This window comes from Rissa tridactyla, unplaced genomic scaffold (genome assembly GCF_028500815.1).
Source record: "Rissa tridactyla isolate bRisTri1 unplaced genomic scaffold, bRisTri1.patW.cur.20221130 scaffold_29, whole genome shotgun sequence".
Lineage (NCBI taxonomy): Eukaryota > Metazoa > Chordata > Aves > Charadriiformes > Laridae > Rissa > Rissa tridactyla.
Window position 1 is genome coordinate 3,782,253 of NW_026529507.1, and position 70,379 is coordinate 3,852,631.

The window sequence follows — 70,379 nt, forward strand, 5'->3', positions numbered from 1 at the left end:
TGGAGAAAACCCTTGGTCTTTTCTCCCACCTAGCATAGCCTCTGCTCTTAGAGCCATGGGGACTCAGTCTCCTCAGTAGCCTCACCCCGGAAGAGGAGAAATTATCAAGTAACCTACTGTCTGTCCCTGTCCCACCTCCATCAGCAGCGGCACTTGGCCTTTGTCAATTTTCCCCCTCCCATCCTTGCTCCTCTTGTTCTTATCACTGTACTAGGATGGGGCGGTGGGACTCAAATGCACTTCAGAGACAAAACCTGGGGGTCTTGCCGTACAAATTTGTCCATGGGAGTAAAGTGTGCCAGTCCCCTCCCCATCCCAATGCTCCCAGTGAAACAAATGAGATGACTCTCACTTCAGCACACTTTCAAGACATTTTCTTCTTTCCCTTCAGAGTCCTGCTGGGTGGCAGGCTGCCCTCCACAAGGGCACAGCTCTCCTGTTGCATCACTGTGTTATCAAGGACCCCATGAAGAAGACACCTCGGTGATAAGGCCATGGCAATGCTGCTGGGCGGCTATGCACAGGCAGCTGCAGTGAGCCCACTGAGTCCCTGGCTGGCAGGGCAGAGCTGAGATCCTCCTCTGGTATGATGAGACAGTGAGAGGAGTTTGGAGATCTGCACTTGGAGACTGGATTCCTCTGCTCTCTGCAGTGCCCAGTTCCTTCTCTGTGGAACATCTGTGGGTGATCGTCCTCCAGCTCAACGTGCTGCCAGCACAGGGCAGCTGAGAGCAGGGTTGATGGACAGACGGGCTGTCCTCAGTCTGCCAAAAGACACTGTCTCTTTGCCTCTCAGCACCCACAAGATTGCACTTGGCATGCAGCAGAAATGGCAGTGCCAAAAACACTCCTCAGGTTTGGTGAGGACAGAGTAGAACAAAATACACAAAACAAAATCCCCTCAACTTTGCTCTGCAGTCGGGTGAATGGGGAGTAATCAATGCTGAAAAGCTCTTTGGTGTCACAAGTGGATTTAATCTGAGATCACCCAAGTTCTTATTTACCCACTGCTGTAGAGCAGGACTCACTCCTCCAGAACCCACAGCAGAGCCCCCCTGCTCCCTGGAGCACCCTCAGCCAGCACCAATCAGAGCTCATGAAACGGACCTGCCAAGGCCTTCCTCTTCCGGAGGAGGAGGGTTCAGCAGGATTTCTATGGAAAATGCATCAGGTTTTGCTCAGACGAGTCTCTTCTAACTTGTCACTGTCTTTTCCATCTTCGACAGCCCCCCAAGGCCAGAGGCAGCAGATGTCCAACAGCAGCTCCATCACCCAGTTCCTCCTCGTGGCGTTCGCAGACACACGGGAGCTGCAGCTCTTGCACTTCGGGCTCTTCCTGGGCATCTACCTGGCTGCCCTCCTGGCCAATGGCCTCATCATCATGGCCATCGCCTGTGACCACCGCCTCCACACCCCCATGTACTTCTTCCTCCTCAGCCTCTCTGTTCTTGACCTGGGCTCCATCTCCACCACTGTCCCCAAATCCATGGTGAATTCTCTCTGGGACATGAGGGCCATCTCCTATGCAGGATGTGCTGCACAGGTCTTTCTGTTTGTCTTTTTCATTTCAGCAGAGTATTTTCTTCTCACCGTCATGTCCTATGACCGCTACGTTGCCATCTGCAAACCCCTGCACTACGGGACCGTGATGGGCAGCAGAGCTTGTGTCCACATGGCAGCAGCTGCCTGGGGCAGTGGGTTTCTCAATGCTCTCCTGCACACGGCCAATACATTTTCCCTGCCCCTCTGCCAGGGCAATGCCCTGGACCAGTTCTTCTGTGAAATCCCCCAGATCCTCAAGCTCTCCTGCTCACACTCAGACTACCTCAGAGAAGGTGGCCTTCTTGTGGTTAGTGGCAGTTTAGTATTTGTTTGCTTTGTTTTCATCGTGCTGTCCTATGTGCAGATCTTCAGGGCCGTGCTGAGGATCCCCTCTGAGCAGGGACGGCACAAAGCCTTTTCCACGTGCCTCCCTCACCTGGCCGTGGTCTCCCTGTTTGTCAGCACAGGAATCTTTACCTACCTGAAGCCCCCCTCCATCTCCTCCCCATCACTGGATCTGGTGATGGCAGTGCTGTACTCAGTGGTGCCTCCAGCACTGAACCCCCTCATCTACAGCATGAGGAACCAGGAGCTCAAGGATGCCCTGTGGAAACTGGTGCCTGGATGGTTTTCAGAAGCGGCAGAGTGTTCATGTTCTTCAGCATATGACTCATAATGTAAGTCATTATAGGCCCAGCCTTTCTTTATTAGTTTTTGTTGTTGTCATTGTTGTTGGGTGAGGTTTTTTCTTTTCTTGATTTTTTGCCTGTGATAATGTTGTCCACAAAGAATTGTGGACACCCCACTTTGACTTCATTATAATCTACCTCACCAGTATGACCCAGTGACTATGTGAACAAGGATTTATACTCCTTCTTTAATCAAACAAAAGAAATGTATTTGCAGTGACTTATCTCTCTGACACCCAAGCATCTAAAACTGAACTAAACGCTGTTCCTCGCAATTTCCCTACCAAGTTAGAGGGGAAAAGAAGGACATAAAAAATTCCATGGAGAAAGGGCAATAGGACAAGCATGGAGTCTCCCATAGCTATGGAGTGAGGAATGTTGCCAGCCCTTAGACAAATCCCTTCCTCATCTCCCTTATGATCTGCATGGTGTGTGCATTTGGGAAAGCTCTCATCGTCATCATCATCATCACCATGCAGGAAAGCCAGCATCTGCATACTGCCATGGGCTGCTTCTTGAGGCATTTGTCTTCCCTGGAGATGTGCTACTGCACCAGCACCCTGCCACAGCTGATGGCCAGCTTCATGACTAGGGAAAGGACTATCTCTGCTCGTCATGGCGTTAGTACTGTTTTCTGCACCTTTGCCATGTACGCTGTGTTTACTACTGGTGACCACATCCTAGGATCAGCATTGGTTTCTGTGCCACCCTCTGCTCTCTGAAAAACTCATTGGCTGGCAGGTCGGTCTCCAGAGGGTAGCTGCACCTTCGCTAGGGTGATTTCTGTCATCTGCGGTAATCATTTCAATCGTGTCCCAGATACAGATTTACGGAATTTTCACAGAATTTTCACAGAATTTCCAAGTTGGAAGGGACCTCTAGAGATCATCTAGTCCAACTCCCCTGCTAAAGCAGGATTGCCGAGAGCACGAGTCAGGACTGCAGGTCCAGGCAGGTCTTGAAAGTCTCCAGAGAAGGGGACTCCACAGCCTCCCTCGACAGCCTGTTCCAGTGCTCTGTCACCCTCACCATAAAGAAGTTTCTTCTCATATTTGATCGGAACTTCCTATGTTCCAGCTTGTGCTCGTTACCCCTCGTCCTGTTACTGGGAACCACTGAAAAGAGTCTGGCTCCATCCTCCTTCAACCCACCCTTTAGATACTTGTCAACATTAATAAGGTCTCCCCTCAGCCTTCTCTTCTCCAGGCTCAAGAGTCCCAGCTCTCTCAGCCTTTCCTCATAAGGGATGTTCTCCAATCCCTCAATCATCTTTGTTGCCCTACGCTGGACTCTCTCCAGTAGTTCCCTGTCTCTCTTGAACTGGGGAGCCCAGAACTGGTCACAGTATTCCAGTTGTGGCCTCACCAGTGCAGAGTAGAGGGGGGAAATGACCTCCCTTGACCTGCTGGCCACGCTCTTCCCTATGCAGCCCACAATTCCATTGGCCTTCTTGGTGACAATGGCACATTGATTGCTTGTGGATGATTTACTGTCTACCAAGACCCCCAGATCCTTTTCTTCAGAGCTGCTTTCCAGCAGGTCCACCCCTAACCTATACTGGTGCCTGACATTCTTCCTCCCCAGGTGCAGGACCCTACACTTGTCCTTGTTGAACCTCATTAGGTTCTTCTCTGCCCAGCTCTCCAGCCTGTCTAGGTCACGCTGGATGGCAGTACGGCCCTCTGGTCTGTCAGCCACCCCACCCAGTTTGGTATCATCAGCGAACTTGCTGAGCATACACTCTGTCCCCTCGTCCAGGTCACTGATGAATACATTAAACAATACTGATCCAAGTATTGACACCTGGGGGTCACCACTGGTTACAGGCCTCCAACTCAACCCTGCTCCATTAATCACAATGCTCTGAGTCCTGTCACACAGCCAGCTCTCCATCCACCTCACTGTCACCTTGTCTAGTCCACACTTCCTCAGTTTCCTAAGGAGGATGTTATGAGAGACAGTGCCAAAAGCCTTGCTGAAGTCAAGGTAGATGACGTCTGCTGCTCTGCCCTCATCCAGCCAACCTGTTATAACATCATAGAAGGCTATGAGATTGGCCAAGCATGACCACTTCCAATAACTTCCTGCTCCTTAACGTGCTTGGATATGACATCCAGAATGAGTCGCTCCATTACCTTCCCAGGGATGGAGGTGAGACTAACCGGTCTGTAGTTCCCTGGCTCCTCCTTCTTGCCCTTTTGAAGACTGGAGTGATATTGGCCTTCCTCCAGTCCGCAGGCACCTCTCCTGTTCTCCATGACCTTTCAAAGATGATGCAGAGCGGCCAAGCACTAATATCTGCCAGCTCTCTCAGCACTCACGGGTGCATCTCATCAGGGCCCATGGACTTATGGATGTCCAGTTTGGCCAAGTGGTCTCTAACCCGATCTTCCTCTACTGGGGAAAACTCTTCCTCTCTCCAGACCTTCCCCCTTGCCTCCAGGGCCTAGTATTCATGAGGGAGAGCTTTAGCAGTGAAGACTGAAGCAAAGAAGGCATTCAGTAGCTCTGCCTTCTCTGTGTCTTCCACCACTAGGGCACCCATCTCATTCGTTAGTGGGCCTACATTCTCCTTAGTCTTCCTTTTTCTATTGATATACTGGAAGAACCTCTTGTTATCTTTAACCGTGGTGGCCAAGATGAGTTCTGCTTGAGCTTTGGTCCTTCTAATTTTGCCCTGCAGAGCTTCACTACATCTTGGTATTTTGCATCAGTAGCCAAGCCCCTTTTCCAAGGATCATAAACTTTCTTTTTTTTCTTGCGGTCCAGCCAAAGCTCTCTATTTAGCCAGGCTGGTCTTCTTCCCTGTCTGCTTGGTTTTTTGAGACTTGGGGATGGCCTTCTCCCGAGCTTTTAAGAGTTCATCCTTGAAGTAAGACCAGCCTTCCTGGGCACCTTTGCCCTTCAGGACTGTCCCCCAAGGGACACTCTCAATCATGCTCCTAAGCAGGCCAAAGTTTGCCCTTCGGAAACCTAGGGTGGCAGTTCTGCTGGCTCCCTGCCTTGCTTCATCAAGAATCGAAAATTCTATCATTTCATGGTCACACTGCCCAAGACGACCTTCAATCTTTACATCCCCTACAAGACCTTCTCTGTTAACAAGCAGCAGGTCCAGTAGGGCACTTTCCCTAGTTGGCTTCCTCACCAGCTGTGTTAGGAAGTTGTCTTCCACACACTCCAGGAACTGCCTGGACTGTGCCCTCTCTGCTGCATGATATTTCCAGCAGACATCTGGGAAGTTGAAGTCCCCCACAAGAATAAGGGCGAGTGATCACAAGACCTATGGCAGCTGCTTATAGAATATTTCATTGGCCTCTACATCCTGGTTGGGGGGTCTATAACAAACTCCCCCCATGATGTCCGGCTTATTGGCCTTCCCCTTGATTCTTATCCATAAACACTCAACAATGTCATCATGCACATTGTTAAGTTCTTGGTTCCTTCGAACAATTCCCCTTGATCCTCTCCTTAGCAACTACTCAGCGACTATCTCCAATCATCCTTAGCGACAGAGCCAGTACATAAAGCTTGATTACCTACGGAGCCACGGTTAACTTTAAATTCAATGATGGATATCAGGGCTTGCGCACAGGTCAGGGATAATCCAAAGCTTCAGAACAGGAACCACTTGCTCGAGTGGAAACAACTGGTGTCTCGTTGCCTGTGGGAGGGATGGGAGATTAAGAGTGCACCCAAACGAACTTTTTGCCATTAGGGACGGGTCTCTGGAGCTCACAGCCAAAAGATGTTCATTGAGGGTAGTCGTGGCAGCTCGCCTCACCGAGCAACGTGCTGCTGCTGGTTTTGGGGCTAACTATTTCCCAAGTTTGGGTTTATGAAGTGCTTTTTAGTTATCAGTTGATGTCATGCTTGCACGCAGGTCTGGCCCTGTCCTGTGGGGCCTCGTACGTTAGGCCCAGGGGACCATCAGCCCTTGGGATGGGGAATTTCTCATGCGCAGCAAATTCTCTAACTCCATGCGATTTTGGGGAGCCTGGAAATCCCAAGGGAATAGTTAGTGGTGTGCAAGGATGAGGATAGCAAGGAAGGCTAAAGGGCGGTCTCAGCGTAATCATTTTTATCTTGAGCAGTTTTTTTCTATCTTTCAGGCAGTGCGGTGAGGGACTTTGGGTTTTGTCTGATGAAGGATAGCACTAAAATCCGCATGCAGCCATGGGTTGTGGCCCAGCAGTCAGAATAAGAGCAAACACTCAGCAAATGGGGGATGAGGGAACCGCGGTTGGGGACTTGGTGGGAGGTTGGTGCAGTGCCTGGGCTGTGCGGGCCCTCGCAGTTGACATTGACTTTCTCCCCATCACTTGGCCAATTCTGCTGAAGTCAACAGCGCGGTTGTTATGGCCAGAGGATGCCCCCGTGTTGGCCAGAAATGCAACAAAATGCCCAGTGAAGCACTGTCTGTGCTTACGTCATAAAGAGTGCTGCCGGCCTCCCGTGTTCTACACAACATTCTGATGCACTTGCTCGGTGGCCGCAGCTCTTGCAGCTCGCTGCTGCTCTGGGAGTGAACCTCGCCAGTTTGGTCAGGTTTTGAGAGAGGAAGGAAGAACTTTCTTGCCTGATGGGCTGTAAAAGGACTCTTGGGGCAGCACGGTGATGTTGGTGGTGCTGGGAAGGAACTGTGGCAGTTGTTAGAGGAGAGCTAGTCATGCTTTGCTGGGAAAGACGTAACTTATTTAGTGCAGCTCCTCACACCTCCCCTCTTCCTAAGTGTCTGCTGATCGTGCTGTATCTGTTCCCAACTTGCCTTCCTCACCTCCTCTTCCTTATGATTTCAGGCACCTCAACATGGGCAGCCATTTTCAGGCAGAGCTCCCAAACCTCCAGGACAGATCCCGTTTGGCCGAGGAGGAAAAGGGAGCGTCTCTGGGGTGGAAGCCCTGGGGAGACACAGAGATGAACCCGGAGACACAGGACAAAAGTTTCTCTTAACGCTTTTCTTCCCCAGTTACCCCTGGGATAGTAGGGGTCAAAAACTCCCCATTTTCACAGCACCTTTTTGGGCTCTCGGATTCTCTCCCTTCTCTTCTTGGCCGCCTTCACCCCTGGTAGCGTTAGAGGGAAGGAGATGGCTCAGTTCTGGCAGGACAGTGACCAAATAATAACCGGTGGTGCTCTCGGCAGCATCCTCCATGAGAAATGGGCGTTTGTAGGTGTCACACTTCATCTGCTCAAAGCCCCATCCAACCTGGTCTTGAACACCTCCAGGGATGGAGCCTCCAAAACTCCTCTGGGCAACCCGTTCTTTTCTGGGCTGCTCTCGATCCATTCTCTGCCCAGCCTTGGTTTGTGCTTGGGATGATGTCCTCTTGCAACTTGAAGCTTAACATTTTGGTGGTGTTATCCTCCTTGCTTGGCTTTGTCTTGTTTTAATATACTGATCTCTGGGGGATTATGTGTATTGCTTCCGTTTGCAAAGGCAAGAGATGATAAAATTGGGGTGGGATGCAGTTAGAGGGACATGGGCGTGTGGTGCCAGTGTGGGTGCCCTGGGACCCTCTGCCCAGGCTGCAGCTGCAGCTTCCGAGGGGCTCTGCTCTCCAGCAGGTCCTCTGTGACAGTGGCCAGTCCCCGGCACGTGCTTCAGAGACACTGCGTCCTCTGGAGATACCGCTGGGCACTGATGGTCAGACTGCGGAGCTCTGCCTAAAGAACTGAGACATTTTGGCACGTGTATGAGCACAATCTCATCAACTAACACAAAATAACTGAAATAATTTAAATATCATGTAATTGTTTTCTGATGAGATCAAAATGAGTGGTTTTCAGGGTGTGCATTAATAGGAAGAGGAGAGCTATTGACCTTCCACTCTGTTTGCATCGTCAGTACTCTCTCGATCAGGCTGTGCATTTAATCTCCCTCATCTTTCACGTATTTCCACATCTCTCTAAAAAATAGACCATGTCTGGAGTCACCTTTCCAGCAGCACATCTGAACAGAAGCACATGCGATTGCTCTCTAGATTTGCCCTGCCCTTCCTCTTTGATCACTTAGACACATCTCAACAATCCAGAAGATGCTTTGAGCTTCAGGGAGTGAAAAGCTTGTCTATATTCCAGTAATGTGTCTAATTCTGTCTGTAGCCAACTCTTTAATTGTGGTTACTTTTTAGATTACTTTCTGTGTAAAAGATTTCTTGCATGGTTCTGCCTTGTGGAACATGAACCTCATTGGTGGCAGACTGTACTTGGCACACAGTTGAGGAGTGGTTTAATTTAATCACAGAATGGTTGGGGTTGGAAGTGACCTTAAAGATCATCCTGTTCCAATTCACACTCACCCTTGGCTCTACTTAAGATCTGAGCCACACTTTGACTCCAGATGAACTCTTCTGTCAAAAACAGGAACGTTCTTCCTTTCACACTTGGGTTCTGAGAGGGACTCCCAGACACCTCGGCCACCTTTTTCCTCTACAGCACCGCTTGCTTCCAGAGACTGCTTCCCTGTGTGCCAAGCCACAATAAGGCCTTCTTCCCCTGCATACGCTTCACCCGCTTATCTTCTATTTCTTCACTCACTATCGCATACGCTAGCTGCAGGTTTGATGATGCAGGGCCTGAGGAGAAGCTGCTTTGCTCTAAGCTGTCTGCAAATTTGCAGGTTCCCCTAAGAAAGAGTTTTCAGAAGAACTAAGTCTTTATACCTATCTGTTTGTACCTATTTCTCATAAGATTATCCCTCGTAGAAAAGCAACCTCATTAGAGGCAGCTTCTACTTAGCATATGGCTGCAGAGGGTGTTTTAGTGTTTCTCAAACATGATTATTCTTTACTTTTCTTTGCTTGCAAAGGGGAAAAATCCTTCTGTGCCTGGGCGCAGCCAGGTCTCCAAGGAGCTCAGGTAGGAGCTGGTGCAATGGAGCTGTAACATCCAGCTGCAGAGATCAGTGGAGAAGTCTGATGGAAGGAAACTGATGTAAATCCCAGTTGGCCAATGACAGAGATGGTGGGGTTGTGGGGGTGAGGAGCAAGGATGTCCATACAGTGTCACCTCAAGGGACTGCTTTTCCTAAACATCCAGACCTCCTGAGGAGACCCTCTGGATCAATATCAATTGCAGAAAACTACTATCACCTCTTCTGTAAACTGAAAGGTAAATTAAAAACAAACCTTTAAAATAATAATAATAATAAGAAGAAGAAATATTAGGTTCTCTTTGAAATCTTCCTTCTTAACTACACTATGAAAAAACTCCAATTCACTGTAGATGTCTTGAAGACTTGAAGGAAATTGAAGGAAGAGAAATAGGTCTTTAGGGCTTTCTGTACTTTAATGAGCCCCGTGGCATATTTAGCTCTGTGTCCATGAACCTCAGATACTGAGAGGAGATTGAAAACACTGCTCAAGAAGTCAGAGGCAAAACTCAAAGTACCTGGAAGCATTAATGGGCCCCACTGAGGGCCACTACTGACAAAGTCTCCCCATGGACTCGTTAGAGGAGATAGCTGGAGGCTGTGATTGCAGGAAGGCAAAGGCACAGTGCAGGTGGCTGTAATGTGGAGAAAACTGTTGCTTTGTTTGATGAAGCAGAAGGGCCAAACCTGACCCTCAGGCCCTGGGAAGGCAGATCCTGCCCCTCAGGTGTGGCTCAGGGCTCTTCCTGGGGGCAGTGGGGTGTGAGGGTGAGCAAGGCCAAGGGTAGGGAGACTGTGCAACACCTCCCGGCTTCCCCATGCAACCGTGAAGCAGAAACCAAGCCCAGAGCCTCAAAATAAAGTTTCTTCTGGTGGGCCTTGGTGGCAGAGGCAAGTGCCATAGCCAAGGGGACAAAGACCTTGGTGCTGTTGGGCTTTTTAGCCTGGCCAGAGCCCTACACCATCTCCGCTGCAGGCTGACCATCACTGTCCCATGCCTGTGCCTCTTTCCTTGTAGGCTGCAGGCACCCATCGTGCTTTCCCACATCGCTCTCGCCCCGGCATTTCCATATCTTTTCTGATGTCTCTCCACTCTCACCGGCTGTTCCTTGAAACACAAAGCCATGGGCTGATCAAGACTCCCTCTGGGTGACCTCTTGCACCACAGTGCAACCCTTTGACTGAGATTTCTTTTTCCTCACATGCAGTCCAAACCTTCCAAGCTGCAGTTTCTTGAGGTTTCCTTCTCTTCCTACTACCAAGAAAAGCTCCACCGCCTCTGAAGCCACCCTTCAAGCAGGTGCAGGCTACTCCTAGAGAGCCCTGGGCCTCTACATCAAAAGGTACAGAAAGCCAGCTCCCTCAGCTTCTCCACAAAGGCCTCAAACGCCATCCTGGCCAATGTCCTTTGGAGCTTCTCCACTTCCTCCTCCTTCCTTCAGAACAGAGAGCCCCACACACAGACACACTAGACCAGATGTGGCCACAACAGTGCTGGGTCAAGGGGGATGATAAGTGCCTTGTCTGGGTGGCCGTGTGCCCCCTAATGCAGCCCTGTGTGCAGCTAGTCCAGTTCACGGTCCGCATGTACCACTGGCTAAAGTTGCATCCCTCGTAATGCCCAGGACCTTCTCCTCTGGGTCAGTCCTCGGCCAGTCAGGTCACAGCATGCCCTCATCTCTGGGGTGATCCTGCCCCCAGGAAAGGCCTGGCCACATCTCCTTGTAAAACTGTGTGAGTTTTCCATTTGCTGAGTCCCAGAGTTTACCAGGGTCCCCCAGGAATGAAGCTCCATTGGGCCAGTCGTTCATGTGTGCCTGCAGATGGCTCTCCCTGACGTGTGCTGCCTCTGACAAGATAACAGCATGAGGAATCGCAGGACACCACAGATAATCAAAGGAGGCACTTGATCAATGCCATTGTTCACCAAGGTACACATTCCCATGGTGAGAAGCTCGGAAACACCAAATGAAAGTACAAAGGAAGCCAAACTAGGACCATGGAGGAAAGGGTAAATAGAGGTGGGCTATTTGCCCATGGGAGGGTACATGGATAGTCAAAGGGAGGAACCTGTGAGTGGGAAAAGAGGGAAAAAGAAATGGTGAAGCAATGGAAAAGATCAGGGCTCTTTGTGGGGACCTGCCAAGCAGCCCTGCATCTGAGCAACTATGCCCAGAGTGGGAGAAGAAAGTCTGACCAGACTTTCTGATTGACTTCCGAGGTCACCAGGAACCTGACTGATTTCCCTCCCCTCATGAAGGAAAGCTCCATGGTGGAGTGAAATGCAGAATCGTTCATGCTGGAAGGAAGCTGAGGAGATCTCTAGGCCACCCTCCTGCTCACGGCAGGGTCAGCTATGGGGTCAGACCAGGTTGCTCAGGGCTTCCTTCATTTTGGGCTTGAAAAGCTCTGGGCTTGCAAAGCTCCAAGGATGGAGATGACACAAGCCCTCTGGGAACTCTCCTCCAGTGTTTGCCAGTCTTGGCAGGGAGGATGTTTTGCTCATTTGTTTCATCTGATGCCATTGGCCCTCATCCTCCCATCATGCACAATACTGAAGAGCCCGTCTGCATTTTCTTGATGCTAGCCAAGAAGATGTGGGAAGGCTGATATTAGGTCTCCCCAAAGCCTTCTCTTGTCCAGGCTTTGCACCTCTGCAGCAAAGGTGGCCAATGGCTTTCTGGGCTGCACTAGGAAGAGCACTGCCAGCAGGTCGGTGGAGGTGATCCTTCCTCTCTACTCAGCCCTGCTACAATTTGTCTTGCCCATTTCCCTCGGTGTTTGCTACCCTACTACCTTCACTTAGAGGTGGTGGTAGGGCTTCAGGTTAGTGGCTGTAAATAGGGTAAAGGCCTCTCATGAATGTTTTCACAGTCAGTGTCACAGAAGTCTAAACATCCTCTGAACAGACCTTACCTCTTCAAACCTTCCAACCCCTACTGTTCTGCGATGCTGATTCTTTGATTCCACTGTCATTGCCCAGAGGGGCTACCACAGATGTAGACTGCTCCAGGGCAGGTATTTATATTTAGGCCGATCAATGATGTTGTTGCTTTAATGTTTTTTTGTTGTGGTATATGCTGCTGTTGTTAGGGAAATCACACAAACACTTGGAGGACAACGGAAGGGCTACCACCTCCGTGGCCCTCCAGTGAGCTGGCTCCTGTTTGCCATTGTCTCACTGTCACTGGTCAGGGTGTGGTGTAAAAGGTGCTGAGCAGAGCAGGACAATCACTTCTCCTGGCTGTGCTCCTGCTCATACAGCCTCAGATGCTGTTGGCGGCCTTTGCTGCTGGCTCTTGTTTGGCCTGATAAAACTCAAGGAGCCCCAGGGCCATTTCCACAGAGCTGCTGCCCAGCCACGCAAAGTGATCCAAAATGGATCAGAGCAGCCCTGCTCTGACATCAGCCTGGTCTCTCAACATCCTTGGATTCATCCTGTCTGGTCCAATGGACTACCAAAGGTTGACCTAACCCATGTAGCCCCTGACTTGATCTGCATCCACTGCTGGATTTCGCATGGGGTTCTGCCTCTTAGGCACACAGACCTGGAGGACCTTGCTGGTGAAGACGCAGGCCAAGAGTACCTCGTACCTATCCACACCTACTCTCTGCAAATTCAGCCGTGACCACACATTATCTTTGTTTATTCTTTAGCTGTTCCTGAAGGAGTAACTGCTCATTGTTGTGCCCTTCAAATCCCTTGCAAGTGTCAAGTCTATGGGAGCTTTGGCTTTTCTAAAACCAACCATATTCCTCAATTCCTCCTTTGTTTTCATCCTGGCATCCACCTCTTCATGCTTCCTTTTTTCTCTGGGGCTTCCCCATGAGTGTCTTGTTTCCCCCAGCTCTTCTTCTGGTAGCTCTGCTTGTTGTCCTGACAATGGGTATGACCACACTCTCGCACTTGAAAGACGCTGTCCTTGCAGACCACTGTACTGCAGACCCTCTGCTGCCCTTCTGTGCTGCTCACACGGGCTCCCCACAAAAAAGTCAGAAGACTAGGCCAAAGTCTGCTCCTCTGAGGTCTGTCATCTGCATTCTTCTATTCTCCTTCTCCTTGGGAGGTGAGACCCCACTATTTCACGGTCACGGCACCCAAAGCTAGCACTGTTTTTTACGTGAAAAAACAACATTTCCACTAGTTGAAAATGTCCATGGTGTTGATATCTTGTGATTCAGGCAGACGATGAAAATTATTGGCATGCCCAAAACTGGACAGAGAAGAGCCTCATGAAGTTCAGCAAAGGGAAAAGCAAGTCCTGGACCCAGGGAGAGATAGTCCCCTGCACCAGTGTAAGCTGGGGGCTGAGTGACTGAGAGCTTCTCAACACTTTGGCATAGAAGGACCTTTGTGTTCTGAGAGACAAGCAGCTGACCGAGAGCCAGCAGTGTGCCCTTGCAGCAAAGCAGGCCGACAGCCTCCTGGGTGCGTTAGGAAGAGCGGTGCCAGCAGGTCGCGGGAAGCGATCCTTCCTCTCTACTCAACACTGGTGACGCACTTCTGTGGTGGTCAATAATTTACATTTACTTCCTTAACTGTTCTGTAACTCCACATCCTTGTGCCCTTGAAGTCCAGGGGAGCTCTGGCTTTTCTAAAACCTCCATTATTTCTCAATTCCTCCTTTCTTTTAATCCTTCCTCAGCCTCTCATATGCTTCCTTTTCCTATGGAGCTTCCCCATGGGGAGTCTCCACTGTTTCCCCGGTGAGACCCCACTGTTTCATGGTCACGACAGCCAAGGTTGACACTATTTTCACATCCTTGTCCAGCTCTTCCTTCTTTGAGAGTGCAAAATTCAGATGGGCATCAGCATTGTAGACCACCCTGGCAGCTCGGCCTTGACCAAGACGTTCCAGAAACATCCAGGACTGTTTGCATGCTGCTGTGGTCCCCCTCCACTGAAAGACAGGACAACTAAAGTCTACAAGGGGACTTCAATAGGTTCTTTGTCTCCCACCACAATGTCACCCTTATTAGTCTCTCCTCCGACACTCTCCCACCAGGGCTCACCCAACATGTTCATCCCAGAGAAAAGCTCCACACATCCAAAGCTCAAAGCTCAAATCCAAAGCCAAAGCTCAATCAGAACTCAGCTTGGCCACTGCAGTTAAAGATAACAAGAAGAGATTTTTCCAGTATATCAACAGAAAAAGGAAAACTAGGGAAAATATAGGTCCACTGATGAATGAGATGGGTGCCCTAGTGGTGGAAGACACAGAGAAGGCAGAGTTACTGAATGCCTTCTTTTCTTCGGTCTTCACTGATAAAGCCGTCCCTCACGCATCCCATGCCCTGGAGGCAAGGGGGAAGGTCGGGAGAGAGGAAGACTTTCCCTTAGTTGAGGAGCACCGGGTCAGAGACCACTTGGCCAAGCTGGACATTCATAAATCCATGGGCCCTGACGGGATGCACCCGCGAGTGCTGAGAGAGCTGGCAGATGTTATCGCTAGACCGCTCTCCATTGTCTTTGCAAGGTCATGGGGAACAGGAGAGGTGCCTGAGGACTGGAGGAAGGCTAACGTCACTCCAATCTTCAAAAAAGGCAAGAAGGAGGACCCAGGGAACTACAGGCCGGTTAGTCTCACCTCCATCCCTGGGAAGGTAATGGAGCGACTCATTCTGGATGTCGTCTCCAAACACGTAGAGGAACAGGAAGTTATTGGAAGTGGTCAGCATGGATTTACCAAGGGCAAATCATGCCTGACCAATCTGATAGCTTTCTATGATGTTATAACGCGTTGGCTGGATGAGGGGAGAGCTTTAGATGTCATCTACCTTGACCTTAGCAAGGCTTTTGACACTGTCTCCCATAACATCCTCATTAGGAAGCTGAGGAAGTATGGGCTAGACGAGGTGACAGTGAGGTGGATCGAGAGCTGGCTGAGTGACAGAACCCAGAGGGTTGTGATCAGCGGCACAGAGTCCAGTTGGAGGCCTGTAACCAGTGGTGTCCCTCAGGGGTCAATACTTGGTCCAATTTTGTTCAATATATTCATCAATGACCTAGATGAGGGGACAGAGTGTATCCTCAGCAAGTTTGCTGATGATACCAAGCTGGGAGGGGTGGCCGACACTCCAGAGGGCCATGCTGCCATCCAGCGTGACCTGGACAGGCTGGAGAGCTGGGCAGAGAAGAACCTAATGAGGTTCAACAAAAGCAAGTGTAGGGTCCTGTACCTGGGAAGGAAGAATGCCAAACACCAGTATAGGTTAGGGGCAGACATGCTGGGAAGCAGCTCTGAGGAGAAGGACCTGGGGGTCCTAGTAGACAGCAAATTATCCATGAGCCAGCAATGTGCCCTTGTCGCCAAGAAGGCCAATGGCATCCTGGGCTGCATAGGGAAGAGTGTGGCCAGTAGGTCGAGGGAGGTCATTCTCCCCCTCTACTCTGCACTGGTGAGGCCACAACTGGAGTACTGTGTCCAGTTTTGGGCTCCCCAGTTCAAGAGGGACAGGGAACTACTGGAGCAAGTCCAGCGTAGGGCAACCAAGATGATTATGGGACTGGAGCACCTCCCTTATGAGGAAAGGCTGAAAGAGCTGGGACTCTTTAGCCTGGAGAAGAGAAGGTTGAGGGGGGACCTGATTAATGTTTACAAGTATCTAAAGGGTGGGTTTAAGGAGGATGGAGCCAGGCTCTTTTCAATGGTTCCCAGCGACAGGACAAGGGGCAATGGGCACAAGCTAGAACATAGGAAGTTCCGTTCAAATACACGGAAAAACTTCTTTACAGTGAGGGTGACAGAGCACTGGAACAGGCTGCCCAGGGAGGTTGTGGAGTCCCCTTCTCTGGAGATTTTCAAGACCCGCCTGGATGCAGCCCTGAGGGATGTGCTTTAGGTAATCCTGCTCTAGCAGGGGAGTTGGACTAGATGATCTCTAGAGGTCCCTTCCAACTCTGAAGATTCCGTGATTCCGTGAGTTAGGAATGAAGTTGAGCCTGGGAAGAAGGGAGGGAGAGAGGGGGGAAGGTGTTTTGAATTGTGTTTTATTTCTCACTGTCCTATTCTGTTACAATCAATTGGAAATACATTTAATGAATTTTCCCAAGTTGGGTCTGTTTTGCCCATGGCAGTAATTGGTAAATTAATTGGTAAACAAATGATCCTCCGAGTTTATTGCTATTGACAAACGTGGCAAGAGTGCCCTCATGCACAAATGCAGTTACTACATCGTGAAGGCAGTCAGGTTGGCGAGGCATGATTGACCCTTGGTAAGTCCATGCTGATGGGTTTTCGACACGTTCTGCTGTTGGTGCCCACAAATGTCACCCAAGAGGACTCCAACTGATGGCCCGCTCCTCACCGATGTGAGCCTGTGCAGCCTCTGGTTCCCTGGGGTGCAGTGTTGGATTCTTCCAAAGACGGGTGCACCACTTGCTTGTCCTCTCTCACAAGAGACCTCTGCCAATCCCATAACCTCTCAGAAAGGATATTCCAAAGAAATATTGATCTTCCCTGTGACGCCATTACAACTATTCTCCCTGTTACACAGTGCAGTTAGTTTCTCTAATTTTTTGTCTACTTGTCCTGATACAGTGACCATTTCTAAAGTCACCTTTTCAGTTCCAGACTGTCTAGGCAAAGGCCCTTTCCATAATTCTTCAGTTTTCTTCTCCATTTACTCTTTGTTCATCCAGGTACCTCTCGCCCACGCTGCTGCTTTCACCTTCAGGGACTGAACAGCCTGACTGTCTCTCAACAGTCTAATTGCCTCCTTAGCCAGCTCTTTAATTATGTTTATATCTATCATTTTTTATCTAACTACCTAAGTTTATCCCTTGTAGAAATCAACTTCATTAGTGGTAGCTTGTACTTAGCATATGATTACAGAATATCATTTATTGTTTATGAAAACTGATTGTGCTTTACTTTTCTTTTCTGAAGAATGGGGAAAATTCTCCTGTGCCTGGGTGCAGCCAGGTCTCTAAGGGGCTCAGGTGGGAGATGGTGCAATGGAGCTGTAACCTGCAGCTGCAGAGACCAGTGGAGAAGTCTGATGCAAGGAGCAGTGATGCAAGTCCCAGGTGGGCAATGTCAGAAATGGTGAGGTTGGGGAGGTGAGGAGCAAGGCTGTCCATCCAGCGATGGACATCAAGGGACTGCTTTACCTAGGTGTCCAGACTTCCTGAGGAAACACTCTGCACCAATATCAATCAGAGAATGCTTCTATCACCTCTTCTGTAAAGTGAAATGTAATAAAATATATCCTTTAACAGAAAAGATCATTTTTATCAGATGCATTTTGAAGTCTTCCTACTTCATTACACTATGAAACCTCTCCAATTAGCTGTACAAGTCTTGAAGAAAATTACAAAAAGAGAAGCTTGTTAAGGCTTTCTGTCTTTTAATGAGCCCCATGGGGTATTTGCTGCTGAGTCCACAGACCTCAGATACTGAGAGAAGGTTGAACAGAGTGCTCAAGAAATCAGAAGTCAAACTCCAAGTACCTGGAAGCATTAATGAGCCCCACTGAGGGCCATTCCTGACAAAGCCTCCCCAGGGACTCGTTAGAGCAGATAATTGGAGGCTGTGATTGCAGGTGGGCAAAGGCAGAGTGCAGGTGGCTGTAATGCTGAAGAAACCCTTGGTTGGTTTGATGCAGCAGAAAGGCCAAGCCCTCAGCCCCAGGCCCTGGCAAGGCAGATCCTGTCCCTCACTTGTGGCCCAGGGCTCTTCCTGGGGCAGAGGGATGTGAGGGGGAGCAATGCCAAGTGTAGGAAAATTCTGTGACACCTCCTGGCCTCCCAGAGAAGGGGCGAGGAGGAAACAGAGTCCTGAGGCTCAAAACAATCACAGACTCATGGAATCATCTATGTTGGAAAGGATCTTTAACATCATTGTGTCCAACTGTAAACCCAACCCTGCCAGGTCCACCACTAAACCACGTCCCTGTGTGCCGCATCTTGTGGCGCTGCGCTCTCCCGCTTCTGCCCCTCCCCAGCTCCTGCTCAAGCCATAACCATCAGTGGGAGGTGTGATGAGTGTCCCCTGGACTTTGGGGGATGGCTGGCAACACAGCCAACACACTGTGTGGAGTGGGGGCCTAGATATTTTGTTCCCATGCGAATATGACTGTAGGTCAATTCTCTTACTCTATAAATAGTGGACAGCCCAAGAGTGCTTGGAGCTCTCCTGCACGGCAGTGGGCTGCACGCCAGGATCTCCCCTTGAGCAGGGATGCTCGCTTAAGGTTCTCCTCCTAGACGTCGAGAGATTCCTTGCCACAACAGATTCTCGGTAGGTGATTAATAGAACGTTAAACTGTGAAATCTTAGCTAAGTGATAGAAAGGATTGATTGCACATATATAATCCTTTAGACATAAACCGTTAACCAAGGCTGGGACTAGCATTGGATCCAGCCTCAGGCAGACTCCTCTCCGAGAAGGAGTTTAGAAAGCAAGTTGAGCCTCATGACTCAACGGGAGGGTCTCCCTGACAGCTTGTCCGACCCTGTCCTCTATGCAATAAAGAATCAAGTGTACCTTGTCATCACATCCCATAAAACACTGTCGCGTTCACTACTAATTTTGTTAAATCACTGTTTGTATATTAATAAATATTTCACTCTTCACGCCCAGGCATCTTAGCTTTGTTGGACGCCCTACCAGTGAGCCCAGAAACCTCAACCCATGGAAGAGAAATCCCAAGAGATTTCACTGCTCAGAAAGTAAAAGCTGGAAGAAGCCTTGGGACCATTAGTGTGGATGTCCCACCACCTATGTTAGAGTCCAGAAAGTTTCCAAGATGAAGAGACCACACAGGCTCCAAACACAGCCACAAGCCTCATTTTGGCCTACAAAGGTATTCAGAAGGAAATGACTTCACAAACACAGACCCCAGTCATGAGCCTGCTGCTGGATAATCATGTGCCCAAGCAGCAGTGATCCCACAAGCGACCTCTAGCTGCTGGTGTGTTCCATACATGCTGGCGTGTCCCATACTGTGTCTTGCATTCATACGGATGCTGCTGGCATGTCCCATACTTGGGGCCTCACAAGAACCAAGCCTGGTCTTCAACCTGCTGGCCTAAGGGGTGCTCTGGAACACAGGGCTTCAAACACCCACGAGCTTGCTCATGGTCTCTCAGGTCCTCAGGCAGCAGCAGCCTCACAACTGGCATTCAGGCCATTTGCCTGCTGCGGGGCTATCAAGGACTCAGGCAGAAGTGACCTCCAAATCAATATCTGCCTGCTTCTGGCCTATCAGAGATTGTGGCAGCACTGACCTCATAACCAACATCCACACCACGTGCCTGCTGCTGGCCTCTCAGGTACTCATGGAGAAATGACCTCGTAGGCACCGAACCCAGCCTTGAGCCGGGGGTTGGCCTGCCGCCAGGTTCCTGCCGTTATAGCAGCGGTGACCTCACAATCAACACGCCAGGCCTTGGCCTGCTGCTGGCCTGTTGGGTTCTCAGGCAGAAGGGACCTCACAAGCATCTACCCTAGATGTTGCTGGACTGCCATGTCCTCACAGAATCATGTAGATTGAAAGGGATCTTTGGAGATCGTCTAGTTCATTCCTGCTGCCCTAGAGGGAGTCAGCCAGAGCAGGTCACTTAAGAAGATGTCCAGGCTGGTTTTAGTATCTCCACGACAGGACACTCCACAGCCTCTCAGGGCAGCCCGTGCCAGGGTTCTTGATGCCAAAACCTGTTTTCTTGAGTTCAGTTGGAATTTCTTAGTTTTGAGGATTGGGGCTTAGCGCATAAGCCCTGTCTGGGGACGATGAGGGACATGGGCTTCTTCAACCTGGTGAACCTCCTCCAGCGAGGGTCACCAACCAAAAGGAATAACCTCACTCCAAGTATGGGAGAGAGATGGATGGGATATGACAGATATAAACACATGGAAGGATTAGGCTGAAGAGATTATCAGCCTGCCGAAAGACCAGGGCATTCTTCCAACTGCCTGAAGCTCAAAGCAGCACCTGGGGAGTTTAGAGGGATGTGACTGAGCGAGGAGTAAGGGGATGGGAAACTGGAGAGCAATGGGAAGGCGGGCCCTGATGCCCCATTAACGGTCCAATGGCCCCACCGTGCTGGAACCGCATGGGACAGGTGTGCTCAAGGGTGGGGAGACATCTCCCTGGCAAAGTACCCCGGCAGCCCTCAGGGCTCTGTCCCCCTCAGCCCTCCTGTTTTGGTGGCCTCCCCCAGTGCCTGGGCCACAGATGGTCTGTGTCCCCTCAGTGCCAGCCCCTCTCCCCAGGCCAGCACAAGAGTCCTGGTCCAGGCACAGAGCAGCCTGCCCAGAGTGGGGGCCTGCAGGAAGAGGTTTGTCCTTCCCATGGATTCCTCCCTGCAGGCACAGAAATGCTCCCTTGCTCTTCTCCCTGGTCACCCTTTCTCCCCAGAAAGCCTTTCCCCAGGTGAGTGTGTCCAGGCTGGCCTGGCTGGACATTCCTGGTTCCCACCCCATGCTTCCTGCAGGGACCTGAGCTGGCGGTGCTGCTCTGCAGAGGGAGGGGGCTGTGGTGCCCTGGGGCCATGGGGTGACCCTGCACTCGCCATGCTGGTCAAGGTGGGGAGCAGCCCCAGCCAGAAAGGGATCACTGCTGCTGAGTCCCCTTCCATCTTCCCTGATTGCTCAGTAGACAAGGACAGGGCTTGGCAGGACAATGGGGTGTCTTTAGTGTCACAAAGGGCAGGGAAGGGCTGCCCTAGATCGGTCCCACAGGGTCTCCAGGACAGTGGGCTGAACCATTGTCTAGTCTTTTGTCCCTTTGGCCTGCTGGCTCCTGGCATTGCAGGGGCCTTGTTAGCCCATGGGCTCTTTAGGTTCACCTTTCCTTCAAGGACACTCCACCTTGGATGGTCACTCATTTGATGAGGTGCCACTCACTGCTCACCCAGACTCACATACTTTTCCGGGAGATCCCATGAGCTCTCCTGGCAACTCCAAGTTCCTCTCCAGGATAGCGGTGGCCATCACCCATACCACAAGCGGGACAGTACCAGGAAGAATAATCGAAGGCCATGTGCACTCTGCTTGGACATGTGCCACCAAGAAGGGAGCTCTCTTCGTCCAGCCCTTGGTCCCTAACAGATCCCCCTGCAACTCTGACCCTGTCCCCCTGAGTCTGTGGAGAACCCCAGAACACCATGAGGACTTTTCATGGAACAGTTCCTTGGGTGTGCTCCTGATACCAGCTTTGGGAGAGGCATCCAGCCTTCTGGCCCTGCCTTTCACACCTTTCATCAGTAGATGACAACTCATTGTATGAGGGTGCCACCTGGGCATGAGCCACCTCCTCATGAGATGCTCCAAAATCTATGCCCTCTGGAAAGTCCGTAATCTCTTCAAGGATTCCTGGAGGTTTGGTTTCCCTGGTCGAGCTCACTGTGTGATCAGCACTACCCGCTTAGTCCATGTAGCGTCAGTCGCGTGATGTGTGGAGGGGATATCCAGTGTAGCACAGGCAACTGCTGTGCCAGGAGGAGCCGTGCTTGCCCATCAACAACTTCTGAAGTGGCTCAAACCCCCTCATACGCTGTCAGGATCTCTTTTTCGGTTGGGGTGTTGAGGGCTTCCGATCCTCAATACCCTCATCTCCAAAGCCTAGAGGTTGACCTCAGGTTTCTCCCGATGATTTCTGCCAGAGGCTCCAGGTGAGACCACGTGCCCCAGCTGCACTGTAGAGACCATTACGCACGGCTGGTCCTGTCTGGACAGACCCAAGAGCTACCACACGAGCTATCTCCTGTTTGATCTGCTCAAAGGGTTGCTGTTGCTCAAGGCCGCACTCAGAATAGATCTTCTTTCAGGTTACTCCATAGAGAGGGCTCACAAGCTGATTACAACCTGGAATATGCATTCTCCAGCATCCCACAAGGCCTAAGAAAGCTTGTGCTTCCTTCTTCTTAGCTGGTGGAGACATAGTTGCAATCTTGTTGACCGCATCCATAGGGACATGATGGCATCCATCCTGCCATTTTATTCCCAAGAACTGAATCTTCTCTGCAAGTCCCTTGACCTTGCTTCTTGTATGGCAAAACCAGCTTTCAGAAGAATCTCAATTGCTCTTTTCCCCTTTTCAAACACTTCTGCTTTGTTGCCCCACATGATGAGATCATGGATGTATTGTACATGTTCAGGGCTATCAGGCTCTTCCACTGCAGTTTGGATTACTCCATGGCAAACTGTAGGATAGTCGATTACAGAATCACAGAATGGTAGGGGTTGGAAGGGACCTCTGGAGATCACGTAGTTCAACCCCCCTGCCGGAGCAGGTTCATCTAGAGCACGTTGCACAGGAATGCGTCCAGGCGGGTTTTGAATGTCTCCAGAGAAGGAGAGTCCACCACGTCTCTGGGCAGCCTGTTCCAGTGCTCTGCCACCCTCAAAGTCAAGAAGTTCCTCCTCATGTTTGGATGGAACTTCTTATGTTCAAGTACCTCTTGTCCTGTCACTGGGGGCATTCCAGGTGCATTGGACACCACGTGAAAGCAAACTGTGGCCTGCACCCTGCTGCCAAAGGGATTGAAAAAGAAGAATGCATTGGCAATGTCAGATGTAGCACACCACTTGGCTGCCTTTGGCACCAGTTCATATTGGAACTTCCACCAGAAGGTTCAAGCAAGTCGGGGGGCTAAGGCATCTTCTGTACGAGGGGAACATTATCAGGGCTTTGGAAGAAGGTGGGTGAACTGTTGGAATCTCACAGGCTCTGGCAAATCCCCAAGGGACAGGGGACAGGGCGTAGCTATCTCCATTGATGAAGTGCATCAAAGGTTTTCAGAGCCACCTCCACATTTGATTTTCCACCTATAACCAGTGCTTCTGACTTTCTGCTTCACCGGTCCCCAGGGACAGGAATCTTGTCCGGTCGTTCCCTCCATGGTGTCTCCAGTGATGGGCATCAGTGGGGCCTGGTAACACCCTCACCATCTTGGGGTTTGCTGCTGAGTTTTACTTCTCTAGAGGCTTGCCCAGTGTTTGAGGGTCTACAGGATCTTGGCCGGAGAGGACTCATTTCCATACAAAATGCCATAACCAGCCAAGTCTCTGTGCATAGACTTCCTGGATTCCTCAGTTCTTCTGTGCTTAATTAGAGAGTTCTCAGATGAATACATTTCAATACTAAACAACCATAAGAAAGGATTGCTTCCTTCTTATTTTGTTCTTTATTTTTTCTTCTTACACATGAAATGATGCCAGCAATCTCCAGTTCATGTTGGTCCTGAATTAATGCTAATGGAGCCTCAAGACCCTTTAAGGCAAGACCCTTTATTGCAAACACTCCGTGGACAGGCTTTGTCTCAATCTCACCATGTCTCTCACCTGGCAACCAGGACTTACAGCAGCTTGTTCAAACCTGAGCTTTCTCCACTCCAGTCCGTAGCTGCGTGTTTCCACTCCTTGGCACCGGTTCCCACCTGCTTTACCTTGAAAACGAGCTGACACAGAATGGTGTTTCCTAATGGCCAACAAAGGAAATCAAAGGCAGGCAGAGTTCAATACAGAGAAGACATGCCTCAGCTGTATGTCACGTCCCCATTCCCTGCCCTGAAGTTCACTTTCCATTCTGGATGGCCTTAGACCAATAGAAAACACATTTTCCTGTCAAGCACAGATCCCAGACTGTGTTCCGAGGACATGTTTATTTTAATATATTTCACATCTGTATCTCCTATCTAAAAGAGGCTGGGCGCAATGAAGGTTGGATACGTTGGATAGATCCTGCCTTTATCTCTTTGCAGTCAAGCAATGGTCCCACCTGCTAGCACTTCCCTCCTATCGTCCCTTTTTTGAGATGGCCAAATCTTTATGGGGCGTACAATGGCATAACACCATGGCCCTCCAAGTGCCAAACCGTAACCGGTGTACATGTTCCCTGAGTTCATCCAGGCACCGTCTCCTTCAGGCACCCAGAAATGCAGTGCGAGAGAACATGCTTTGGGACATGTTCCTCATCTAAAGGGAAGCTAAGCAGCCTTTAGCTCCCCACCTCCTTCTCTGGACCCTTTTGAAAGATGCATGCAGCATTTACTTTTTGCCAGATGTCAGGGAGTCCCGCCAGCCTCCAGGACCTTTCCAAGATGATGGAGAGTGGCCTCACTGTGACATTCTCTTACTTTCCAGCACCTCTGGATGTAACCTGTCCATTCCCATGTACTGGTAGTGGTTGAGTTTGCTCCAGTAGATCCTGATTTCATTCCTATCCGCCATTGGCTGTTCTTGTCCAGAGTCTTGCCTCGAGGCACAAAGCCCTGAGAGACCTTGCTGGGGAAGTCTGAGGCAAAAAAGGCATAGAGTGTCTCGGAACTCTCTCTCCCTACTCTAACTCAATACAGCAGTGTCCAACTAATATCTTTGTTTTCTTCTGTAAGAATTCCTGAAGTTGGAAATCTCGTTATGATTCCCCTGAATTTACTTTCAGGTTTCAAACTGAGTTTTGATACAGGCCAATGTTCTCCTTGGAGGATGCTGTCCTTGAAGACCAGCTGTACAGAGCTTTGCGCCACCTTCAATGCTCCTGACCATTGGATCCCCACGAAAACTCCTCAGCGTAGGCCAAAGGCAAAAGGACCTCTGAGGTCCAGCATCTGCAGTCTTCTGTTCTGCTTCCTCACTGCCCTGGAGTGCTGGGACCCCACTACTTCAGGATCACGACAGCCAATCTTCACGTCTCTGACCAGCTCTTCCTGCATTGCAGGTATCACATCAAGGTTGGCATTATTTTTGTTGGCCCATCTGGCAGCTGTGCTAAGACGTTGTCCTAAGACACTCCAGAAACCACCTGGACTGTACATGCTGCTGTGCTCCTCTTTCAGAAGCTGCCAGTATCATGGCAGTCCCCAGCGAGACCCAGGCTCGTACAGCCAGACGCTTCCCTGGGATCCTTCAGAAAGACTATACCCTCTTCCTCATCCTGACTGTGGGTTCCTTATCTCCCACCATGACAGGACACTTCTACTGGCCTCTCACCCTCACCCACAAAGGCTCACCAAACTCTTCACCTGCCCCAAGGAGTTGCGCCATACATCCAGTTAACGGCTTCACTTTCAGGAAACCCCACTCCTGATCCTTCCAGCCTGTCTCTCCTGAAAAGCCTGTAGCCATCCATTGCAGCACCCCAAGCTGTGTGCCTTGTCCCACCATGCCTTGGCAGTTCCTCTGTCAAAGTCAAAAAGCACAGGCTCTCTCTCAACTTGTCTCTTCCCCTGGCTGGGAGTTTTGGTGCACATCTGGGCTGTGGCACCTCAGGTGTAGCTCCAGGCCAAGCTCGGACGTCTCTTAAAGGAAACCTGGTACCAAGCATTGAAGACCTTCTGTGTGCAAAGGCTTTGCTTCACGGCAGAGACATGGTCAAGTGGACGGCACCTGGAAGCTTAAAGCTGAAATTGGATGTTGATGGTGAGCAAAGCCTGCTGTCTGCAAGAACAGAGAGAAACAGGGCTGGGAAGGGCGGCCCTGGCAAGAAAGAGGGTTTTTGTCAGTGGTGTCTCTGCAGCCCTCAAGGGCCTTTGACAAAGGTGAAGGTGATCTCCATGAATGACAAGGTGCTGCTGACAGGTCCCCCATGAGATTTTTTTGCCTGTTCCTTGACTGTATTATGAAGAGGGCGAGTAAATGTTGGGCAAGAGAAAAAACAGCACTTTGAGTGCAACACATGAGTGGAGACCCTGGTGCGACGTGTCTTGTGTTCTAAACTGCCTCACATCTACTGCATGGAGAAGGGAGAGACCTTGCCCCACTGCAGTGGCAATCAGTCACTTGTGTTATGAAAATTTGCAAGTGGCCCGTGCTGACCGAGCAGAGAGGCTAGGACACAAAGTACAGAGGTGCACGTGTAAATATTTAGTCATGTGCATGAGGCGTCCGAGCTCAATTGGGGTACCTCAAATGTGGTTAAACACAGGGTTCTTATGCCATTCAAGCATTCAGGTACCTTATTATTTGACTAATGACTAACTAACACAGACACGGAGTACCAATTACTAATCACAGTAAAACTGCACAAAGTAGCTATATCTCTGCAGCTCCATCAGCCATCAGCCTTCTCGTGGCTTGTCTATTGATCCAGACGTCCCCGGAGTTGGTCTATTGCTAATTACTTGTCTGTGATGCTGGACACTGGGAGAGTTTCAAAGGTGTGTAAGAGGGACGAGGATACTGGCATTATCTCGGTTCTCCAGGGGTATCTTTTATCCTTCATGGACAGCTGAATGATTCTGAGAAGTCCTTATTTTGAGGGCAGGGCTGTTCTTCTGCTCCTTGTGATGAGCTGACCTCCTTTAACTCACTTACCCAAGCATGATAAATCAGTACACAATGGGAGCTAGCTAGCTATATATCTTAAGAAAGTTAATTCATTCTCATACGATAAAGACTGATGGGCATAACAGTTAGGGAGGTAAATTTTGATACCCTTGGATCAGAGGATGTCTGTGGCCAGGTGGGTCCTGCAGAGAGCTTTTTGGTGGTCAAGGATCACCTCTTCGTCATCCAGAATGGTCCATGCCAACATGCAGGAAGTCATGCCAAGGTGTCAGGAGGCTGGCATGCATGAGAAAAGAGCTCTGAGTAACATCAAGCCTGAAGAGGAAGCACAGAGAAGGTGGAAGCTGGCTGCCTTCCAGCCTCCAGGGTTCCGTGGTTCTGTGCTGGAGTTGAACTTTCGGTTTTCCTTTTTCCTCTTTCCCCTTCCCAAGTTCTTTTCTTTAACCATTGTCGTAGATTCCTCTACAAACAGCCCAGCTTCTCTTTCCCCACAGGCCCTACATTTGCTTGCTTTGTGCCCTCTCTACGGGGCACAAAGATGTTTCTAACATAGCTGTCGTGACAATTCCTCTGCTGGACAGTACAAAATTAGGAATGTCTTTAATTCCCTGTAGTGCCCTGCAACTCCTCGTGCTGTTATCTTGTGCTGATGCATCACCACAACCATGGTGAGCTGCCTGCACGCAAACATGAAGAACGAACAAAATGGATCTTCAGTCCAGGGGGACCTTGGGAAATTCTGGGACTCAGCCAGAAGAAACTGCTTAAGTTTTACAAAGAGAAGTGGCCAGTCCTGCATCAGGGGGAAGAAAAACACCGTATTACAGTGCCAGGTGGGATGTGACAGGATGAGCAGTGACCCTGAGGAGAAGGGCCCACGCATTATGAGGGACACCACATGAGCCAGTGGCGCATGCTGACCATGAACGAGGCCAGCTGCACACAGGGATGGATTAGGAGGAGAGGGCTACCCAGACAGCTTGACTTTTCATGCCCTTTCAGTGAGCCGTGGTGTGGCCACACCTGGACGTGTCTGTCCCTCTGTGGGAATTCCTGCTGTAGACAGGTGGGGAGGAACGGGAGAGTGCCCAGAGGAGGTCTGCACATGGCCTCTGCTTGAGGCCCCAGACCCCATCCTTCTGACCTCTGCCATCCCAGCACAACCCCAGGAACATGCTGTCCCTGGAGAAACACCAGCCTCTCCAGACAGCTCCAGATTCCCCTCCCACAGGATGGGTGGCCTTTATGTCATCTGTGTGAAGGGCTGGGGTACGTCCCTCAGTTAAACCCACGATCTTACCTCTCACCAGACACCGACTGGTGACTCCTAAATCCAGTCCAATATCTCTAAAATGTTACAAACGGACAGTCAGCTTTTTATTCCTGGACACATGGAGGAAGAAGACCTTCAGGGGTGAATTTCCTCAGGCATGTTTGGAGAAAGACCCCAGCATTAAAGCACTGCACCAGGGAGATCTTGCTTTGTTAACGGAGACTCTGTGAAAGAGGCCAGCTCTGAGCCACTGTGAAATACATTTTTAGAAGGGAACCAGGTGAAACTAAGACGTAAATGTCTCAGGTGTAGTGACACAAGTGAAACCTTTGTGTAGGAGCATAAAAACCATAAATGACAATATCAACAGCAATGATGAGAAATGTAATCATTAAAAACACAAAGCCAATAACAAAACACACAAAAAAGCAGATGGAATCAAATAGTGCGGGAGTCATTTGTGGAGAGAGGTGGAACATTTCTCCCTCTTGAAAAAAATCCATGAAATCAGATACCTAATGGCCTCCTTGAGCTCCTGGTTCCTCATGCTGTAGATGAGGGGGTTCAGTGCTGGAGGCAACACTGAGTACAGCACAGCCACCACCAGGTCGAGAACTGGGGAGGAGATGGAGGGGGGCTTCAGGTAGGCAAACACGGCGGTGCTGAGAAACAGGGAGACGACGGCCAGGTGAGGGAGGCACGTGGAAAAGGCTTTGTGCCGTCCCTGCTCAGAGGGGATCCTCAGAACGGCCCTGAAGATCTGCACGTAGGACAGCACGATGAACACAAAACAACCAAAGCCTAAACAGGCACTGACCACAAGAAGCCCAACTTCCCTGAGGTAGGAGTGTGAGCAGGAGAGCTTGAGGATCTGGGGGATTTCACAGAAGAACTGGTCCAGGGCATTGCCCTGGCAGGGGGGTAGGGAAAATATATTGGCCGTGTGCAGGAGAGCATAGAGAAACCCACTGCCCCAGGCAGCTGCTGCCATGTGGACACAAGCTCTGCTGCCCAGGAGGGTCCTGTAGTGCAGGGATTTGCAGATGGCAACGTAGCGGTCGTAGGCCATAATGGTGAGAAGACAATACTCTGCTACCATCAGAAAAGGCAAGAGAAAAACCTGTGCAGCACATCCAGCATAGGAGATGGCCCTGGTGTCCGAGAGAGAATTGGCCATGGCTTTGGGTACAGTGGTGGAGATGGAGCCCAGGTCGAGGAGGGCGAGGTTGAAGAGGAAGAAGTACATGGGGGTGTGGAGGCGGTGGTCACAGGCAATGGTGGTGATGATGAGGCCGTTGCCCAGGAGGGCAGCCAGGTAGATGCCCAGGAAGAGCCTGAAGTGCAAGAGCTGCAACTCCCATGTGTCTGCAAATGCCAGGAGGAGGAACTGGGTGATGGAGCTGCTGTTGGACATTTGGTGCCTCTGGGCATGGCTGACCATTGAAAGAGGAGAAGACATTGACAAGTTACAGCTGACTTCTTGAGTCAATCCTAAGCTAGTTCCCCCAACACCCCCTCAGAATTACTTCTCTTTGAGGGAGCTCCACTCATCTTTTTTGTGAGCTCAGGTTTTTGCTGCTGAGTGAGGGCACTTGCTCTGAAGGGGCAGAAATCCTCATCTTTCCCATTGCTCTCAGCCTGACCACTGGTGAGCCCTGAGCAACAAATGGGCTCCCTGTGCCCTAATGCAGAGTCAGGAGAGCCGGTCTGCCCATGAGTGACCTGCTGGTCACCACACAGGTGCCCTCTGCTTACACGTCTCTCTGTTAGAGGATGTTCTCACTAGAAACCTTCTTGAAGAAGAAACGGGAGTTTTCTGAGCTCAGAAGAGTCCAGTTTCAAAGTCCATTTCTCCAAACTCTTCCCTCTCTCCCTGTGCAGCTGAGCAGAGAGTGATGCAGAGGGGTGGCCTGGCTCTCTGCTGCCTGGAGTTGTCCCTGCTGGGAGCTGTTTCTCTGTCTCCAAGTCTCCTCCCTGCCAGTGCTCACAGACCCCATCCCACCCGCTCTGTGCTCAGCTCTGCCCTGCAGGCACCTCCTGGCAGAAGGGCACTGCTCAGAGGCACCTCCCTGTCAGCAGGTCCTAAGGAGTAGTTCAGATAAGCACTGATGCCGCAAGCAAAGGTGATGCCGGTGCTGTCTGTAGGTAGAGGAGTGGGGGAAGGCACTTACGAGGCTTTTGGCAGATCTGCTGATCCCTCAGTGCAACAGGGCAGGAGGCTCAGTCTTAACCTTTAGAGCCCCTTTCTCCTTTCCCTTAGAAGCAAGCTGAGATCACAAATCCTGGAAAGATCTTCAGCTCTAGGATAGGCACTGCCTTGACCATTGCTCTTGAAATGCTGCCTCTGCCAATGTCCTGGTGTGATGTGGAGCTGTGAGCTGCCCTGGCCCATGCAGCACCTTCTCACAAAAGAAGGACCCTGCCCTGGCAGAGGTCACTCCTCTTACCCACAGCTTCTCCCCGCAGTGCCATGGGGAGCTCCCCAGGCAGGCTGAGAGCTGACCCTGGCAGGCGGCAGAGTCCCTGCCCCGGCAAACAGATCCCTGCAGCACAGGGACCCTGCTCTGAGGGACAACCGTGGCCACCCCTGGCTGCACACCCACCTTCACACCCCTGCAGCCGCCCCTGTCCCTGTCATGCCCTGTCCCTCTGATGGTGCAGCAGGGAAGCCCTGCTCTGAGCACGTCCTCCTCCTCTGTAGAAGACAGAGAGCCCACAGGCTGTGGGTTATGCCAGCTTTAGGAGATCCCTTCACGAACTGCAGCTGCATTGCCCTGCACCCAGAGACTTACTGTGTCAAGGACCGCAAAGACTTCTCCCCTCTTGAGCACTCAGCATCCTCCCACTCCTGACTGCCTTTAAACCTTTTTCTGCCTCCCTCCTCTGCCCTCGCTGCCTGCAGGCAGTGCCCTCAGCCCTGCTGCGCTTGGCAGAGGAGCTGCTCCTGGGCAGAGCTGTCTCTCTGCAGCGCTGCCCGCTTGCCATCAGCTCCCTCCATGCCAGGAGCCCAGCCCAGCTCAGACGCAGAGGACCAGCCAAAGGCCTTTTAATGTCAGATTCAAAACCCAAAGTTCCCTGGAGCGTTAATGGGTCCCACTGAGGACCATTACTGACAAAGCCTCCCCAGTGGCTGGTTAGAGCAGTCAACTGGAGGCAGAGATGACAGATAGGCAAAGGGAATGTCCAGGTGGAACACATTCGGAGTAAACCTGGATGGGTTCCATTCAGCCAAAGGGCGAAGCCGTGACCCCCAGCCCTTGGAAAGGGAGATCCTGTCCCTCAAAAGTAACTCAGGGCTCTTCCTGGGGCAGTGAGATGTGGGGATGCTCAACGGTAGGACTATGCAACAACAGCTCCCAGGCTCTTGGGTGGGGAAGGGGAGGCAATGAGACACTAATGCTGTCAGGATAAAGTGCTTCCTCACAGGCATCGGTGGCAGAGACAACAGCCGAGGGCAGAAAGAGCTCATCCCTGTTGGTGCGTTTCAGGCTTTCTTCATCCCTCTATCAGCTCCACCACAGGCTGTCCTACAGTGTCCCACACCTGCACCTCTTTCTCTGCAGGCTGTAGACCTCCACCCTGCCACCACACCTTGCTCTCACCTCAGCATCTTCCTTCCTTTACTGATGTCTCTCCGTCCTCCCTGGCTGTTCTTTGAAACACAAAGCCATGGGCTGATCCCGTCTCCCTCTGGGTGACTTGTTACACCACAGCACTGCCCTTGGAGTGACATTTCTTTTTCCTCATGTGCAGTCTGGACCTCCCCAGCTGCACGTTGCATCGCTATTTCTTTCTCATGCTGTACCTTACGAGAAAGGAAAGGCCCATCATCTCTGAAAGCAGCCTTCAAGCGCTCTCAGGTTACTGCAATACTGCCTGGAGCCCCCACAGTGCTGGGCCAAGGAACTGCACATCCCTCAGCCACCCCACACAGGTCACGTGCACGAGGTCCCGAACCCCACCTTGGCAGACCTCCACTCAGCACTCTCTAGTTCATCACTACTTCTCAGAAATGGGGAGCGACACACTGGGACACAGCCACATGTGTGGGGCCACACCGGTGCTGAGTTGAGGGGGATGAGAACTCAGGTTCTCTGGGTGGCCCACGCTCCTCCTAATGCAGCCCCATATGCAGCTGGCCTTGTTCATAGTGTCCCTACTCTACGGGCTCGTAGGGCATCCCTCGTAGTGCCCAGGCCCTTCTCCTCAGAGTCTCTGCTCAGCCCGTCAGGTCCCAGCCTGTGCTGATGTATGGGCTTATTCTCCCCCTTTCCCCCCAGCACCCACCAAGGCAGGACTGACCACTTCTCCCTGTAAAACTTCAAGGGACTTCCACTGTCCGAATCCCAGAGTTTCTCAAGGTCCCGGTGGACTGAAGCACCATTTACTCAGCTTTTAATGTTTGCACGCAGCTGGCTCATCTTGACTGGGGTGTCTCTCACAAGAGAACAGCATGAGGAGTTGCAGGGCACTACAAATACTCCTTCCTAGAGAAACTGTGGGTCTGGTACTGGTCAAGCCATAGGTCTGGACCCAGAGGGGAAGTTGCCCTTTCTGGGAGAGAGCAGCAGGAACACGTGGGGCTCTGCCTGGGGGGAGGTGATGAGTCAACTGAGAGCTGAAGGGCCAGCACGAGAGGGCAGGACATGGGCACCGCTGTGGTGGGTGGATGTCTGCTATGGATCCCCTGACCAGGAAGAGGAAGCAGATGAGGCCTTCTTCAGACACCTGGAAGAAACCTCATGTTTGCAGGCCCTGGTCCTCATGGCCGACCTAAACTATCCCAGCATTTGCTGAAGGGGCAAGAGAGTGAGGTGCAAACCACCCAGGAGGGGTTTGGAGCTCATTGGGGATGTCTTCCTTACAAGGGTGACTGTGATGCCATGAGGTGAAGTGCCCTGTGGGACTTCCTCCTTACAAACAGGGAAGAGCTGGTCAGGGCTGTAACAGTCAGGGACGGGAAGGTAAAGGTGAGGCTCCTGAAAGAAGCAAGCCCATAGCTTTTCCCTTTTGGTCCTTCCCCTCTTTTGTGTTGCTTTTAAAATCTTCTTTTGTTTTTCCCCCTCACAGCCAGAATGATTTACCAAAACTGGTTTTCAGCGAGAAAGTGGTCAGTGACTGAGGACCTTTCCCTCCTCCCTGTCTTGCTTACCTTTACTTCCCACGTCTCCTCATTTGTCACTCTCTCCATGCCACTTTCTCCACTTTCTGAGGTGTTTTCTCTTCCAATAGAATTCCTTTTAGCGTATCCTAAATGATGTATTTAAATAAGACTAGAGGAAGAACTAGAGGAAAAAGACTAGATTGAGAAACACCAATTGTGGTCTCCATTTACTGTAAAGAGACTCTTGGGTAAAGAGCGCATGTGCAATAACTTACCTACTGTTTCTAGTGAAGTCCTACTCTCACTCCCTTAATAACTTTGTTCTTTGTACATCAAAGGATGTCTTCTTGCTCTCAGATGATTCTCCTCTCCATTCTGTTTTCCTTCCAGCCTGTGCCCGAATGTCCCCATGAACCTCTTTTCTCGTCCTTCTACACTCTTTCGCTCTGTCTCATCTTCTTTTTACCTCCTGAAGCATTGTTTCCTCCACTGACCATCTGCCCTTGAACACTGCAGCTTGGATGCAAACTATTGAACCATACCAGTGTCACGGAGTTCCTTCTTTTGGGCTTCCCCTCCCTCCACCATCAGGAGGTGCCTAATGGCAATAACTCTCTGGGCTTCGGACCTGGTTATCTTAGTTTGCCCTTTTGAGAGGCCTGGTTGACAGAGTCCCCTGGGAGGCAGTCCTGAAGGGCAAAAGAAGTCCAGGAAGGCAGGACGTTTTTCAAGAAGGAACTTTTAAAGGCGCAGGATCAGGCCATCCCCATGTGCCTAAACACAAGCTGGTGGGGAAGAAGACTGGCCTGGCCGAACAGAGAGCTTTGTCTCAAACTCAGGGGAAAAAAGGAGATTATGACATTTTGAAGAAGGGGGAGGCAACTCAGGAGAACTACAAGGATGTTGTGAGGTTATGCAGGGAAAAAATTAGAAAGGCCAATGCCCAACTAGGTCTTTACCTGGCTAATGTCATAACAGACACTAAAACATGTTTCTATGATTACATTAGAAACACAAAGAGAGCTAAGGAGAATCCCCATCCTTTATTGGATATGGCGGAAAACATAGTGAAAATGGATGAGGAAAAGGCTGAGGTACTTAATACCTTCTTTGCCTCCGTCTTTAGTGGTAAGACCAGCAGTTCTCTGGGTACTCAGCCCCTGAGCGGGAAGACAGGGATGGGGAGCAGCATGAAGCCCCCATAATCCAAAGGGAATAGTGAGGGACCTGCTACAGCACTTAGACATACACAAATCTATGGGGCCAGATGGGTTCCACCCACAGGTACTGAGGGAGCTGTCGGAGATGCTCACCAAGCCGCTTTCCATCATTTTTCAGCAGTCCTGGCAAAGCGGGGAGGTGCCAGTTAAGTGGAGGTTAGTAAAGGTGACACCCATCAACATAAACGGCCAGAAGGAGGATCCTGGGAACTACCGCCCTGTCAGTCTGACCTCGGTGCGGGGAAGATCATGGAACAGATCATCCTGAGTGCCATCATGTGGCACATGAGGACAACCAGGTGATCAGGCCCAGTCAGCATGGGTTCATGAAAGTCAGGTCCTGCTTGACAAACCTGATCTCCTTCTATGAGAAGGTGACCCACTTAGTGGATGAGGGAAAGGCTGTGGATGTTCTTTACCTGGACTTTAGAAACGCCTTTGACAGCATTTCCCAAAGCATTCTCCCTGAGAAACTGGCTGCCCGTGGCTTGGACGGGAGTACTCTATGCCAGGTGAAAACCTGGCTGGATGGCTGAGCCAAAGAGTGGCCAAAGTGGTGGTGAACAAAGTTTAATGCAGGTGGCAGCTGGTCACAAGTGGTTTTCCCCAGGGCCTACAACTGGGGCCAGTTCCTTTTAATGTCTTTATCAATGATCTGGATGAGGGGATCGAGTGCACCCTCAATAAGGTTGCAGACGACACCAAGTTGCTTGGCAGTGTCGACCTGCTTGAGGGTAGAAAGGCTTTGCAGAGGGATCTGGACAGGCTGGATCGATGGGCAGAGGCCAGTGGCCTGAGGTTCAACACAGCCAAGTGCCGGGTCCTACACTTGGGTCACGAAAACCCAATGCAGCACTACAGGCTTGGAAGTGGCGAGGTGGCTGTTGGTGTCTTCTCCCAAGTAACGAGTTACATGACAAGAGGAAATGGCCAGGAGTTGTGCCAGGGAAGATTTAGATTGGATAGTAGGAAAAACATTTCTTCACTGAAAGGTTTGTCAAGCACTGGAATACTTTTATTTTCAGCCAAATCAAAGGGATTTGGTTGGTATCAGACAGCCAAGTTTAAACGCATGGGGGATGGAGGGCCCTGGGGACAGCCCAGTCCAAAAATCCAACCCCAACAAATCTAGCCCACAAAGAAAAACCCAACCCAAACACCCCCACCCCAAAAAAACCCAACCAAAACCACCCCAAAATCCACTCCAAACAACTAAAAATCCCAGGGTTCAAAAAGCCCAACCCCAAAAATCGAGTCCCCAAAACCCAAAATCTAATCAAAAAACCATAAACCGAACCCCCAAAAACCCAATCCCAAAAAACCCAAACAAAAAAACCCAACCCAAAATTCAACCCAAACAACCCGAAAAATCCAACCCGAAAAATCCAACCTGAAAAACCAAACCCCAAAAATCAAACCCCAAAAATCCAACCTGAAAAACCCAAAATGCAACCCAAAATATCACTCAAAAAACATAAAATCCACCCCAAAAAATCCAAGCCCAAAAAATCCAAGCCAAAAAAGGTAAAGCCCAAAAATTCCAAAATCCAAGCCAAAATCCAACCATTAAAAAAAAACCCACTCCAACTTCAAACCCAACCGACCCAAAATCCCAGGGCTCAAGGCCAGCTTGGATGGCATTGGAGGAACCTGACCTGCTTGAACATGTCCCTTCTGATGGCAGCCCCACCACTGCGGGCAGCACATCAGCGGTTGCCATGCCACCACCGCCAGACAATCAGCGCTGGCCCTGTCACTGTCATGTCACAATGGCTGCCTGACACACCCATGCAGGGGTAAAAATCAAACCCAAAAAACCCAACCCCAAAATCCAACCCAAAAAATCAAACCCAAAAAAGTCCAAAACCCAACTCCAAACAACCCAATCCCCAAAAAACCCAACCCAAAATTCAACCCAACCAACTGCAAAAATCCAATCCAAAAAGTCCAACCCCAAAAATCCAACCCCAAAACCCAAAATCCAACCCAAAATCTAACTGAAAAACACCCCAAATCCACCCCAAAAAATCCAAGCCCAAAAAACCCAAGCCCAAACATACAACCCAAAAAAATCCAAAATCCAATCCAAAATCCAACCCAACAAAACAAAATCCACCCCAACATCCAACCCAACCCACCCAAAATCCCAGGGCTCAAGGCCAGCTTGGATGGCATTGGAGGAACCTGACCTGCTTGAACATGTCCCTGCCGATGGCAGCCCCACCACTGCAGGCAGCACATCAGCGGTTGCCATGCCACCACCGCCAGACACTCAGCACTGGCCCTGCCGCCCTCGTGTCACAATGGCTGCCTGACACGCCCGTGCAGGGGTGAAAATCTAACCCCAAAAATCCAACCCAAAATCCAACGCAAAAATTCAAACCCAAAAAAATCCAAAACCTGAACCCAGAAAAATCCAACCCCAAAAAACCCAACATGAAATTCAACCCAACCCACTTGAAATTTCTAACCCGAAAAATCAAACCCAAAAAACCCAAAATATGACCCAACATCTAACTGAAAAAAAACAACAATCCACCCCAAAAAATCCAATCCGAAAAAATCCAACCCAAAATTTCTAACCCGAAAAATCCAACCCGAAAAAAATGAAAAACCCAACCCAAAATGCAACCCGAAATTCAGCTGGGTTAACAGAAAAAATCTAACCTTAAAAATCCAACCCGAAAAACCCCAAATCCAACCCCAAATACAACAACAACAACAAAAAAACCATACAAAATCCAATCTAAAAAATCCAACCCCAAAAAACCCAAATACTCAATGGAAAACTCAACCAAAAAATCCAACATAAAAAATCCAACCCTAAAAAAACCCGCAAAAAACGCCAAATCCAACCTAAACGACCCAAAATCCCAGGGCTCAAGGCCAGCTTGGATGGCGTTGGAGGAACCTGACCTGCTTGAACATGTCCCTGCCGATGGCAGCCCCACCACTGCGGGCAGCACAGCAGCGGTTGCCATGCCACCACCGCCAGACACTCAGCGCTGGCCTGCCGCCCTCATGTCACAATGGCTGCCTGACACGCCCGCACAGGGGTAAAAATCAAACCCCAAAATTCCAACCGACCAACCCATAATTAAACCCAAAATCCAACCCCAAAACGTGAACCCCAAAAAACAACTTAAATAAATAAAAAAAACAACCCCAAAAATCCAACAGGAAATGTCCAACAAAAAGAATCCAGTCCAGGAAACTCAACATCCAATCCAAAAGCCAAATCAAAAAACCCAAAATCCACCCCAAACTCCAACCCAACAAACCCAGAATCCCGGGACGCAAGGCCAGGTTGGACTAACAGCGTTCTGACCTGTATCAGGAACAGTGTGGCCAGCAGGACTAGAGCAGTGACCGTCCCCCTGTACTGGGCACTGGTGAGGCCCCACCTCGAGTGCTGTGTCCAGTTTTGCGCCCCTCACCACAAAAAAGACACTGAGGGGCTGGAGCAGGTCCAGAGAAGAGCAATGAAGCTGGTGAGGAGTCTGGAGAACAAGTCTGATGAGGAGCAGCTGAGGGAGCTGGGGCTGTTTAGCCTGGAGAAAAGGAGGCTGAGGGGAGACCTTCTCGCTCTCTGCAACTCCCTGAAAGGAGGGTGTACAGAGGTGGGGGTCGGTCTGGGGGCCGCCTCCGCTGTGCGCTAGTGCCTTGGTACCCGGGCCTTGGGAGAGGGTGCTGCCACACACACAGATGCAGCTCCTCGGGGCTTGTGAGCCGTGCTTGGTTGCTGAGGAAGTGGTGCCTGGCTGGTGTGTGTCCTGTTGTCGTTTGAAGGTGGCTGTCAGAGACCAAGAAGTGGGCGCTTTCCTTCCCGTGTATCTCGGACAGGAGGCACTAGCCCCTTCTGACACAAAAGTGTGCCTGGGCACTCTCAGTGGCCACTTCTGCGCGTGGACTCGCACATTTAGCACGAACCTGTGAGCTGCACTAAATGGCCGCATGGTTCATGGTGCTGGTTTCGCGTCTGGTTGAAAACCTCTGGTTTTCATCCAAAGACTTCTGCATCCAAAGATGCAGCGTCCCTGAGCCTGACAGTGCCGGTGCTTGGCCATTCGTGGGTTGGTTTTCTCTTCAAGGCAGTCTTTGATTAGCCCAGTTCTCATTAGCAGGGGGCCCATTAAATGCTGCCGGCCTTCCGTCCCCTGCAGCAACCTCTCGGGAAGTGTTTCCGGATAGTGTGGGGTGGTATCTATGCCCGGGTGAAGGGTAAAGCTCCCTCGGCCATGGCAGTCAGGCTGTCAAGCTGCCAAAGAGCAAATGACGGGAGAGGACGGTTTCAGGCTGCTGCCTGTCTCTGTTCTTGACTTGCGAGTTCTTCCCCACTTTGCCCGAGGCTGGACTTTCAGACTGCCTCCTGTCCCAAGGACATTTCCTTGGGCTGTCAGACAACAGCCAGGTGCCAAAAGAAAAGGGATTGTTTCCTTTTCTGCTCTCAAAAAAACTCTTCTTGGCATTTGGCCTTGAAAAGGGGCAAACCGGTCCCCTGATACAGGGCAGCAGTGCCCCGTGAGCGGCTGGGACCTGTGGCAGAAGAGACTGGAGCAAGGAGCCTGGTCCAGTACCTTCCACCACTTTCCCTCCGCTCTGCAACGCTGCCCAGCGCCTCCCGCGGCTGGAGCCAATGAGCCCGCTGGAAGTACCAGCCCGTGCGGGGGCTCGCTGTGCCCTGGGGCCTGTCCTCCAGACACGATCTGCGGTACTCAGGCAGCCACTAGCTTGCAGTGGAGGGCCGGCCCGTGGCACCTGGTTCACCGTGCTGAGGTCCAGGGCAGGTACAGTGCCCTTTGCTCTAAGCAACGTGGCACCTGCTGGATGCCAAGAAGTGCCCACAACACTTGGCTCGTGGCCACAGGAAACCAGAAACCTCCCTGTGCCCGCTAACCTACAGAGAAACCAGAGGTTTTCAAGCTGGACTGCTAGGGACTCCTCTGGGCAGGGGTCTTGTGAGGAGGAAGAGGAAGGCAAACCGAGGTGAAGGAACACAGTCCCTCATCATCTGCTCCTCATTCTAGTCTCCAAAGTGTGCCAAAGAAGAAGAAGCGCCTAAAAGCATCCAGCCTACGCTGCTGCAGGCTACGCTGGACGAAGACCAGGAGGTTGAAGAGAAGGCCGAGACCATGGTCGAGGAAGTGCTGGAGCAGGTGAAGGCGCTGGACCAGTCCGTCCACGTCTTAAGGAGGGCTCCCGATGAGGTCAGCGGAAGCTCGGTTGCCAGTGCCAGAGGGGCAGATCCTTTGGACACTTCTTCTTCTTGGGCAAAGCTGCTCATCTTGCAGCCACTGCAAAAGGCTGTTGATATCTCCCGAGTGAGTCGTGAGACTGCCAAGGAGAGCACGCAAAAAGCCATCTCCAGAATTCAGCAGCTGGGTGCAGAATCGGTCGGGTATGCCAAAACCATTGACCCTGAAGTTGTGGAAACCTTGAAGAAGAAGTCGGAGGAAGAAAGGATGTCAGAGCAGAAATGAGAGAAGCTTCAACCAAGGAAGGTCTTGCCACCTCTCAGCCTCCCTCCAACAGTCCCACCTGCAGAGGAAGCAGGAGAAATCAAAGACGAGAGCTCACGGACTCTCCTCCCACCCCTCCCCTGAGGCACTGAGTGAGATGCTCCCCGGCCAACAGAAGGCCTTCAGCAGTCCCGGCATTACACCTCTGGAGTCACAGAAGCAACTAACTACTTTAATAAAATATGAATAATAAAATAAAAAGAAACTATTGAAATTATACGATATGCACAAAACTGTATCAGACTCCCAGGATGACGATCACGTCACCGGCAGGCACTGGGAAAGTCCCAGACTGGACTCAGTGATGGACGGGAGCTGGATTCCCGATCTGGGTTTGGGAATGCACGGTTCAGGATTAAAGTCAGGTGAACTGACAGAGTCCTCCTGGGACGTCGGCCGTCGAAAGAAGAGACTGCCCCATGTGATCCCTCAGCTTTTATACTGAGCGTGGGGCAGGTGGGATGGAATACCCCGTGGGTCAGTTTGGGATCCCCCGTCCTGTCCCCTCCTCCCCGCAGGTGCCGCCCCTCTACGCTTCTCCGCTTCCCCCCCTCCAACGGGGCAAATAACACAGTGAGCTGAGCTTGGCTGTGACAGCAATAAGGATGAGCAGGAGCCTCTCTGCACACCGTTCCTTGGCATAAATTAGAAACAACCAGGTCTTATCACTCTGGGAGCGAACAGCGTCTGGACAATACGCTGTTAATGTCAGAGAGTTCAGTTGGTTCGAAGAGGCTTAGCTGCAGAGTAAAATTACTGAACACAAAATTGGTTCTGCTTTACCTCAAACCAGGACGCTCCCAAGGGCTTGCTTGTACCTACAGGAGTCACGCCAGGCCACACCGTGTCTGGGCATTTTCCCTGCAACGTTTTCCCTCGTCTTCCTCCCTCCTACAGCCCTGGTCAGGCTAAGACCCAGTTTTACAGGGAATGTGAAGTAGGGAAGAGAAAAGCAGCCAAGGTTTTAGCCTTGTGTAGGAAGCTTTGCGGCTGGGCTCTCTGAGGGGCTGGTCCAGCCCTGCAAAGCTCTACTCATGCCGTAGGCGAGTCCCATCTGCAGGTGCTGCTGAAGGCTGCGCCTTCTTCTGTGCCTTTATCCTCTGGTCCCCTCAAGAGCCCTGATGGGCCTTTCGGTTCCCACCCAGGGCCCTCGCTGGGCCTTTTGGTGTCCTGCCAATGGATGGGCTTCAGCTTGTTGTCTTTGCCACGGGACCCCTCCTCTTGTCTTCTCAAGGCCTGTTTCCTTCCCCTGTCCCCCCGGGACCAGTGTGTGGGCCTTTCGGGGCAGCTGAGGGGCCACCAAATGGCCTTTGGCTGCCTCCCAAGGACCTCCATTTCTCTTTGCGTGCTTCCTAAGGCTCTCTGCTTGCCCCTTGGTGCGGCCCTGGGCTCTAGATGTGCCCTTTGCTGCAGCCCAGAGCCCTCTGGCTGCCTCTCGATGCCCACCCCGAGCCCTTGGCGTGCCTCTGGGTACCCACCACGGCCCTCCGTGTGCCCTTGGGTGCCACCCAGAGCCCTCCCGCTGCCTTTCTCTATGCCCGGGGAACTCCTTTTATCCTCTTGTCCCCTCCAGCCTGGCTGGAGCCCTGCCAGAGCAAAAGGAGCAGGGGAGAGGGTTTAGGCTCCAAAGCTACACTTACAGTGTCCAAAGCCTCATTTTTGTTTTCCAAAGTCTTAGTTTGGGCTTCCAAAGCCTCATGGTAGGCTCTAAAGCACCATTTTCATGGTCCAAAGGCTCCGTTTCAGTTTGCAAAAGCTCCTTTTCAGAGTCCAAAGCTGCATCTTAAGTGTCCAAAGCCTCATTTTCAGGCTCCAAAGCATGGTCTTGACGATCCAGCCAGTCGTTTTTAGGGTCCAGGTTGCACTGTAAGTGTCTAAACCCTCATCTTTATGGGCCACAACCCTCCCTTAAAGATCAAAGCCACACTTTTTAGGCTCAAAAGCCTCATTTTTAGAGTCCAACACCTTCATTCTAGGCCTGAAAGGCTCCTTCTTTGGGTCCAAACCCTCCCTTTTAGGGTCCAAGACCTCATTTATACTTTCCAAGCCCCACTTTTAGGTCCAATGACTCATATGAAGGGCCGAGAGCACCATTTTTAAGGCTCAAAGTCTGATTTTGGAGGGCCAAAGCCTCATTTTCAGAATCCAAACTTCATTTCCAGGACCAAATCCTCATTTTTAGCTTCCAATACCTCATTTTCAGGGAGGAAAGCTCCCTTTTTAGGATTCAGTCCACAATTTGGAAGGCCGAAAACCTCATTTTGAGCCTCCCAAGCCCCATTTTTAGGGTGTAAAGCCTCAGGCTTTGGTACCAAAGCATCATTTGAGGGCACAAAACCTAATTTCAGGGTTCAAAGCTTCCATTTCATTTCCAACGCCCCGTGTTTAAGGCTGAAATCCTGTTTTGGGACTCAAAACCATCTTTTCCGACACAGAACATTTCTTCAGGGCCCACAGTTCCAACCTGAGGGTCTGAACCCAAAGGCGCAGCTTGTCGCCTGCCAATGTCCGCCCTCCCCTCTGTGTCCCGCCTATCTGCCTGAAAGAGCCAATCGCCTTTGAGGAGGCGGGAGCAAGGCACAAGATTGATGTGTAAACAACCAATCAATCTTCAAGGCGTGCAGGGAAGGTGGCAGGAGTCAAAAACAACCCTTGGCACCCTGTGGGGGCGGGGCATGTGGGCTCCACCAATCACAGCTGGAGTTCGAGCAGCACACAGATGATTGATAAGCGTCTGACCCATCAGTTGATGGGAGGAGCAAGGCAGAAGTAGAGCCAATGAAAGAAAAGATCCTGGGCAGAGTGACAGCCCAGACAGCCAATCAGAGAGTGCACCACCTCAGGTGACCTGCGCCTGGGCAGCCTGACCACCTGGGAGCCAATCAGGAGCCGCCTCCAGGCAGGGCAGGCCCCAACGCAGGGCAGAGTGACAGCCGAGGGGACCAATCGGAGGCAGCATCACCTCAGGGGAAGGGCGGGTGCTGCTGCTGTGCAGCCTGAGCACCCAGGAGGAGGGCGGTGGGCTGGGCCGGGATGGGGGAGGGGGATGTTGGCTGTGGGGCCGCCCGCCATCACCTCACCCACTCCCCTCCCGCCAGTCCAACTGACCCTGTGGCAGCCTGAAGGCTTGTGAGGAGGGGGGGACACGTCCCCGAGACGGTGCGTTGAGCAGGGGGAGATGGCGGTGCTGGGGCCTCCCCCTCAAAGCCGGGGGTGCCCAGGGTTGATGCTCTCCGCCCCCCTCTCCCCACAGCTGCTGCTCATCATCTCCTTCCTGACGCTGCCCGACCTGCTGAGCCTGGACCCGACGTGCCGCTGCCTCCCCTCCGCACCCCTCTCCCCTGCCAGTGCCTGGCCCTGCAAGAGGGCCGCCATCCTCAACTGGGAGTCGGCCGTTGCCACGGGGGCGTGGGGGTGGTGGCCCTTTGTCCCACAGCCAGTAACAACGTCCCGGCGTCCCCCCCTCCAGACACCAAGGGGCCGTACCTGCAGAGCCTGGGCCGCGGCTGGCAGCGAGCACTGATGGCCTCCATCCTGTCTCCCCCCTCTCATGGCTACCACAAGCTGGCGCTTGCCCAGCAGCACCTCTTCCTCCTGGGTTACAGCAGGACCCACCTCTTGCTCCGTGACTCTGGCCGTCACGCCTGCTCCTGCCAGGCCCTCTCCCACGGCGTCAGGGATGTATGCCGACCCCTCACTCCCCCTTCCCCCCCTGCCACCGCCATGCTGGGTGACCGTCCCCTCCTCCCCACAGTGACAGTGGATCCCCGTGGGGAGCCCCCCCACGCCTGCATGCTGACGGAGCAGAAGCAGAGCGACACCCTGGAGGTGTTCGACCCAGCCGACGTCCAGCACATCTTCTGCATCAGCTTCCCCTCCTCCCTCCACGTCAGACAGGCGGTCGTCACCAGCACGGAGGTGACGTGGACCCTTCTGCTGCTCACAGGTTTGGGGGGGACACTGAGGAGATGGGGAGAGCACCTTGGGGTGTGGGGACACTGCGGGGAGGGGGACACACGTGCCAGATTCAGCCCCCTGACTTCCCCGTGTGGGACCGCAGAGGAGGGGCAGGTGTACAACCTGCAGCTGACCCTATCCCTGACCCCAGTGTCATCCCTGTAGGTGCCATGTCCCCATCGCTGTCCCCACAGGTGTCCTGGCCACACCACTGTCCCCAGCCCTGTCTCTGTCCCTCCAGGTCTCTTGTCCCCCTCCCTGTCCCCGCAGGTGCCCTATGCCCAGGGCTGTGGGGACAGCGGCCGCCTGCTGGGCTGGTTCCATGGCAGCATCAGTTTTGTCCACCTCCGTGTCACAGTGAGACCAGGGGACACTGTCGACCCCACTGGGGGCTGGGGAGGACCCCAAGGCTCAGTTGTGGTGTGTAATGTCTCCTTTCAAGAGTACAAAAACGCACTTTTAGTTTCCTAAGCCCTTTTTCAGGCTCCAAAGAGGCATTTTTAAGATTAAGCCAGTCAGTTTTAGGGTCCAAGGTGCATCTTGAATGTCAAAACCCTCATTTTTATGGTCTAAACCCCTCTTTTAGGCACCAAATTATCATGGGTTTGATCCCAAAGCTTTATTTTTAGGGTACAAACCCTCATTTACAAGTTCCAAAGCCCTTTTTAAGATTCAAAGACTCATTGTCAAGCTCTCAAACAGCATTTTTAGCATCCAGGCAGTCGTTTTTAGATTCACAGCCACATCTTGACTGTCCAAAGCGAGAGCGAGTGGCCCACACGCGTGTCCAGACGGACCTCCAGGTGGGCCCCGGGGTGGCTGGGCAGCAGCCGGGCAGCGGCGTGGCAACATGACGATGTGCAGTGCGGTGTCGCGGCAACGTGACGATGCAACAATGTGCGTCTGCTCTCTAGAGCCGCTTGCTGGGAGACTGGCTGTGGTGGCCGCAGCTGGGTGCCTCTGGAGCGAGAGGTGGCAGCGCAGGGTCACAGCTCCAGGAGAGCTCTTGCAAGGAGCCATGGAGCACCGTCTCACTGCTGGCGTCCCAAAGGTGGACACACTGCTGAGCACAGCGGGGAGGAGGGGAGAGGTGAGCAACGGGCTGATGGAGAGGGCTCAGCCCGGGAGCCGGGGACACGTGGGGCTGCTCTGGGGCCTCGGGGCGTGTGTGGGGAGCTGGGAGGGATGGAAAGGTGGTGGTGCTGGGCACAGTTGCGGGGAGTCGTGCCTCTCTGCCCAGCATGGCTCACGGCTAAGCAGGTGGCAGGGGTTGCTGCGACAGGAGGCGGATGTGGGTTGAGGAGAGGATGGGAGTTGTGGGGCCGGGGGCGAGGAAGCAGAGAGCAGCTTTTGACGGGGCTTGCTCTTGGCGCTGCCCCTGGTGGGAGTCTTGCGAGAGCCTTTCTAGCAAGTGCCGTGCAGGAGGCTTATGGAGATAGTGCCTGAGCGCCCCTGAGTGTGTGTCTCTTTCTAGCTCGGGAGCAGGAGACAGCCGCTGGCAGAAGGACCTACAGCGTTGCTGGACCTCCCGCTCGGGGTCAAGGTCCCCGTGCTGTCTGGCTCCAAGCCTGTCTTCTGCAGGACAAAGCTGGGGGAAAAGGTAAAGGAAGTGGAAAGGGGTAGAAAAGCTCTCCTCTTTGACAGAGTCCCCCTGTCCTTCCCCCTTGTGGCCAGCTGCTCTACAGTGGGCGCTGCAGCCCTTCAACGTGGCAGCGCAGGGGAGGAGAGGGGAGCTCCTGGCTCCCTGGCACAGAGACAAAAAGGAGGACTTGCCAGTTTTCTGGGTTGGTTTCTGGCACCGTGCCAATGCGCGGCCGGGGCCCTGCCTGCAGCAGGCGTCTGTGTGTCCAGGTGCTGGGGCAATGTGCCCTTCTGGCTCATCCAGCAGCATTGAGCCGGGCCCCGGGGCACACTTGAGGGAGAATCATAGAATCATAGAATTGCCTAGCTTGGAAGGGACCTTTCAGATCATCTAGTCCAACCATCAGCCTAACTCTAAGAAAAACCATCATTAAACCAAAGGTCTCTCAGCACTCTGTCTACCCGTCTTTTAATTACCTCCAGGGATGGTGCCTCAGCCACTTCCCTGTGCAGCCTGTTCCAATGCCTGAAAAACCTTTCAGGGGAAAGATTGTTCCTAATATCCAGTCTAAACCTCTGCTGGGGCAACTGGCGGCCGTTTCCTCTTCTCCTGTTGCTTGTTTCTTGGGAGAAGAGACCGACCCCCACCTCTGTACACCCTCCTTTCAGGGAGTTGCAGAGAGCGAGAAGGTCTCCCCTCAGCCTCCTTGTCTCCAGGCTAAACAGCCCCAGCTCCCTCAGCTGCTCCTCATCAGACTTGTTCTCCAGACTCCTCACCAGCTTCATTGCTCTTCTCTGGACCTGCTCCAGCCCCTCAATGTCTTTTTTGTGGTGAGGGGCGCAAAACTGGACACAGCCTCTTCTGGGTCGGTTGGGTTGGATTCTGGGTTGGATTTGGGGTTTTTTGATTTGGATTTTGGATGGATTTTGAGTTTCTTGGACTGGATTTTTGGGGTTGGATTTTTGGACCGGTATTTTTGTGGTTGGTTTTTGGGGGTTGGGTTTTTGGGGTTGGGTTTTTTTGGGGATGGATTTTGGGTTTAATGAGTTGGATTTTGGGTTTGATTGTGGGTTGGTCAGGTCGATTTTTTAGGGTTGGATTCTTTGCCTTGTATTTTCACCTCTGTGCAGGCGTGTCAGGCAGCCATTGTGACGTGACGGTGGCAGGGCCAGCACTGAGTGTCTGGCGGTGGTGGCATGGCAACCGCTGATGTGCTGCCCGCAGTGGTGGGGCTGCCATCGGCAGGGACATCTTCAAGCAGATCAGGTTCCCCCAACGCCGTCCAAGCTGGCCTTGAGCCCTGGGATTTTGGGTCGGTTGGGTTTGAAGTTGGAGTGGGGGTTTTTTTAATGGTTGGATTTTGGCTTGGATTTTGGAATTTTTGGGCTTTACCTTTTTTGGCTTGGATTTTTTGGGCTTGGATTTTTTGGGGTGGATTTGGGGTTTTTTTCAGTTAGATTTTGGGTTGGATTTGGCGTTTTTTGGGTTGGATTTTTTGGGTTAGAAATTTCGAGTTGGTTGGGTTGAATCCTGCCCAGCCCCATCCTTGGCTATTGAGCCATGAAGGAAGATGCAAAAGGGCTCAGCAAGCATGAACATCGTACGGCTGGGGCTGCTCGGCACTATGACCAGCCCGGCCAGTGCAGGGTCTTTCCATGGCCACAGGGCACCGCAGCCCCCTCCTTCTACAGAGCAGCACCGCCAGCTCGGGGCCCTGCAGGGCGCATGAGGAGGCAACCATGAACGGCCAGCCAGGCCAGCAGAGACACACTCACCTGGGGAAAGGCTCTCTGGGGAGAAGGAGTGTCTCTGGAGAAGAGCAAGGGAGCATTTGTTTGCCTGCAGGGAGGAATGCGTGAGAAAGAGAAACTCTTTCTGCAGGCACACGCCTGGGGCAGGCTGCTCTGTCGCTGGGCCAGGGTGCTTGATCTGGCCTGGGGAGAGGGGCTGGAACTGGGGGAGCTCAGGCAGTCTGTGGTGAGGATCTCCTGGACTTGAGACCAGGGATCATGAAGTTTCACTAACCTCCTTTTCCTCCTGCTGTGTTCAGCCTCCAGCCCAGGGGCTCATGGGGAAACAGAGACCCCTCTCTGCCCCCCAGCAGCTGCTGAGCCCTGTAGAGGGGCTGTGGGGTGAGCTCCCCAAGTGTTGCTTCACCCTGTGGTGGGCTCTGCCATGGGGCCAGCCCAGAATGGGCTGCTCTGCTGGTCTGGGTTCAGCTGGGTGAGGGCGAGGGAGGTGAGGAGAGCTGGCCTGGACTGCAAAGTGACCAGGAGAGAAAAAAACCAAAGAGGATTAACTGGGCGGTGTGACTATGCAGGGTGAGGACACGCTCCCGTGGGTGTGCAGTGCAGAGCCAGGTGTCCATGAAGGGAGCGGAGACACGTGGGTGGAGGAGAAAGGAGGCTGCTGTGTGCCCTTGGTGGCATGAACAGACCAGGAAGGTGTCCGGGACATTCATCACCCCAGCATGTCCCATAGGCCATTGCCAGCACCTGCCACTCGCCCCAGGTAATGGGTGAGGTTTGCTGGTCTCAGCGCCTTTGTCGGGGGAACACCCCACCGTGCCCAGTCTCTCTACTTGCCCAGACCTTGGTTGACCCCACAGCAGGACTGTCTGCGACCCTCCGTGTGGGACACGGCTGGGGCTGGGAAGCGGTCAGGCACTGAGGGTGCTGTCAGTGCAGGAGGGCAGACATGGACTGAGCACTGAGGGCTCTCAGGGCATTTTGCCCTGGTGATCTCTCCCCACCCCTGAACCGATGCATCCCACGGGGCTCCTGCACAGTGGGACCGAGCGTGGGGCTGGGGCTGGGTATGGAGAGGGCACTGGTATGGGCCACAAAGCAGGTGTCCAGGAGGTGAAAGTAAGGACGGGTTACAGAAAAGTACTTGGCATTTATTGTCTGTGTTGCACAAGAATGTTTTTAGGAAAGGCAAAGCTCACCTGGAGCTGATGGTTGCAAGGCAGTCTTGATGCCCTCCCCTCTGCCCCTAATTTTGCTCTGGTCACCCCCAGAGTAGACAGTACTGGCCACTCTTCTTGTTCAGCAGTCTCTAGGGCCAGTTGGATGGCTTTCACTTCTGCAAACTGCCTTGACACCCTTTCTCCTTCCGTGGCTTCAGCAACTTTTTGTGTGGGACTCCACACCACAGCTTCCGATGGTTTCCTACAACACGACAGGATCTTCAGTGAACGGAGCATAACACCTTTCATCAGTAGATGACAACTCATTGTATGAGGGTGCCACCTGGGCAGGAGCCACCTCCTCATGAGATGCTCCAAAATCTATGCCCTCTGGACAGTCCGTAATCTCTTCAAGGATTCCTGGAGGTTTGGTTTTCCTGGTCGAGCTCACTGTGTGATCAGCACTACCCGCTTAGTCCATGTAGCGTCAGTCGCGTGATGTGTGGAGGGGATATCCAGTGTAGCACAGGCAACTGCTGTGCCAGGAGGAGCCGTGCTTGCCCATCAACAACTTCTGAAGTGGCTCAAACCCCCTCATACGCTGTCAGGATCTCTTTTTCGGTTGGGGTGTTGAGGGCTTCCGATCCTCAATACCCTCATCTCCAAAGCCTAGAGGTTGACCTCAGGTTTCTCCCGATGATTTCTGCCAGAGGCTCCAGGTGAGACCACGTGCCCCAGCTGCACTGTAGAGACCATTACGCACGGCTGGTCCTGTCTGGACAGACCCAAGAGCTACCACACGAGCTATCTCCTGTTTGATCTGCTCAAAGGGTTGCTGTTGCTCAAGGCCACACTCAGAATAGATCTTCTTTCAGGTTACTCCATAGAGAGGGCTCACAAGCTGATTATAACCTGGAATATGCATTCTCCAGCATCCCACAAGGCCTAAGAAAGCTTGTGCTTCCTTCTTCTTAGCTGGTGGAGACATGGTTGCAATCTTGTTGACCGCATCCGTAGGGACATGACGGCATCCATCCTGCCATTTTATTCCCAAGAACTGAATCTTCTCTGCAAGTCCCTTGACCTTGCTTCTTTTATGGCAAAACCAGCTTTCAGAAGAATCTCAATTGCTCTTTTCCCCTTTTCAAACACTTCTGCTTTGTTGCCCCACATGATGAGATCATGGATGTATTGTACATGTTCAGGAGTATCACGCTGTTCCAGTGCAGTTTGGATTAGTCCATGGCAAACTGTAGGATAGTCGATTACAGAATCACAGAATGGTAGGGGTTGGAAGGGACCTCTGGAGATCACGTAGTTCAACCCCCCTGCCGGAGCAGGTTCATCTAGAGCACGTTGCACATGAATGCGTCCAGGCGGGTTTTGAAAGTCTCCAGAGAAGGAGAGTCCACCACGTCTCTGGGCAGCCTGTTCCAGTGCTCTGCCACCCTCAAAGTCAAGAAGTTCCTCCTCATGTTTGGATGGAACTTCTTATGTTCAAGTACCTCTTGTCCTGTCACTGGGGGCATTCCAGGTGCATTGGACACCACGTGAAAGCAAACTGTGGCCTGCACCCTGCTGCCAAAGGGATTGAAAAAGAAGAATGCATTGGCAATGTCAGATGTAGCACACCACTTGGCTGCCTTTGGCACCAGTTCATATTGGAACTTCCACCAGAAGGTTCAAGCAAGTCGGGGGGCTAAGGCATCTTCTGTGCGAGGGGAACATTATCAGGGCTTTGGAAGAAGGTGGGTGAACTGTTGGAATCTCACAGGCTCTGGAAAATCCCCAAGGGACAGGGGACAGGGCGTAGCTATCTCCATTGATGAAATGCATCAAAGGTTTTCAGAGCCACCTCCACATTTGATTTTCCACCTATAACCAGTGCTTCTGACTTTCTGCTTCACCGGTCCCCAGGGACAGGAATCTTGTCCGGTCGTTCCCTCCATGGTGTCTCCAGTGATGGGCATCAGTGGGGCCTGGTAACACCCTCACCATCTTGGGGTTTGCTGCTGAGTTTTACTTCTCTAGAGGCTTGCCCAGTGTTTGAGGGTCTACAGGATCTTGGCCGGAGAGGACTCATTTCCATACCAAATGCCATAACCAGCCAAGTCTCTGTGCATAGACTTCCTGGATTCCTCAGTTCTTCTGTGCTTAATTAGAGAGTTCTCAGATGAATACATTTCAATACTAAACAACCATAAGGAAGGATTGCTTCCTTCTTATTTTGTTCTTTATTTTTTCTTCTTACACATGAAATGATGCCAGCAATCTCCAGTTCATGTTGATCCTGAATTAATGCTAATGGAGCCTCAAGACCCTTTAAGGCAAGACCCTTTATTGCAAACACTCCGTGGACAGGCTTTGTCTCAATCTCACCATGTCTCTCACCTGGCAACCAGGACTTACAGCAGCCTGTTCAAACCTGAGCTTTCTCCACTCCAGTCCGTAGCTGCGTGTTTCCACTCCTTGGCACCGGTTCCCACCTGCTTTACCTTGAAAACGAGCTGACACAGAATGGTGTTTCCTAATGGCCAACAAAGGAAATCAAAGGCAGGCAGAGTTCAATACAGAGAAGACATGCCTCAGCTGTATGTCACGTCCCCATTCCCTGCCCTGAAGTTCACTTTCCATTCTGGATGGCCTTAGACCAATAGAAAACACATTTTCCTGTCAAGCACAGATCCCAGACTGTGTTCTGAGGACATGTTTATTTTAATATATTTCACATCTATATCTCCTATCTAAAAGAGGCTGGGCGCAATGAAGGTTGGATACGTTGGATAGATCCTGCCTTTATCTCTTTGCAGTCAAGCAATGGTCCCACCTGCTAGCACTTCCCTCCTATCGTCCCTTTTTTGAGATGGCCAAATCTTTATGGGGCGTACAATGGCATAACACCATGGCCCTCCAAGTGCCAAACCGTAACCGGTGTACATGTTCCCTGAGTTCATCCAGGCACCGTCTCCTTGAGGCACCCAGAAATGCAGTGCGAGAGAACATGCTTTGGGACATGTTCCTCATCTAAAGGGAAGCTAAGCAGCCTTTAGCTCCCCACCTCCTTCTCTGGACCCTTTTGAAAGATGCATGCAGCATTTACTTTTTGCCAGATGGCAGGGAGTCCCGCCAGTCTCCAGGACCTTTCCAAGATGATGGAGAGTGGCCTCACTGTGACATTCTCTTACTTTCCAGCACCTCTGGATGTACCCCGTCCATTCCCATGTACTGGTAGTGGTTGAGTTTGCTCCAGTAGATCCTGATTTCATTCCTATCCGCCATTGGCTGTTCTTGTCCAGAGTCTTGCCTCGAGGCACAAAGCCCTGAGAGACCTTGCTGGGGAAGTCTGAGGCAAAAAAGGCATAGAGTATCTCGGAACTCTCTCTCCCTACTCTAACTCAATACAGCAGTGTCCAACTAATATCTTTGTTTTCTTCTGTAAGAATTCCTGAAGTTGGAAATCTCGTTATGATTCCCCTGAATTTACTTTCAGGTTTCAAACTGAGTTTTGATACAGGCCAATGTTCTTCCTGGAGGATGCTGTCCTTGAAGACCAGCTGTACAGAGCTTTGCGCCACCTTCAATGCTCCTGACCATTGGATCCCCACGAAAACTCCTCAGCGTCGGCCAAAGGCAAAAGGACCTCTGAGGTCCAGCATCTGCAGTCTTCTGTTCTGCTTCCTCACTGCCCTGGAGTGCTGGGACCCCACTACTTCAGGGTCACGACAGCCAATCTTCACGTCTCTGACCAGCTCTTCCTGCATTGCAGGTATCACATCAAGGTTGGCATTATTTTTGTTGGCCCATCTGGCAGCTGTGCTAAGACGTTGTCCTAAGACACTCCAGAAACCACCTGGACTGTACGTGCTGCTGTGCTCCTCTTTCAGAAGCTGCCAGTATCATGGCAGTCCCCAGCGAGACCCAGGCTCGTACAGCCAGACGCTTCCCTGGGATCCTTCAGAAAGACTATACCCTCTTCCTCATCCTGACTGTGGGTTCCTTATCTCCCACCATGACAGGACACTTCTACTGGCCTCTCCTCTCACCCTCCCCCACAAAGGCTCACCAAACTCTTCACCTGCCCCAAGGAGTTGCGCCATACATCCAGTTAACGGCTTCACTTTCAGGAAACCCCACTCCTGATCCTTCCAGCCTGTCTCTCCTGAAAAGCCTGTAGCCATCCATTGCAGCACCCCAAGCTGTGTGCCTTGTCCCACCACGCCTTGGCAGTTCCTCTGTCAAAGTCAAAAAGCACAGGCTCTCTCTCAACTTGTCTCTTCCCCTGGCTGAGAGTTTTGGTGCACATCTGGGCTGTGGCACCTCAGGTGTAGCTCCAGGCCAAGCTCGGACGTCTCTTAAAGGAAACCTGGTACCAAGCATTGAAGACCTTCTGTGTGCAAAGGCTTTGCTTCACGGCAGAGACACGGTCAAGTGGACGGCACCTGGAAGCTTAAAGCTGAAATTGGATGTTGATGGTGAGCAAAGCCTGCTGTCTGCAAGAACAGAGAGAAACAGGGCTGGGAAGGGCGGCCCTGGCAAGAAAGAGGGTTTTTGTCAGTGGTGTCTCTGCAGCCCTCAAGGGCCTTTGACAAAGGTGAAGGTGATCTCCATGAATGACAAGGTGCTGCTGACAGGTCCCCCACGAGATTTTTTGGCCTGTTCCTTGACTGTATTATGAAGAGGGCGAGTAAATGTTGGGCAAGAGAAAAAACAGCACTTTGAGAGTGCAACACATGAGTGGAGACCCTGGTGCGACGTGTCTTGTGTTCTAAACTGCCTCACATCTACTGCATGGAGAAGGGAGAGACCTTGCCCCACTGCAGTGGCAATCAGTCACTTGTGTTATGAAAATTTGCAAGTGGCCCGTGCTGACCGAGCAGAGAGGCTAGGACACAAAGTACAGAGGTGCAAGTGTAAATATTTAGTCATGTGCATGAGGCGTCCGAGCTCAATTGGGGTACCTCAAATGCGGTTAAACACAGGGTTCTTATGCCATTCAAGCATTCAGGTACCTTATTATTTGACTAATGACTAACTAACACAGACACGGAGTACCAATTCCTAATCACAGTAAAACTGCACAAAGTAGCTATATCTCTGCAGCTCCATCAGCCATCAGCCTTCTCGCGGCTTGTCTATTGATCCAGACGTCCCCGGAGTTGGTCTATTGCTAATTACTTGTCTGTGATGCTGGACACTGGGAGAGTTTCAAAGGTGTGTAAGAGGGACGAGGATACTGGCATTATCTCGGTTCTCCAGGGGTATCTTTTATCCTTCATGGACAGCTGAATGATTCTGAGAAGTCCTTATTTTGAGGGCAGGGCTGTTCTTCTGCTCCTTGTGATGAGCTGACCTCCTTTAACTCACTTACGCAAGCATGATAAATCAGTACACAACGGGAGCTAGCTAGCTATATATCTTAAGAAAGTCAATTCATTTTCAAACGATAAAGACTGATGGGCATAAGAGTTAGGGAGGTAGATTTTGATACCCTTGGATCAGAGGATGTCTGTGGCCAGGTGGGTCCTGCAGAGAGCTTTTTGGTGGTCAAGGATCACCTCTTTGTCATCCAGAATGGTCCATGCCAACATGCAGGAAGTCATGCCAAGGTGTCAGGAGGCTGGCATGCATGAGAAAAGAGCTCTGACTAACATCAAGCCTGAAGAGGAAGCACAGAGAAGGTGGAAGCTGGCTGCCTTCCAGCCTCCAGGGTTCCGTGGTTCTGTGCTGGAGAGGGCCATTTGTTTGTGTGTGTGTGTGCTTGTCTGTGCATGGGGGAACTGGAGGGATGAGGGAATCCCGAGGCCAGCTTCTAGAGAGATGGAGGGTCTGAGACCAGCTCCTGGAGGGATCCGTGCTGTCTGTGTATCTATAGAGGTACACATCTAACACTAACGCTAACTAGCATGCAAACAGCCCCATCCTCATTGCCCTTTCTCCACAGACTGTGGATTGTCTTGGTCTGGAGTCTTCCCAAGGTCCCTTCCAGGATGAGAGACTGTGCATTTCTTTCCACCACGGGTCTTCCCTTCATGATGAGGGGGAGAGCGCTCACGTTGCCCATGACCACAGAAGTAAGCAGACATAACGTTGGTCCACTCCGCTGTGGGTTTTTTGTCCCACTCAAGGCATTGACTCAATGCTGCTCATCGGGTATCTCCAAACCGCTTTCATCATATCCTGAGTTGAACTTTCGGTTTTCCTTTTTCCTCTTTCCCCTTCCCAAGTTCTTTTCTTTAACCATTGTCGTAGATTCCTCTACAAACAGCCCAGCTTCTCTTTCCCCACAGGCCCTACATTTGCTTGCTTTGTGCCCTCTCTACGGGGCACAAAGATGTTTCTAACATAGCTGTTGTGACAATTCCTCTGTTGGACAGTACAAAATTAGGAATGTCTTTAATTCCCTGTAGTGCCCTGCAACTCCTCGTGCTGTTATCTTGTGCTGATGCATCACCACAACCATGGTGAGGTGCCTGCACGCAAACATGAAGAATGAACAAAATGGATCTTCAGTTCAGGGGGACCTTGGGAAATTCTGGGAGTCAGCCAGAAGAAACTGCTGAAGTTTTACAAAGAGAAGTGGCCAGTCCTGCATCAGGGGGAAGAAAAACACCGTATTACAGTGCCAGGTGGGACGTGACAGGATGAGCAGTGACCTTGAGGAGAAGGGCCCACGCATTATGAGGGACACCACGTGAGCCAGTGGCGCATGCTGACCATGAACAAGGCCAGCTGCACACAGGGATGGATTAGGAGGAGAGGGCTACCCAGACAGCTTGACTTTTCATGCCCTTTCAGTGAGCCGTGGTGTGGCCACACCTGGACGTGTCTGTCCCTCTGTGGGAATTCCTGCTGTAGACAGGTGGGGAGGAACGGGAGAGTGCCCAGAGGAGGTCTGCACATGGCCTCTGCTTGAGGCCCCAGACCCCATCCTTCTGACCTCTGCCATCCCAGCACAACCCCAGGAACATGCTGTCCCTGGAGAAACACCAGCCTCTCCAGACAGCTCCAGATTCCCCTCCCACAGGATGGGTGGCCTTTATGTCATCTGTGTGAAGGGCTGGGGTACGTCCCTCAGTTAAACCCACGATCTTACCTCTCACCAGACACCGACTGGTGACTCCTAAATCCAGTCCAATATCTCTAAAATGTTACAAACGGACAGTCAGCTTTTTATTCCTGGACACATGGAGGAGGAAGAAGACCTTCAGGGGTGAATTTCCTCAGGCATGTTTGGAGAAAGACCCCAGCATTAAAGCACTGCACCAGGGAGATCTTGCTTTGTTAACAGAGACTCTGTGAAAGAGGCCAGCTCTGAGCCACTGTGAAATACATTTTTAGAAGGGAACCAGGTGAAACTAAGACGTAAATGTCTCAGGTGAAGTGACACAAGTGAAACCTTTGTGTAGGAGCATAAAAACCATAAATGACAATATCAACAGCAATGATGAGAAATGTAATCATTAAAAACACAAAGCCAATAACAAAACACACAAAAAAGCAGATGGAATCAAACAGTGCGGGAGTCATTTGTGGAGAGAGGTGGAACATTTCTCCCTCTTGAAAAAAATCCAAGAAATCAGATACCTAATGGCCTCCTTGAGCTCCTGGTTCCTCATGCTGTAGATGAGGGGGTTCAGTGCTGGAGGCAACACTGAGTACAGCACAGCCACCACCAGGTCGAGAACTGGGGAGGAGATGGAGGGGGGCTTCAGGTAGGCAAACATGGCAGTGCTGACAAACAGGGAGACGACGGCCAGGTGAGGGAGGCACGTGGAAAAGGCTTTGTGCCGTCCCTGCTCAGAGGGGATCCTCAGCACGGCCCTGAAGATCTGCACGTAGGACAGCACGATGAACACAAAACAACCAAAGCCTAAACAGGCACTGACCACAAGAAGCCCAGCTTCCCTGAGGTAGGAGTGTGAGCAGGAGAGCTTGAGGATCTGGGGGATTTCACAGAAGAACTGGTCCAGGGCATTGCCCTGGCAGAGGGGTAGGGAAAATGTATTGGCCGTGTGCAGGAGAGCATAGAGAAACCCACTGCCCCAGGCAGCTGCTGCCATGTGGACACAAGCTCTGCTGCCCAGGAGGGTCCCGTAGTGCAGGGGTTTGCAGATGGCAACGTAGCGGTCATAGGCCATAATGGTGAGAAGACAATACTCTGCTGTGAGAAAGAAGATGAAGAACAAGAGCTGTGCAGCACATCCGGCATAGGAGATGTCCCTGGTGTCCCAGAGGGAATTGGCCATGGATTTGGGGAGAGTGGTGGAGATGGAGCCCAGGTCAAGGAGGGAGAGGTTGAGGAGGAAGAAGTACATGGGGGTGTGGAGACGGTGGTCACAGGCAATGGTGGTGATGATGAGGCCGTTGGCCAGGAGGGCAGCCAGGTAGATGCCCAGGAAGGTCCAGAAGTGCAAGAGCTGCAGCTCCCGCGTGTCTGCAAATGCCAGGAGGAGGAACTGGGTGATGGAGCTGCCATTCGACATTTTCTTCCCCTGGGCTTGGAGACCTGTTAATGGAAAGAAAAGCAGTGAGAAGTTGGGGAAGATTTCTCTCAAACTAAAGTATTCAATTGGTCTTAGAAACCCACCAAACTGGCTCTCGCCTTTCAGGAAGACCTTTTGCAGGTCCTTTTTGTACACTCTGGTTGGTGCTGGCTGATAGTCCACCAGAGAGCTGAGATCTCTGCAGGATTCAGTCCTGCCCTACAGCCATGGGTAAAAAGGAACACGGGGTGATCTCAGATTAAATCCACTCCTGGCATCAAAGGGCTTTTCAGCATTGTCACCCGACTGCAGGGCAGAGCTCAGGGCACCTTGTTGTTGGTGTTGTTCTGTTGTAGTTTCCCCACCACACCTGAGGAGTGTTTTTAAGGCAGAAATCCCTGGCATTTCTGCTGTGCTGCAAGTGAAACCTTGTGGGTCCTGCGAGCCAAGGGGACTGTCCCTCAGTGCAGAGCGAGGACAGCGAGTTTGTCCATCGGAATTGCTCTCAGCTGCCCTGTGCTGCTGCCTCTTTGAGCTGGAGGATGATCCCAAGCAGACATTCCCCTGAGAAGAACCTGGACACTGCTGAGAGCAGAGGAGTCCCATTTACAAGCGCAGTTCTCCCAGCCCCTCACCTGAGCTCACTGGACCCGAGGAGGATCTCAGCTCTCCCCTCCCAGCCAGGGACACAGGGGGCTCACTGCAGCTGCCTACATTCAGCCCTCCAGCTGGATTTACGTGGCCTTGGCACTGACATGTCTACTCCGTGGGGCTGCTAGACGACACAGGGATGCCACGGGAGAGCTGAGCCCTTCTGGAGGGCAGCGTGCAGCCAAGCAGGACACTCCTGGGAAAGAGCCAACTAGCCTAAAGATGGGGTGGCTTACTCTCGGCCCCACACACTGCAGTCCCCAGAGCCCAAAATATTAAAAGCATTTGGATGCTTTTCCTCCCTGGATACACAGGCATGACAGGACGTGCAGCGTCAGTGTCTGAGCTGCACCTGAATCCTCAGCCCCCACCACAGTGGAAGAAGGGAAGGAACAAGGACAGCAGGGGTGAGAGGGGAACAGGTGAAAATTCTTCTTCAAAAAGAGTCAGGACAGGGAGACACTTGAACATTTCTCCTCCAGGATGTGGGAGAGGAGACCAGGGAGTATTTCCAGGGAATGTATGTGTGGTGGTGGGGAGGTGCCATCCTAAATGGAAAAGGAAATTCCTTTCTCCCACTCCCCATGCATCCCACTAAAGGTGGAAAATTCAAAACATGGGCTCCATTTCTTTCAGGTAAATGCTGCCTTGAAGTCCTTCTCCAAAAGGATCCTCTGCAAATGTCCTGGGGGTGATCTGGAGCTGGGAGGAAACACGACCCATGCAGCACCCTCACGACTGCAGAAGGACCCTGCCATGACACGACTGGGGTCACTCCTTCCACCCACAGCTTCTCCCCGCAGCGCCAGGGGGAGCTCCCCGGGCAGGCTGAGAGCTGACCCTGGCAGGCAGCAGAGTCCCTGGCCCAGCACACAGTTCCCTGGGACACGGGGACCCTGCTCTGAAGGACAGCCCTGAGCACCCCTGCACGCACACCCACCTTCACAGCCCGGCAGCTGTCCCTGGGAGAAGGCAGCCGACATGCCCTGTGCCTTTGGTGATGTGGTAGGGGTGCCCTGCTCTCGAGCACATCCTTCTCAACACCGACGGAGCCTTGAGAGCCTTCCTGACAGATCACATTAGCCATGGGCTATGCCAGCTTTAGGAGACTGCTCCAGGGAGCCTCTCTGCATTATACTGCAGCAGAGACACAGCATGCCCTGTCCCTCTGACGGTGCAGCAGGGAAGCCCTGCTCCACACGTTGTCCTTCTCCTCGAAACTAGAGAAACTGTGAGAGTTGTACTTGCAGATCCCGTAGGCTGGGGGTTGGTCCAGCTTCTGGAGATGCCTCCAGCAGCTGCAGATTCAATGCCCTGCAGCCAGAGACTGTGCAAAGGCTGTGAGGATTTCTCCCAGTGAGCTCTCAGCACTCTCCCACCCCAGGCTGCCTTTAAGATCCGCTGGCCTCACACGTCTCCCCTCGTTACCTGCAGGCAGTGCCCTCAGCCCTGCTGCCCTTTGCAGAGGAGCTGCTCCTGGGCAGAGCCGTCTCTCTGCAGCGCTGCCCGCTTGCCACGAGCTCCCTCCATGCCAGGAGCCCAGCCCAGCTCAGACGCAGAGGACCAGCCCGAGACGTCACTTTCTCTGCCTCCTCGGGGCTCCCTGGAGGTGTCCCTGTGCCTCCAGGGGAACCTGCTGGGAAAGAGACTGAAGTAATACTGTGTGGTCTCTCTTGCACCTCTGGAGAGACGCTTCTTTCCAGCCGGGTAATTTCTCCTGTCAGAGAGCTGCGCACGAGAAAGGTCTTGTTCCTTCTGGTATGAGACAGGAAACCTGGACAGTGCCAGATCTCCTTTGCCCCGGCTGAGCAAAGGCAGTCGGCTTCGTCAATTGAGGCATCTCCTCCTTGGTTTGTAGTCCTGGGTGTGAAGTGGACTCAGCTCTCACTTAGGGCTGCCACAATCCCACAGGAGGGGGGATTCCTCTTGCCTCTCTTCAGGTGGGCACAAAACAGGCACCTGCTGCATGGGAGCTGCTGGTCTCAGCTCCCAGCGTCATTGCTGGAGATGGAGGCCAGCAGTGAGCTCTTCAGACTCAAACACCTACTGACATTTCAGGTCTCAGACGTGGTCCAAGATACGTGCCGGTAACTGCAAGATCTAACGGAGCAGTTCATGGAGACAGGGCAGTATCTGCTGCCACCATCTTTGAGATTCATGAGGAATTCCTTTGGCCACCAGCACATGCCCACATTTCGGACAACTGAACTTTTCCCTACTCTTTCAACCCAGGGCAGCCTTCTGAGGTAGTCAGGGGACCAGATGTACTCATTGCCATTGACATCATCCATCTTCTCCATCAGCCGTGTATACTAGATCCCCACTGACTGTAACGGCAGATGTCTCATGGACATCCCCACATCACCTAACCTAATTCAGGGCAGCTACTCAATGGCCATGGACAGGCCTGTTGTGCTACAGGAGATGCCAGGGCTCTCCAGCACAACTGCAGGTGGCCAGCAGGGACTGCACAGGACCTACGGGAAAGGCATCGCCTTCAGAGTGGGTGCGAGACACACACTCCAGATGCCATGTCTCATAGATTCAGTTTCTGTTGGCCGGCAACTGAATCCCACGAGGGCAATGAGGCAGGGTCTGACCCACCTCCATCCAGTCGATGCAGAGCAGTTCAGGAACAGGAAGCACATCACACTGGGATCTCCACTCATTTGCCTATTTAAGCAACACAAGGAAGTCTCCAGAATAATGACCCCAGGTCTTATTGGAGACATTAATGACCCTGACACCACTGGAAGGGGAACACAGCAGCATGCATACTGTCCAGCAGGTTTCTGTGTCTCTTGGGACAACATCTTTGCACAGGCGCAAGGTAGGCCAACAAAGGTGTTGCTGAGTCCAGTCAATTCAGAGGGAATTCTGATCAGGGGTGTGAAAATGTCAGCCTGGGCTGTAGCGACCATGAAATAGCGGGGTCTCAGCTCCCAAGGGGAGTGAGAAAAGACCGCAGCAGACTACAGATGCTGGGTCTCTAGAGGAGAAATGGGGATGGCTTTAGGTAAGCTAGAGCTTCCCAAGTGTAGACCCTTGCAAGGCAAGGGTTCGAGGGCACCAAGAGGAGAGGCCGCTGCTTCAGGAACAGTTAAAGAAGAAACAAAGAGAATGAGTGGCCACTGCTGGAATTTAGTAACAGCAGGAGTAGATGAATCTGAGATTCTCTGTGTCCTTCTTGCCTTGGTCTCCTCCAGCAAGTTCTCCCAGGCCTTTGTGCCTTGAGGCAGGACTCTGGAGGGAAAAAAAAACAGTGGTGAATTTGGAGAGAGTCAGGAGTTACTTGAGCAAACACAATCCTTACCAGTCTATGGGACTGGAGGGGTGGCATCCGAGGGAGCTGAGAGGGCAGGACGATGCCACAGTAAAGCCACTCGCCATCATCATTGAAAGGATCTGGAGTTTGCGGGAACTCCCTAACAACTGGCAGCACCCAAATGCTGCAGGCACTTTCTGCTGTGACCCTGCTTTGCGTAGAATGTTGGTCTATAGAAATCTTGCAAGGTCACTTCCAGCCTGAACGGAAAGTTCCCAGAACAGGCCAATGTCTGCCACCCTGAGACCTGGAATCTGCACTCTGCTCTTCGTCCTCACTCCCTCGGGAGCTGAGACTCCACTCTTTCTTTGCTACTAGAGCCAAGGCTGACAAGGATGACACAGGTTTTCTGATCCAGGTGAGCATCGCCTTGCTTGGCCCATCTGGCAGCTGTGCTAAAAAGCTGAGGCAAAGAGCCTCCAGACACCTAAAGGAGCATTTGCACCGTGCTCTCCTGGGAATGTCAGGGGGTGCTGGGCTGACTTTTGGCTGCCAGGTGCCCACCCAGCTTCACTCCCGCTCCCCCTCCTTCTCCACTCGCCTTGCTGTCTGCAGGGCTGTTTCTCTCCATGTGTCTCGCTCCTCTCTCTTACAGTGACTGCACACTGCTGTTTAGCCTTGCTTCAATATGCTATCACAGAGGTGCCACGAGAATTGCTTACTGGCTCAGTTTGGGCAGTGGCATGTCCCCTTTGGAGCCAGCTGAAAGTGGCTGTCTCTCACATGGAGTCACCTCTTGATCCCTTTTCTCCTAAGCCACCTCTGCAGCCCCCTCACCCCTACCAAAACCTAGCCATGTCAACGCAATACACAGGGTCATTGATGTCCCCAGTAAGACGTTAAGTCGTTGGTGAGCCCAAGACTTCCTCAGGTTGGTTAAATAAGAGTTGGTCCCCTTCCTCTCCTTCATTATAGGTTCTTTGTGTCAGAGCAGAGATGTGCTGGACCTCAGTTGTGGCACCAGGGCCAAGCTCAGGCGTGCAACAAAGCCAGCTGTTACCAAGTGCCCAAGTACCGTGCAGGCAAAAGGTTTGCGTCAGAGCATGCTGGGGGGGATGGCAGATGGCAATGTAAAGGGGAAAGGAGGAGATCAATCCCTGCTCTCCTCAGGACGAGAGAGAAGCAGGGCTGGACTCTGCAGCCCCAGCAGGAGAGGGCTTTGCTGTCTGCGGGGTCTCTGCAGCCCCAGAGGGCCTGTGGTGCAGGTGAAGCTGATCTCCAGGCAGGACAAGGGGCTTTTGCAAGTGTCCTTGGCTATGGGTATCCTGAGATCCAGGAACACTGTGAAAATCATTGCTCTGTTCCTTGACCGCATCATCAAAGGGATGACGGAGGGATGTGGGAGAAGCACTCCCTGCATCTACTGGATTGAGATGGGACAGCACTTGCCTCACTGCAGTTGCTTGAAGGAAAGCACTGAACGCCTCAGAAGGTCTCTTGGGGTCTCTTACACGGCTGCTCTGAATGGGGATGATGTTCGCGCAAGTCCTGTGCTGTCCCTGCCGGCTGCACGCAGTTGTGCTGGAGAGCCCTGGCACCTCAGGCAGCTCCACAGGATGGAGTCAACCTTGAAATTGGGCAGCTGCCCTGAATTAGGTTGGGCATTGTAGGGGTGCCAGTGAGAACCCAGCCCTAACTGCCAATGGAGATCTGGTAACGACGGCTGGTGGAGCAGAGAGAGAGACGTAGCTCTTCAGATGGCAATGACTCCATTTGCTCAGAGGAATAGCTCTGTAGGCTGCCCTGTACATAGTGAGCAGGAACAGGCTTCATTGTCCTGAAGGTGGTCATCTGCTGTCACTTCAGCTGCCCAAAGCAATGCCCCAAGAGCCTCCAAAATGATGGCCCCAGACGCTGCCCTGTCCCTCTGAACTGCTCCATCAAAGTTTAGAGATACCTGCACATGTCTCGGGCCACCTCTGGCACTTCAAATGTGCACTGTGGTTTGCAGGGGTACAGGAGATTCCTCCCTTTCATTGTCTGGGTGTCCTGTCTCATAGGTGGAAAAGAAGAGGTCGTTCTGGGACCTAACTCTGCCTCTGATAGGGGAAATGATACTGCCAGAAAGGAATGTCCCCCCCAACAGCTGAGGGAGGAAACATCAGTCATGACTTCAGCTTGTTTCACAGCAGGTTCCCCTGGAGCTTCAGGGACATCTATGATGGAGCCACAGCGAGCTGAGAAAGTGCCACCTGATTAGGTCAGAAGTCCTCGATTGCATTGCATGGAGGAGACTCAAGCATGCACATCATGTGCATGTGGGGAGAGGAACCCGAGTTGAGCACAAGTGCCACCAGCTATTCCCAGAGCGTCCACGAAGGCCTGTGGGACACACTCTGTCTTCGGGTAACTTGACTTTGAGAGGAACGTCCTCTGGGAAACCACCTGGATGCCGCACTGGGATGTGCTTCCGTGAACCAGGGTCCCTATGTCCATACCTCATGCCATGAGGCATCTCAGACGGGCACCACACCACAGGGCTGAGGTGCCTCCCAGCATCTGGGAGTGGCAGCAGGAGGCCAGAGAGTCCCTACGCCTCTGCACGTGGAAGGGAAGGGCTCGCGGCTTTGAACACCCCTGTCAGAGCCCTGACAATTCTGCGTGTGACTTCAGGAACAACCCCACCGGCCCAATGAGATTTCTCTCACCTGCCTTTTCCGGTTCATCGCAAGTGCCTCTGTGTGCTGCCTCACCCTCCCCTGTCCTTATGGCCCATCCCTTGTTTCACACAGTCTGAAAGCAGCATGTCCACAGAGCATTTCGCCCGCGCAGTCCGAAAGCGTTCTGCAAGCAGGAGTGTCGCTACCCTCCAGAAGATGGCTTTTCTCACCCTTCACACAGAACAGAGCATGTCTAGGGACTATGATGCACTCAGAAGCACAGACACCTCCGTGTTTCACCTCTCTGAACTTCCTTCCCAATGTCCTTAGGCACCTAACAGAGAAACAAATGTGGTCACTCGAAGGCGCACCCACAAGGAGAGAGGGGACAGGAAGACCTAAAATTTCCCATGGAAAAAGGGGATTAGGACAATTTGTCATCATCAGTGGAGTTTCCCCTAATGGGAATGGGCAACGTCCCCAACCTTCAGAAAAATCTCTTCCTCCTCCCTCCCATGACCTGCCCCATAATTGCAGTTGGGAACAGCCTCAGCATGGGGCTGCTGGTGGAAAACATGGAAACCTGCTACAGCTCCGCCACCCTGACTGTCCTCCCACTGGGCACAGCACCATCTCTGCTCACAGCGCTCTTAGGGCTATTTCCTGCACCTTTGGCAGGTACAGAGTGGCTCCTGCTGGTGGCCACATGCTATGAACAGTACTTGGCTCTGTGCCACCCCCTGCTCTCTGCAAGACTCCTGAACTGGAAGGGTTGTCGCTAGAAGACAGCTGCACCTTGGCTGGGGGGATTTCTGTCATCTGCAGTAATCATTTCCTTCTTGTCCCAGACACATTTGCTGGCCCTGATGTACTAGACCACTTTTGTGATTTTGCCCCAAGGCTGGAGCTCTCCTGCAGTGAAACCATGACGCTCATGCTCTCAGCTTTGGAAACGTGCTGTTTAGATCCAGTCTTCCCCTTCCTGGTCACACCGGCATCTTGTGTGTGCATCAGAGCTTCCATGGCCACCGAATTAATTCGCATCAGGTGCAGGGATGCTTTACACATGCCCTTATACAGCCCTGACCATATCAAGAATCCTTCAGTACTCCTTCAGGAGTTTGTTTGATCTCCCAAGGAGTATCAGTACCTATTAAAAAAAATATAAACATACATATGTCCAATGCAGCAGTCTGCATCTCTGTTAGAAGCCTTGAAGCAGTGTCCGGGGGAGCAGGGCTTGAGGTGTGAGCATCCCGTGAGTTGACGGATCCCCTTTCCCAGCAGATGGGGTCAGGGCTTGGCTGTCCTGCTTGGTGACACACATCAAGGGCTTTCACAACCACGTTCCACGTTTGATTTTCCACCTCGAAGCAGCACCTCTGACTTCCTGCTTCACCAGCCTCCAAGGACTCTCGGAAACTCTTGGAGGTTTGCTGCTGACTTTTAATTGTCTTGAGGCTTGTTCAGTCTTTCAGGATCTGCAGTTCAGGCACTTGGCACCAGAGGGCTCATTAACATGCAAAATGCCCTAACAAGTCAAGTCTCTCTGGGCATATTTTTCCTTAAAGTCTTCAATTCTCATGTGCTTAATTAGAGAAGTTGCAGGAATGTAATCAAAGTGAAATAATATGATTACTAAACAACAAGAAGAAAGGGTTTCTTTTTTCTTTTTCCTACTTTATTTTTCTGCTTATACATGAATGGAAATCAGCAGTCTCTACATGATACTGATCCTGAGCGTCTGCTAATGCAGTCTGAACAGATATGAAAATCAAGACCCTTTGTGTTCCACAACCTATGGCCAGTCTTCATCCTGCCCCCAACCCAGCATTTCTCTCATCAGCCCCCTGGGACTTACAGCAGCCCTGTTCCAATCTGAGCTTCCTCCACTGAAGCTGCGCGGTTCAGCCCATTGGCACCGGTTCCCACCTGGGTTACTTGGAGAACGAGCAGCACACGGACACAGAAGGGTGTTTGTCACTTGCCAACAAATGGAAACAAAGGAATGCATAGTTCAGTAAAAAAAGGAGACATTCCTCAGCTATGTGTAAAGTCCACATTACCCCCACCGAAATCTGCTTCCTACAGCGGCTAACCTTAGACCAACAGAAAACATAATTTTTGTTAAATCACAGATCCCAAGACTTCCCAAAAGATTCCCTGTCCTGGACTTTCTTTCTTTGTCCATAATTGTTCTTTGCACGCAGTGAGGCTTACACTCACGTCACGAGCTCCCTCGATTCGCAGAGAGAAGCAAAGAGACAAAGTAAATCAAATGGTCTTTTGAATACACAAATCTGCCTAAAGGGGGCCCTGAGCAGCAACAAGCTTTTGGACAAATCATGGAATAACAGAATGATGGAACGTGTGGGGTTGGAAGGGACCTTTAAAGGTCATCTAGTCCATCCCCCCTGCAGTAAGCAGGGACACCGACAACTAGATCAGGTTGCTCAGAGGCTCATCAAACCTGGCCTTGAATGTCTCCAGGGATGGGGCCTCCACCCCGTCTCTGGGCAACCTGTGTCACTGTCTCACCACCCTCAGTGGAAAGAACTTCTTCCTAAACTCTAATCTAAACCTGCCCTGCTCTAGTTTAAAACCACTGTCCCTCGTCCTAAGGCTACATGCCCTTGCAAACAGCCTTGCAACAGCTTTCTGACAGGGCCCCTTCAGGTACTGGAAGGCCGCTATAAGGTCTCCCCGGAGCCTTCTCTTCTCCAGGCTGAACAAACCCAACCTCTCTCAGCCTCTCTTCACAGGAGAGGTGCTCCAGCCCATTAATCATCTTCGTGGCCCTCCTCTGGACCCGCTCCAGCAGGTCCATGTCCTTCTTGTGCTGAGGGCTCCAGAGCTGGACACAGTACTCCAGGTGGGGTCTCACGAGAGCAGAGTAGAGGGGGAGAATCCCCTCTCTGGGTCTGCTGGCCATGCTTCTTTTGATGCAGCCCAGGACATGATTGGCCTTCTGGGCTGCAAGCACACATTGTTAGCTCATGTCCAGCTTTTCATCCACCAGGACCCCCAAGTCCTTTCCCACAGGGCTGCTCTCTATCAAGTCATCCCCCAGCCTGTATTGGTAACGAGGGCTGTCCTGACCCAAGTGTAGGACCTTGCACTTGGCCCACCTTGATTGCCGTGTCCAGTTTTGCACCCCCCACCACAAAAAAGACACTGAGGGGCTGGAGCAAGTCCAGAGAAGAGCAATGAAGCTGGTGAGGAGTCTGGAGAACAAGTCTGATGAGGAGCAGCTGAGGGAGCTGGGGCTGTTTAGCCTGGAGAAAAGGAGGCTGAGGGGAGACCTTCTCGCTCTCTACAACTCCCTGAAAGGAGGGTGTACAGAGGTGGGGGTCGGTCTCTTCTCCCAAGAAACAAGCAACAGGAGAAGAGGAAATGGCCGCCAGTTGCCCCAGCAGAGGTTTAGACTGGATATTAGGAAAGTCTTTCCCCTGAAAGGTTTTTCAGGCATTGGAACAGGCTGCACAGGGAAGTGGCTGAGGCACCATCCCTGGAGGTAATTAAAAGACGGGTAGACAGAGCGATGGCACCTCTCGCTCCAGAGGCACCCAGCTGCGGCCACCACAGCCAGTCTCCCAGCAAGCGGCTCTAGAGAGCAGACACACATTGTTGCATCGTCACGTTGCCACGACACCGCACTGCACATCGTCATGTTGCCACGCCACTGCCCGGCTGCTGCCCAGCCACCCCGGGGCCCACCTGGAGGCCCACCTGGACACGCGTGTGGGCCACTCGCTATCGCTTTGGACAGTCAAGATGTGGCTTGGACTCTAAAAATGACTGGCTGGATCCTAAAAATGCTTGTTTAGAGCTTGACAATGGGTCTTTGAATCTTAAAATGGGCTTTGGAACTTGTAAATGAGGGTTTGTACCTAAAAATGAAGCTTTGGGTTCAAATGCATGATAATTTGGTCCCTAAAAGAGGGGTTTGGACCATCAAAATTAAGGTTTTGACATCCAAGATGCATCTTGGACCCTAAAACTGACTGGCTTAATCTTAAAAATGCCTTTTTGGAGCCTGAAATAGAAGCTTTGGAAACAAAAAATGCGTTTTTGTGCTCTTGAAAGGAGACTTTACAAAACACAACTGAGCCTGGGGGCCCCTCTCCAGCCCCCAGTGGGCTCGCTAGTGTCCCCTGGTCTCACTGTGACACGGAGGTGGACAAAACTGATGCTGCCATGGAACCAGACCAGCAGGCGGCCGCTGTCCCCACAGCCCTGGGCATAGGGCACCTGTGGGGACAGGGAGGGGGACAAGAGACCTGGAGGGACAGAGACAGGGCTGGGGACAGTGGTGTGGCCAGGACAGCTGTGGGGACAGCGATGGGGACATGGCACCTACAGGGATGACACTGGGGTCAGGGATAGGGTCAGCTGCAGGTTGTACACCTGCCCCTCCTCTGCGCTCCCACACGGGGAAGTCAGGGGGCTGAATCTGGCACGTGTGTCCCCCTCCCCGCAGTGTCCCCACACCTCAAGGTGCTCTCCCCATCTCCTCAGTGTCCTCCCCAAACCTGTGAGCAGCAGAAGGCTCCATGTCACCTCCGTGCTGGTGATGACCGCCTGTCTGACGCGGATGGAGGAGGGGAAAGATTGTTCCTAATATCCAGTCTAAACCTCTGCTGGGGCAACTGGCGGCCGTTTCCTCTTCTCCTGTTGCTTGTTTCTTGGGAGAAGAGACCGACCCCCACCTCTGTACACCCTCCTTTCAGGGAGTTGCAGAGAGCGAGAAGGTCTCCCCTCAGCCTCCTTTTCTCCAGGCTAAACAGCCCCAGCTCCCTCAGCTGCTCCTCATCAGACTTGTTCTCCAGACTCCTCACCAGCTTCATTGCTCTTCTCTGGACTTGCTCCAGCCCCTCAGTGTCTTTTTTGTGGTGGGGGGTGCAAAACTGGACACGGCAATCAAGGTGGGCCAAGTGCAAGGTCCTACACTTGGGTCAGGACAACCCTCGTTACCAATACAGGCTGGGGGATGACTTGATAGAGAGCAGCCCTGTGGGAAAGGACTTGGGGGTCCTGGTGGATGAAAAGCTGGACATGAGCCAACAATGTGCGCTTGCAGCCCCTCAGGCCAATCGTGTCCTGGGCTGCATCAAAAGAAGCATGGCCAGCAGACCCAGAGAGGGGATTCTCCCCCTCTACTCTGCTCTCGTGAGACCCCACCTGGAGTACTGTGTCCAGCTCTGGAGCCCTCAGCACAAGAAGGACATGGACCTGCTGGAGCGGGTGCAGAGGAGGGCCACGAAGATGATCAGAGGGCTGGAGCACCTCTCCTACGAAGAGAGGCTGAGAGAGGTTGGGGTTGTTCAGCCTGGAGAAGAGAAGGCTCCGGGGAGACCTTATAGCGGCCTTCCAGTACCTGAAGGGGCCCTGTCAGAAAGCTGTTGCAAGGCTGTTTGCAAGGGCATGTAGCCTTAGGACGAGGGACAATGGTTTTAAACTAGAGCAGGGCAGGTTTAGATTAGAGTTTAGGAAGAAGTTCTCTCCACTGAGGGTGGTGAGACAGTGGCACAGGTTGCCCAGAGACGGGGTGGAGGCCCCATCCCTGGAGACATTCAAGGCCAGGTTTGATGAGCCTCTGAGCAACCTGATCTAGTTGTCGGTGTCCCTGCTTACTGCAGGGGGGATGGACTAGATGACCTTTAAAGGTCCCTTCCAACCCCACACGTTCCATCATTCTGTTATTCCATGATTTGTCCAAAAGCTTGTTGCTGCTCAGGGCCCCCTTTAGGCAGATTTGTGTATTCAAAAGACCATTTGATTTACTTTGTCTCTTTGCTTCTCTCTGCGAATCGAGGGAGCTCGTGACGTGAGTGTAAGCCTCACTGCGTGCAAAGAACAATTATGGACAAAGAAAGAAAGTCCAGGACAGGGAATCTTTTGGGAAGTCTTGGGATCTGTGATTTAACAAAAATTATGTTTTCTGTTGGTCTAAGGTTAGCCGCTGTAGGAAGCAGATTTCGGTGGGGGTAATGTGGACTTTACACATAGCTGAGGAATGTCTCGTTTTTTTATTGAACTATGCATTCCTTTGTTTCCATTTGTTGGCAAGTGACAAACACCCTTCTGTGTCCGTGTGCTGCTCGTTCTCCAAGTAACCCAGGTGGGAACCGGTGCCAATGGGCTGAACCGCGCAGCTTCAGTGGAGGAAGCTCAGATTGGAACAGGGCTGCTGTAAGTCCCAGGGGGCTGATGAGAGAAATGCTGGGTTGGGGGCAGGATGAAGACTGGCCATAGGTTGTGGAACACAAAGGGTCTTGATTTTCATATCTGTTCAGACTGCATTAGCAGACGCTCAGGATCAGTATCATGTAGAGACTGCTGATTTCCATTCATGTATAAGCAGAAAAATAAAGTAGGAAAAAGAAAAAAGAAACCCTTTCTTCTTGTTGTTTAGTAATCATATTATTTCACTTTGATTACATTCCTGCAACTTCTCTAATTAAGCACATGAGAATTGAAGACTTTAAGGAAAAATATGCCCAGAGAGACTTGACTTGTTAGGGCGTTTTGCATGTTAATGAGCCCTCTGGTGCCAAGTGCCTGAACTGCAGATCCTGAAAGACTGAACAAGCCTCAAGACAAGTAAAAGTCAGCAGCAATCCTCCAAGAGTTTCCGAGAGTCCTTGGAGGCTGGTGAAGCAGGAAGTCAGAGGTGCTGCTTCGAGGTGGAAAATCAAACGTGGAACGTGGTTGTGAAAGCCATTGATGTGTGTCACCAAGCAGGACAGCCAAGCCCTGACCCCATCTGCTGGGAAAGGGGATCCGTCAACTCACGGGATGCTCACACCTCAAGCCCTGCTCCCCCGGACACTGCTTCAAGGCTTCTAACAGAGATGCAGACTGCTGCATTGGACATATGTATGTTTATATTTTTTTTAATAGGTACTGATACTCCTTGGGAAATCAAACAAACTCCTGAAGGAGTATTGAAGGATTCTTGATATGGTCAGGGCTGTATAAGGGCATGTGTAAAGCATCCCTGCACCTGATGCGAATTAATTCGGTGGCCATGGAAGCTCTGATGCACACACAAGATGCCGGTGTGACCAGGAAGGGGAAGACTGGATCTAAACAGCACGTTTCCAAAGCTGAGAGCATGAGCGTCATGGTTTCACTGCAGGAGAGCTCCAGCCTTGGGGCAAAATCACAAAAGTGGTCTAGTACATCAGGGCCAGCAAATGTGTCTGGGACAAGAAGGAAATGATTACTGCAGATGACAGAAATCCCCCCAGCCAAGGTGCAGCTGTCTTCTAGCGACAACCCTTCCAGTTCAGGAGTCTTGCAGAGAGCAGGGGGTGGCACAGAGCCAAGTACTGTTCATAGCATGTGGCCACCAGCAGGAGCCACTCTGTACATGCCAAAGGTGCAGGAAATAGCCCTAAGAGCGCTGTGAGCAGAGGTGG

At 51.9% G+C, this 70,379-nt stretch overlaps 3 protein-coding genes across 3 annotated transcripts; all 3 read right to left on the reverse strand.

The window, feature by feature from the left end:
* Window positions 1-28,186: 28,186 nt before the first annotated feature.
* Window positions 28,187-28,639, reverse strand: LOC128903390 (olfactory receptor 14J1-like; the record flags this gene model as incomplete). Its single annotated transcript, XM_054187407.1, has 1 exon — window positions 28,187-28,639. A coding segment is annotated over one exon (453 nt), but the record flags the coding sequence as incomplete, so codon positions are not given.
* An 81-nt stretch (window positions 28,640-28,720) lies between these two features.
* On the reverse strand, window positions 28,721-29,020 carry LOC128903389 (olfactory receptor 14I1-like; the record flags this gene model as incomplete). Its single annotated transcript, XM_054187406.1, has 1 exon — window positions 28,721-29,020. A coding segment is annotated over exon 1 (300 nt), but the record flags the coding sequence as incomplete, so codon positions are not given.
* A 352-nt stretch (window positions 29,021-29,372) lies between these two features.
* LOC128903288 (olfactory receptor 14J1-like) lies at window positions 29,373-56,034 on the reverse strand. The gene is made up of 2 exons (XM_054187304.1): window positions 55,489-56,034; window positions 29,373-29,399 (listed from the first exon to the last, which is right to left on the reverse strand). The coding sequence occupies exons 1-2, from the start codon at window positions 56,032-56,034 to the stop codon at window positions 29,373-29,375; spliced, it is 573 nt and encodes a 190-aa protein (XP_054043279.1).
* Window positions 56,035-70,379: the final 14,345 nt, after the last annotated feature.

Bases quoted from the DNA above. Each gene is read 5' to 3' on its own strand.
- LOC128903288 (XM_054187304.1), bottom strand. From the start codon at position 56,034: ATGGCCTATGACCGCTACGTTGCCATCTGCAAACCCCTGCACTACGGG. The intron at 29,400-55,488 runs GCCATTAGGTAT...TTCTTCTTCAAG, and splicing joins GGAACCAGGAGCTCAAGGAG to AAGGTTTCTAGTGAGAACAT.